Source organism: Podarcis erhardii (assembly GCF_964252035.2).
Source record: "Podarcis erhardii genome assembly, chromosome: 12".
In the NCBI taxonomy this organism is placed as follows: domain Eukaryota; kingdom Metazoa; phylum Chordata; class Lepidosauria; order Squamata; family Lacertidae; genus Podarcis; species Podarcis erhardii.
In genome coordinates this window covers 37,811,488-37,882,290 of record NC_138513.1, presented here as the reverse complement: position 1 = coordinate 37,882,290, position 70,803 = coordinate 37,811,488, and the positions used below count along the sequence as shown (strand labels likewise).

Sequence of the window (70,803 nt, the reverse complement as noted above, 5' to 3'; positions counted from 1 at the left end):
CAGTTTCCTTGGTGATATTATACAGTGGTGCCCCGCAAGACGAACGCCTCGCAAGACGGAAAACCCGCTAGACAAAAGGGTTTTCCGTTTTGGAGGCGCTTCGCAAGACGAATTTCCCTATGGGCTTGCTTCACAAGACGACAGCCCATAGGGAAATCTCCGGGACAGTGGGGAAGCGCAGCTCGTCTTCCCCGCTGTCCTCGGACCTCCTCCGAAGCCTGGCGGCGGGGCGGGGACACCTCCTCCCGCCGCCGGGCTTCGGAAGGATGCCCCGATGCCGGGCAGCGAGGCGGGAACGCCTCCCCCCGCCGCCCGGCATCGGAACGATGTCCCGAAGCCGAGCGGCGGGGCGGGAACGCCTCCCCCCGCCGCCCGGCTTCGGGGCGGGAAAGCCTCCCCCCGCCGCCCGGCTTCGGGGCGGGAAAACCTCCCCCCGCCGCCCGGCTTCGGGGCGGGAAAGCCTCCCCCCGCCGCCCGGCTTCGGGGCATCGTCCCGATGCCGGGCGGCGGGGCAGGAACGCCTCCCCCCGCCGCCCGGCTTCGGGGCATCGTCCCGATGCCGGGCGGCGGGGCGAGAAAGCCTCCCCCCGCCGCCTGGCATCGGAACGATGTCCCGAAGCCGGGCGGCGGGGCCGCGAAGCCTGAGGAGCGCTCCCGCTGCTTGCGGAGAGGTCTGCGAAGCCTGTCCTGGACCTCTTCTGAAGGCAGGCGGGGGGCAAAAGTCTTTGTCCCCCCTGCTTGCCTTCCCAGGGGCTTTTAAATCGCCCGGACAGCGGAGAAGTCCTCCGCTGTCCCGGGCGATTTTAAAATGCCGCCCGCCAGAAGAGGTCGGGGGAAGGCGGTTTCCATAGGAACGCATTAATTGATTTTCAATGCATTCCTATGGAAAACCGTGCATCGCAAGACGAAAAACTCGCAAGACGAAGAGACTTGCGGAACGAATTAATTTCGTCTTGCGAGGCACCACTGTATTGTGTCGATTGGAGTAGTCATTGTATCATCACCCTGTTCATTGTTTTATGGCCAGGTAAGCTTGCCAGGGCCCACAGACTGTGGGGAACACTTTGCCCAATGCCCCCTCAAACCTGGAACTGGCCCGTCCTGTTGGTTTCAGCATTGTGGTGCTGACTGTGCACGGGCTGAGCATCTTTGCCTACACATTTGGCTCGCGATACAGGCCTGGTTGGCATATTTTCCTAAGTGAAACTGGTGGCGCCCCAAACACACTGATCAAATGTACGTAGGGTGAACTATACTATTCCACACTCTTGTTGTGACAGCGTCTTGCTACTTCTTTGGCTTCATTCTTTGGAAGAACATTCTGATTTATATGGCTCCCACAGGCGATCTGGGGAGCGCTTTCCGCATCGATCTCAGCACAGTTTCGTGACGCCCTGTAAACTCAGAAGGGAAGTTTAGACAGGAGAGCAGAGCCCTATGGAGGCCCGGGATGTCAAATCTGTTAAGTGTGGGCGAACATATCAGACGACACAGCAATTCTTCCAAGCAGCTCTTTATTTGTAAGCTGGAACAGAACTGAACTGAAGGCCTCAGTCAGCCTGCTTACATAGAGCTCCAGTACCTTGTTACTGTAACAACTTTCTAAAACTATCCAATCACTGAACGTCACTTTCAATCCTTCATTTGCATACAAACTATCCAATCACTGGACGTCACTTTCAATCCTTTACATAACTATCTACAGTATCCCCCTGCTGGCCCAGGGTGAGAACTTCAGTAGATAACAAAATCTACCTTCTTTCTTTCCAGAGAAACCTTTGGAGGGCTTGGGTCCATCCCCACGGAGCAGAGACCACGGGTGCCCTCGATTTAGGAGGGGCCTCCACCCAAATATCGTTCATCCCCGATGAGACCGGCGACACGACCAACAGCACACTGCCAGTGCAGCTGTATGGCTATGAATACAGCGTGTACACGCACAGCTTCCAGTGTTACGGGAGAGATGAAGCAGAGAAAAAACTGCTGGCATCGATACTACAGGTACGGCTGAGGGAATGCTCTTCTGCTAGGATGGTCTGCTTCTTGAATGCAGAGAAGGGTACAGAGTTCAGTGGTGGAACAAACAGTTTGTGTTAAGTTGTGGGTGAACATATCAGACGACACAGCGATTCTTCAAACAGCTCTTCTTTATTCAGAGGCCAGAACAGAACTGAACTGAAGGGCTCAGTCAGCCTGCTTATACAGAGCTCCAGTACAACGTTACTGTAGCAACTTTCTAAAACTATCCAATCACTGAACGTCACTTTCGATCCTTCATTTGCATAACTATCTACAGTATCCCCCTGCTAAAACTATCCAATCACTGAACGTCACTTTCGATCCTTCATTTGCATAACTATCTACAGTATCCCCCTGCTGGCCCAGGGTGAGAACTTCAGTACATAACAGTTTGCATGGCTTGTTTGCCATTTTCTCATAACAAAAAGCCTGGAGCAGTGGAGATTCAATCAGCAGTCTTCTTTCAAAAAGTAAAAAGCGGGACGTGCCCAAAAGTCATTTTAGGAATGGTTGAACTTTTTTAAGACAACACACAAAAAAAGAAAAAGGAAAAAAAGCGATTGACAATCTAAGTTATATCAGTCCGAGTTACTGGCCACAGGGGAAGATGGAGAGACTAGAAAACAGGAAGTCAAAAGCTGATGTAACAAAAACCCAGTGGTTTTTATTAAGCCAAAGCAACTTCAGAAAGGTGGAATTCAGAGAAGCATTGGGGGAGGTTTTTCTACTGCAAAGCTGCCTCCCTTTATGGATGCATGTTGGAAAGGGGAAAATGCAAAACATACGGCCTATTTTAGTGACGTTGCCTGTAACAATAACTCCTGTCGAAATTATCCCTCCTGTTTAAAACCTTCTCGTTTGTTTATTGTTTGTCAACTGCCAGAATTCAGGTGATAAATCCAGGATCAATAACCCATGCTATCCTCGGAATTATAAAACTGTTGTAACCACGAAATACTTGTACGGCAGCCTCTGCACGGCATTTCTAAGGCCAGAAAACGACAACCCAGACCAGCTTGTAAATGTCACTGGAAGTGGAGATCCAGCTCTGTGCGGGGAAGCCGTATCCAAGTTATTTGATTTCGCAAGTTGCAGGGGGAAGGAAGACTGTTCATTTAATGGCGTCTATCAGCCAAAGGTTAAAGGGAACTTTGTGGTACGTTTTATTTGCCTGGTGCTTATTGTGCTGTTCGTCTGTGTATGTGTGTATGTATGTGTAGTTGTGTAGTCAGCATTTCTTTACAACTGGAAACTATTCAAGAAATTACAGGATATCGCTTATCTGAATTCCCCCAAATAATCATGTTATGTATGATTAAGAGATAAGTTGAAAAAGAGATAAGTTGAAAAGTTGATTGCTATTATTGGATGAACAGGGGAGGGAACTTAGATAATAATGATTTCCCAGATAAGAGCTAAATAAGGAGTTTTCAAGAAAATAAATGTTCATTGGAAAAGGGGTCTTATTAATAAATTTCTGGAATAACATGCAGGATAATAGCCCAATTTGTTGTTTCCCATGTTCTGCTCTAAAGGAAATTTGGTGAACTATTGTTTAGAATCATGTTTCTAGACATACACATGTTTGTGTGTTTACAGATTTTATCCCATTTCATTTCTGTCCTGCTTTTGTTTTTGTAAAATAGTAAATAAATAAGAAAAAAAATTAAAACCACAGTTGAGGTCTAACTTTTACCTGCCTTAATCCATAGGCCTTTTCTGGATTTTACTACACAGTCAATGCTCTGAATTTAACTGGAGAATTTTCACTGGCTGATTTTAATTCAAGCATGTGGACATTATGTTCACAGAATTGGAATCAGGTCTGTATCAATCTTCTGAACTCGTAGAAGGGAACTGTTGACAAAAGTTTGCTATACCTGTGCAAAACTAAACACTCTCATTCATCGGAATGCTTAAGGGGAAAAGATGACAGGACAAAATTTATTTAGGCTGCATTCCAACGCACACTTTCCTGTGAATAATTCCCACTATTTACCATGAGACTTACTTCCAAGTAAATATGTCTTGCTTTTCATAAAATTTAGATTCAGACTCTGAAACTTGACAACAGAAGCATGTTCCTAATGCTGAGAATTATCTAGCCAAATTATCTAGATGCAAGTGTTTAAATGTTGCTGGATCATGCTTTTTATTTTTATTGTTAGAATGGTAAAACAAAAATCTAATATTCCTGCATTGGAGGGGGTTGGACTAGTGTCCCTTCCAATTCTATGTTTCTATTATTCTCATACTCAGTTCTATACAAATAACTAAAACCAAAATATAGTTCTCTAGCAGATGTTTTAACAGGTATCCTCTAGAAATATAATATATATCACTTCAAAACAAGTTGGCACGATTGGTTCCAGGCAGATCTCCACATTTATATTGTTTCCTTGCTGTATTTCTTTCCCTTGACAAACTCATATTCACAGCTAATTACCGTACACCAAGAGTCTTGCCTTGGATTTTCAGAGTACCATTTCTTTACCTGCCCTAATGACCTCGATCACAACGGAAGGCCAGAGTAGAAATTCCCCCAATGAAATAAATATTATTGTTGATTTGGTTTTGAGTAACCATTTTTGTTTTTCAGCTTCCGTACATGATACCTAAATTTGATGAAATCTACGCAAAATCTTACTGCTTTTCAGCTAACTACATCTATTACCTGCTTATACATGGGTATAAGTTCAGTGCAGAGACTTGGCCACAGATCCGCTTTCAGAAGGAAGTAAGTTTAACTTCCATCCCTCACCCCCCCCCCTCAAAAGATAGTGGAAGTCTTAGGGTGGGAGTCTTAAGGGTGGAAGTCTTGAAAGATTAAAACAAAGTTAGGGACTCAGAGCCGTTGTCAATAGATGTTTCTTAACCATTGCAAAAATTAAAAATAAATTTGGAACACAGTTGACTTTATTGTGAACACAATTGCTCCAGCCACTACTTCTTTGGCGATCACTTGTAGCCGAGTAAAATTGTCTTCCATGAGCACAGTCTTAACAGTGAGTCTGTAAGTGACTGTGGAAGTCAGTTCTGGATCCACATGTTCTTCCACAGTGGGGATGTAGGTTTCCAGATAGGAGTTGATCACGGTGAGGGTTTGCCAAGCATGTCTTCATCTTAGCACGTTTCTCCCTTTTGTCCTGAGTTCGAGCATCTTCAAAGTCCATGACAACTTTGGTAAAGTCCCAATTGTCGGTGTTTGTACTACATTTTTTAAGATTTGCCTTGAGGGAGTCTTTGAACCTCTTTCGTTGTCCCCTGGTATTTCGCTTTCCATTCTTAAGTCGGGAATAGAGTACAGTGGTACCTCGCAAGACGAATGCCTCGTAAGACGAAAAACTCGCAAGACGAAAGAGTTTTTCGTTTTTTGAGTTGCTTCGCAAGACAAATTTCCCTATGGGCTTGCTTCACAAGACGAAAACGTCTTGCAAGTTTGTTTCCTTTTTCTTAAAACCGTGCATTCAGGGGGTGCAGTTGCGACTTGACTTCGAGGAGCAACTCATAGCACGCGGTGTGGTAGCCTTTTTTGAGGTTTTTGAAGACTTTGGTATTTTTGAAGCTTTTCCAAAGTCCGTGCTTCGCGAGACGAAAAAATCGCAAGACGAAAAAACTCGCAGAACGAATTAATTTCGTCTTGCGAGGTACCACTGTATAGTGGTACTTAGGGTTAAGTACTTAATTCGTTCCGGAGGTCTGTTCTTAACCTGAAACTGTTCTTAACCTGAAGCACCACTTTAGCTAATGGGGCCTCCTGCTGCTGCCGCGCTGCCGGAACACGATTTCTGTTCTCATCCTGAAGCAAAGTTCTTAACCTGAGGTATTATTACTGGGTTAGCGGAGTCTGTAACCTGAAGCGTATGTAACCCGAGGTACCACTGTAGTTGCTTTGGAAGACCATCATCAGGCATCCGCACAACATGACCAGTCCAACAAAGTTGATGTTGAAGAATCATTGCTTCGAAACTGCTGATCTTTGCTTCTTCCAGTACACTGGCATTAGCTTGCTGGTCTTCCCAAGTAATGTGTAAAACTTTTCCAGCCCCTAGGGATGCAGATTCCAGCCCGATGCAGAGATGCTGGGGACCCTCTGCTCTACCACTGAGCTATAATGCTCCTCCAGGACTTTGTTAGATGGCAGCTTGAGGTTTTTTGAGGTGGTGGCTAAGGTTTCTTTTTCAGGTAGAGGGATGCCTTGACCCTTGGCCAACCCTCCATGGGTTGCACATCGAAAGGGGTGGTGTGGCATCAGAGCAGGGGACCCTTGGGAGTGGTCAGTAAATATATACCTGTGTGTATATGAGTGTATACTAATGGACAAATGGGGGACACCAAAACTTTTGGCATTGCCCTAGGGATCAGTACTATTTTCTGGAAGTACTTCAGGGTATACAGTTCTGGCACCTTTTTTTTTTCAAATGTTAAAAGTGTGGTGCTTGCCGTTAAGAACTTCCTGGCAGGTGCTAGCACTTTTTTTCTATTAAAAAAGAAAAAAGAGGAAGAAAGCACTGGTAGGGATCATATGTGAGTAGTCAGCAAATTAAATTTAATTTTAAAAATGGTCTTTGTTTTTTAAATTGGGCAGAGGGAACAGTGGAGCAGGCTGCACAAAGCCCACGAACCTGTTGCAAAGGAAAACCATGATTTCGCAATACATTTGAAGTGGGCCAGTCTGGACTAAAACGTCTATTCTGCTTTCTTTTGGAAAGCATTAAATACCTATGGTCCTGCTAGCCAAGTAATCTCTGCCTCCCTGCACAGAAGATACTGCTCATCCCTCCTACAGAAATACCGCTACGTGTGCAGATACGACGAAAGAAGCAACACAGTACATAGGAAAAATTCAGCAAAAAATAATTTTACTCTGCATTTTGCAACAGATTAAAGAAGCAAAGTATTATGACCAGAAATTATTACAACATATCTTGGCATTGTTAAAAAAAGTTGCTCTGTAAATGCTCGTATTATTTTTGGCAGAGGAGAGCATGTTTTGGAAATCCTTTCTTGACATTATTTTGTTTGTTTTAAACATTATTAACCAGAGTATTTTTTTAGTTGGCATATTGACCTTTCAGACAGTCTGAGCTTCAGCTTTGAGCTAGTTCAGAGTCTCAGGCTGAGCATGTAACATTATACAGCAATAAGATTCAGGTGCATGCACCCTCTCATGTCACATATAAAATCTTCAGTTTGAATCAGAGCCTCTTCACATGTTCATTGTTGGATTAAGAGGTGATAGTCCCACTTGTGCCATCTGTCCACTCCTTTATTTCTTAGCAAGAGCACTGAGGACAGTGTCTGTGTGCAAATGCAGATGGAGTTAACATGAAAAGATGCAATGAATGGGAAGAGGTGGGATGATAATAATAATAATAATAATAATAATAATAATAATAATAATAATAATAATAATAATTATTTATATCCCGCCCTCCCCAGCCGAAGCCGGGCTCAGGGCGGCTAACAACAAAAAAATAATACAACCTTCTAAAATCATTTCATTATAAAATTAATTCAAATCAAATTGATGGCAACCATTAGGCTAGAGTTCTATGAAGGAGGGAGTCAGGCTGTGCCCTGGCCAAAGGCCTGGTGGAACAGCTCTGTCTTGCAGGCCCAGCGGAAAGATGTCAAGTCCCGCAGGGCCCTAGTCTCTTGTGACAGAGCGTTCCACCAGATCGGAGCCACAGCCGAAAAAGCCCTGGCTGTATATACAGTGGTACCTCGGGTTACATACACTTCAGGTTACAGACTCCGTTAACCCAGAAATATTGCTTCAGGTTAAGAACTTTGCTTCAGGATGAGAACAGAAATCGTGCTCCAGCGGCACAGCAGCGGCAGGAGGCCCCATTAGCTAAAGTGGTGCTTCAGGTTAAGAACGGACCTCCGGAACGAATTAAGTACTTAACCCGAAGTACCACTGTATCTGCTGAAGATTTGCTTCCACATACAGATATTTGTGAACTGGCCTTTTATTACATGCACCCAACATGCTAGTTTTGCTATTCACAAATGTATGAAAATATGCTATTAATTTCTTATAGCAACTTTTTTGGTCATATTAAAAAACAACAACCCACAGTACATAGGAAAAGCAGATCTTCTATCTTCTAGAATGGCCCTGAGGTTTATTATCTGAAGAGTCTTAATTTGCTGTTCTTTTCCTGTGTTTCAGGTCGATAACAGCAGCATAGCCTGGTCGCTAGGCTACATGCTCAGCCTCACCAACATGATTCCAGCAGAGAGCAATATGATCTTGTCCCCCATGAGCCCCTCCCTGTTTGCTGGGCTGCTACTCTTTTTCACAGCCGTGGCGTTACTGTGCCTCATCTTCCTTGTGTATTCGTGTGTGGTGTCGCGCATGCGAAAGAACGCCTGTCATGTCGACCACGTGTTCCCTGTAGAATAAATACGCTCATAACAGAGAGAACAGAACGGTCTCTTATTTGAAAAAGCAGTGTTTTACGACATAAGGGAAATGGCGGGTGCTTTCGAATTGAGCCATTCTGGTGCAGCAACAAGACGAAATGAAGTACGGGCAGAAAAAAGCCCTGGTGCATCTGTTGGAGAAATTCAAAAAGAAGTTCCTAGACTGGAGGTATTTCCTCCCAGAAACCCCAAACAAAAGGGTGCAGGCTCCAAGTGAAAAGAAAGGCCCTTATTGAAATAAAAATACGGATAGGGACAGCCTAAAAAATAAGGAGGAGGCTGCCAAGAACCACATCATAAGCCCTATTTTTTATACACTTCCAGATTACACATGTCATTGCATTTCACCAATGAAAGGATCACAGCAGTCTTAATAGTTGCAATCCAATGACATCATCCTAAACCAATCAAATCACCGGGTTTTTCAGATCAGCCCTTATCATAACATCACGTGATTGCATATAACCATTTTAAGTGTCTTTATCTATTAAGACTTTGGCTAATTTTCCTGTTCATTACATGCTGTCCAAGATCCCCTTTCATCTCTCCACAAAACAATTCAATATTAATCACAATTGCCATGCCCAACTGATTCTCTTTTCAGGCATACAACAGCCACTGAAGATTCTGACAGTTTATTCTTTTCGGTGATCTGGAATGGTACATTCACTATGTATGGTATCTAAAAGCAACTAGCTCTATACTGCAAAAGGCAGGTCTAGGCCCTTTGGGTTCAGCTAGGCTATAGAGAAAATGGAACTGGAGCAATACAAGGAGTGCTAATATAATACACCGGTCACTCAGGAACTGTGGGTGATAGACAAATTCTGTTCTCACGTTTGTAGTAATAATAATAATAATAAGAAGAAGAAGAAGAAGAAGAGGAAGAAGAAGCAGCAGAATAGTAATAATAATAAAAAGCAATAAAGCATCAAACACTAAAAATTTCCCTAAACAGGGCTGCCTTCAGATGTCTTTTAAAAGTCACACAGTTGTTTATTTCCTTGATGGGAGGGTGGTTCCACAGGGCGGGTGCCACTACCAAGAAGGCTGGTTCTCTATAACCTCACTTCTTGCAAGGAGGGAACCACCAGAAGGCCCTTGGAGTTGGACCTCAGTATCTGGGCTGAACGATGGGGGTGGAGATGCTCCTTCAGGTATACTGGGCCGAGGTCATTTAGGGCTTTAAAGGTCAGCACCAGCACTTTGAATTGTGCTCGGAAACATACTGGGAGCCAATGTAGGTCTTTCAGGACCAGTGTTATATGGTCCCGGCGGCCACTGCCAGTCACCAGTCTAGCTGCCGCATTCTGGATTAGTTGTAGTTTCCAGGTCACCTTCAAAGGTAGCCCCATGTAGAGCACATTGCAGTAGTCCAAGCAGGAGATAACCAGAGCATGCAACTCTCTGGCGAGACAGTCCATGAGCAGGTAGGGTCTCAGCCTGCGTACCAGATGGAGCTGGTAGACCTGTGCCTCCATGGATAGCTGTGAGTCCAAAATTGCTGGCAGGCTGCGTACCTGGTCCTTCAGGGGCACAGTTACCCCATTCAGAACCTGCTCGCCCGGTCCCCCAAAAACAGTAAAAAAAAAAAAAAAGTAAAGGACCCCTGGACAGTTAAGTGCAGTCAAAGGCAACTATGGGGTTGCGGCATTCATCTTGCTTCAGGCCAAGGGAGCTGGCGTTTGTCCACAGACATCTTTCTGGGTCATGTGGCCAGTATGACTATACTACTTCTGGCACAACGGAACACCATGACGTAAGCCAGAGCACGCGGAAATGCCGTTTACCTTCCCGCCGCAGCTGTACCTATTTATCTACTTGTGCTGGCGTGCTTTCGAACTGCTAGGTTGGCAGGAGCAGGGACTGAGCAACGGGAGCTCACCCCATAGTGCAGATTTGAACCGCCAAACTTCTGATCAGCAAGAGACTTGGTGGTTTAGACCACAGCGCCTCCCCGCTCCTCTTCCAAAACATTACTTCTGTCTTGTCAGGATTCAACCTCAATCTGTTAGCCGCCATCCATCCATTATAATAAGCTTTATATGCGACACCTAAAATAAACCCCTATGTCCCATTCTGTGCTCTTACTTCAGCAATCGGAGAGCGTTCTCCACTGCACCTGAAGAAAGCAGATTACCTTAGGGAATTCACAGGGCTGTCTTGGATGTCGCAAGCAGGGGAACACTGAGGGATAAACAGCACGAGAGCCTGTTGCCTCACACTGCCTAATGATAGGGCTGGAGCGCCAATATATTTGCAAGCCGTGCCCACTAACTGTGCACAAAAATAGGGAGTCCTGAACTCTTAGCAGTGTGATCCACTGAGGCTCAGGCTACGATCCTATACTCCACTTGCCAGGAAGCAAGCTGCACTGAACTTGCAGGGAGTAACTTTCAAATAGAGATTATCATCATCATCATCATCTATTAAATTTCTATACCATCCGAGGACCATGGGACGGTTTGCAATATAAAAACACAAAAATACATGATATAATAAACAAAAACAATACCCCCTCCCACATTTTGTTTTTATATATATATAATTTTTATTAAATTTTCTGTTTTACAATTTAAAGTACTCATTTATACATCCTTAAGATATCAATGACTTCCCTTCTCTTTCCACATTTTATTTGTTACAACTCCATGTATAATAGTAATTGAAAGGGTGGGGGAACTGTGTGCACGGGTTATAAACAGCTTGCAAGTACGTACAGCACCTTTTATTTTACGATTCAAAACGTGACTGGAAGAAGTTTAAAGTCTATCTACAAAAACATTGTAAAATATATGAATGCTGAGGACATTGAAAATGAAACGAAGGGGTTCTAGTGATTAAGATAAATAAGAGTACAAAGGGAGGGATAAAGGATGAAAATGAATAACGAATGATCTTGCTGAATTAATTTTTAAGTGGAATACAAGAAAGGGAGGCGGGTGGAAGTAAGGGAAATAAGGTTTTGAAGGTTACAAATCTGAAAGAGAGTTTTTTATGCTAAATTTGCTTTTTTATGTGTTTTTTCTTTTGTTTTTCTTTGTGATATTTGTGGATTTTTTGTTGGTTTGTCAACTTTTTTTCTTTGTAAAACTCAATAAAATATTATACAAAAAAACAAAAAACAAAACGTGAATAAGTCAGATGACGAAATGCTCATTTTAGGATTGCCATATTTCCAAAACTGAAAATCCAGACCCAAAAGCAGTTGAGCTTTCTTTTCTTGTCTTTTTCCTACTCAGATTTTTCGCGATTTTCGAAAAATTCCCAAAGTGGTTGAGCAAAATTTCAAAAAAAAAAAAAAGAAAAGAAAAGAAAAAAGAAAGAAAGAAGAATTTTAGTTCTATTTTTTTTGGAAATTCGCCCAAAACCCACTTCTGATATAGGCTGTCGTGCGTTCGGGTTTTTCCGGACACCTGGGTTTCACTCTGCCTTGCAAAGCACCACCACACAGCAGAGCATTGCACTCTCCCCGCATCCCAAGACTGCCCAACTACTCTTCGCTTCCTTTCTAAATCCAGTTTATCCCCCGCGTCCCACAGAATGCTCAACGCGCATGCGCGCACGCTTCGCAAGCAAGCCGTATTCCCCATTCCCCACCTGCGCTCGGACTTCAGCTACGCTCGCGACGCATGCGCTGTGTCCGAGCGCTCGGTTTCGCCCGCCTCTCTCTCTCTCTCTCTCTCTCTCTCTCTGCGTCCGCTGTCGCGCATGCGCCTTACCGGCGGCGCTTCTATCCGGCGAACGAGCGTGGAAGGGAATCGACGCATGAGGTCCCGCCCGGGGCGCCTGCGCAGTACAGAGCGGCGGAAACGGATACGCGAAGCGACCGGAAGCAGCTCTTTCTTTCTCCCCGCGGCCTTCGGCTCGTGAGGCGGCCATCATGGTGAGCGCGGGCTCCTCCGCGTGGCTTTGCCTCGAGGGCGACTGGGGTGGGGGCCGGAATGGCCGTCGAGGGGGGCCGCGCGGGGCGGGGAAGGCGCCCGGGAGGGAGCGGCGTGAGGCGAGGGGAGACCCGGGAAGGGCCTTCGCTTGAGGGAGGGGAGAGGAGGAAATACAGTGGTACCTCGGGTTACATACGCTTCAGGTTACAGACTCCGCTAACCCAGAAATATTACCTCAGGTTAAGAATTTTACCTCAGGATGTGAACAGAACTCGCGCGGCGGCAGCGGGAGGCCCCATTAGCTAAAGTGGTACCTCAGGTGAAGAACAGTTTCAGGTTAAGAACGGACCTCCGGAAGGAATTGAAGTTCTTAACCCGAGGTACCACTGTAGACCAAAGGGGGGGGGGCGCGAGGGGGCAGGAATGGGGACGCCGGGGGGGGGGAGAAAAGTGCGGTCTCGGGGAGAGGGAGCCCCGCCGCCAACCACCTCATGTGAAGATCCAGGCCCCGCGGAGCAGGGAAGATTTCCTCGGGAAATCTTGAGTTTCCCTGTTTCCTGGGCTTCGTTTTCTTTTCTTTTTTTTCTGTTCCATAATAGTGGTATGTTCACAGTCAGGCCCGGATTTAGGTTTGATGAGCTACTGAAGGTAATGGGGCCCTTTCTGTGTCCAGCTGCCCTTTGTCAACAAGAAATTGTCGCGGTTTTTGTGTGTGTTGAATATATGCTATGGACCTAATGGGTATCTAAACCCTGTATACAGTGGTACCTCGGGTTAAGTACTTAATTTGTTCCGGAGGTCCGCTCTTAACCTGAAGCACCACTTTAGCTAATGGGACCTGCTGCCATGCCGCTGGAGCACGATTTCTGTTCTTATCCTGAAGCAAAGTTCTTAACCCGAGGTACTATTTCTGGGTTAGCGGAGTCTGTAACCTGAAGTGTATGTAACCTGAAGCGTATGTAACCCGAGGTACCACTGTATAGAAATGAACAAACCAGTGATATTTTAGGGAGCAGGCTAGCAGGCAGGGCCCGTTACTTACATCATAGGAGCCCACCCAACATGAAACACTGTTGCTGTATGTAGGTTTTATTTTGTTTTTTTTATCTTATATTTTGGAAATATACATCCAGTTTTTTTTCCCTTTAAATTTTTTTGGGGGTCCCCAAGAGAGTGGGGCCCTAAGCTATAGCTTGTTTAGCTTATACGTAAATCCGGAACAGTTCACAGTTGAAATTGTTCCTAAGTGCCCAGCAGTACATCATTGTAAGTTGTTTAAAATAATGTTCTGTCTCTTTAAGGTGTTCAAACGCTACGTTGAGATTGGCCGAGTTGCCTATATTTCTTTTGGACCACATGCGGGCAAGCTGGTAGCGATTGTAGATGTTATTGATCAGAACAGGGTAAGTTTGAATTCTTCCTTGTGTGCCCCTTGATGACTGAGAAGGAACAGAGTCAGTGCCGTTATTTTTTTAAATAAACATTTCTTTTTATTTGAAATACTTGCAGGCCACCTCTGCCATGATGGTTTACATGATAAATATTTCCAAATAAAATAGCAATAACATATATACAAAGTCCTTTGAAGTACTTGAGTGCTGAAGTGACCCAGCAGTAATAAAATATCCAGCCTAAAATATATAATTAGTTACTAAATCATCCATTTAACATAGCACTACAGGAAAAAACCAATTATGTATAGGCCGCATGAAACGAGTCTTTAGAACCTTTCTAAAAGTCTGGAGGATGGTGATTTTTCAGAGGTGGGTAAGCAATAAATTCCAAAATTTTGAAGCCAAAAGTCGATCTTCCTTCTGCCTGACAGTTTCACTAATTTAAATGGCAGGTAAATGAGGAGGGCCCTCTGTTGTTTTTCATGTACAAGCGTATGGGTGCAGGTGGTCCTTAGTTTGCCTGTAAAAAAACATGCAAGTCTTTTTGAAGATCTCAACCTTTTAGTTCCTGTGACTGGTCTATGTGTGCTCTGTGACACTGAGCAATTACCTAAGATTTAGGTGGGGTTGTGCTAAAGGTAGACTTGCAGACATTTAATTTTTTTCACAAATTCTTGTGTAGTCTGCCATATCCCAGTTGCCTTGTCCAACGTGTGCAGCACAATCCTATGCATGATAACTCAGAAGTCAGTCCTACTATATTCAGTTGGGCTTATTCGCAGGGAAATTGTGTTTCAGATTGCATTCTAAATGGCTACTTTAACCATTAAAAGGTTGCCATGGATGCTTTTCCTTCTGCCACTTGCAGGTGAGCTACTGAGGTAGTAAGGGAACTTCTGGCTTTCAAAAAACTGCTTTATAATTGTTTCAACTGGTGCTATTTGCCTTTCCCTGTTCAATTTTCTGCGCTTCAGTTTAGAATCTAAATCAATTCAGGTTTCCTTTTAGACTGGCAAAACAACATTGTATTTTTCTCCCTGAATCCAAGGGTCCTGTTGAAAGCCTTCTCTTTTCTCTAGGCACTAGTAGATGGTCCTTGCAGCGGTGTCCGAAGGCAGGCTATGCCCTTCAAGTGCATGCAGCTGACTGACTTTGTTCTCAAGTTTCCTCACAGGTCTGTTTTTTTCTTGTAATCTAGCATCACTTCCTATCTAAACTTGGAAAATAGTGGAAATAGCTTGCATTGTTACTGCTATACCAAAGTGCATCATACTTCTCTTAACAGTTTATCATGTTCAGCATTGGCTGAAATCTTTGCTGAATATGTGTGGTTTCGTAGGACTTTCCTCCATTTTATTGAAATCATTTTTATTTGATTTTACATATACAAGGTTATAAAAATCCAAATATAAATCCATATACAGTTGTACCTTGGAAGTTGAACTAAATCCATTCCGGAAGTCTGTTCGACTTCCAAAATGTTTGAAAACCAAAGTGCAGCTTCTCATTGGCTGCAGGAAGGTCCTGCAGCGAATTGGAAGCTGCGGAAGTGCCGTCAGATGTTCAGCTTCCAAAAATAGTTTGCAAACCAGAACAGTCACTTCCGGGTTTCCAGCATTCAGGAGTCAAAGCGTTTGAGAACTAAACTGCAGTGGTGCCTCGCAAGACGAAATTAATCCGTTCCGTGAGTCTCTTCGTATAGCAGTTTTTTCGTCTTGCGAAGCAAGCCCATTGACAGCTTAGCGGTTTAGCGGCTTTTAGCGGCTTATCAGCTTAGTGGCTTATCAGCTGATAAGCGGCTTAGCTGCTTAGAAAAAGGGGGGGGGAAGGGGGGAAACCCGCAGGAACTCGCAAGACATTTTCGTCTTGCAAAGCAAGCCCATACGGAAATTTGTTTTGCGAAGCGCCTCCAAAACGGAAAACCCTTTTGTCTAGCGGGTTTTCCGTCTTGCGAGGCGTTCGTCTTGCGGGGCACCACTGTGTTTGAAAACCAAGGTACTAGTTTACAGAGATTTCTCCGAATCTCACGACTTCCCCCTACCCCCTCTATGGGGTCCCATTTTAAACATTTACAACTGCATATTCTTCCATATTCTAACTTTTAAATCACTCCATATTGTCTATGGTATTTGATAGCTACAAGTGAAATCAAAATCCTGCCAATGTTTCCAATTGCTTACAGTGATCTCTTAGATAACTTAAATTTCCCCCCATTCTTTTGTAAAGTTTTTATCCTCTTGGTTCCTGAGTTTTCCAGTCAGCCTTGCCATTTCAGCAGTTTGGTTTGCCATTCCTCTCTTATAGGGACCTTGTCTTCTTTCCATCTGGAAAAATGAGATGGAGAGATGGAAAGAACTTCCCTCCATTTTAGAGGAAGACTTCACTTGGTATCAGCTTGAAGGGTATCCTGCTGTAGTTGGGCTGAAGGTCCTAGTTTGCTAGCTTGTTAAAAATGGGTACCAGCCCTTACTTCACAAACCTTTCCCCCTCCCTCCCCCAAAATTGACTGGCATGATAGGGTCATGTCTGCTGAAACTATGACATAATCATTGTTGTTAAGAGCTGCCTATATGAAGAACCTGCTGTTTGTGACCACTGTCCTCACAAAGCAAAAAGTTCCATGCAGAGAGTTTTCAAGCCGTGTTAGGATCTGAACTGTTACTTTTTCTAAGCGGCTCTTATGAGACTATTTTTTGAAGGGGCAGATGTACGGTTGCTACAAAGCTTTTACTCCTTACTATTACCGTAGGTCAGGAGGCTATCGGGGAAATGCAGTGTAGAATGTTTTCCAGTGCATTGATGCTGGCTACTGAGATTCATATGAAAATGAGAGCTTGTGTTTTGTTTCAGTAACAAATATTGTTGTTTTTTCTTAAATTAGTGCTCGTCAAAAGTATGTGAGAGCTGCTTGGGAGAAGGAAAACATTAACGAGAAGTGGAAAACTACCAGATGGGCACAAAAAATTGAAGCCAGGAAGAAGGTATGTTTTTGAAATACTGTAGCATGAAGTCTGCAACATTGGGCTGAGATGCTGGTGCTAATCTAGCTAAATAAGCTGTTGCTTGGGCAAGTGAATGATTAGTAGCAGCAAAAGTACTAGCAGGTCAACATGGTTGAATCGAAATTTGTTCAGTTAAAAAGCCACCTATCTAGGTGCCTGGCTGCTGGTATGTTAGGTTAATTTAGGACAGGACCTTTAGGTTTTGCAATTGATGACTCTTTGGGTGCCAGCACTGAAAAACCCCTCTTCTCTGTAGTATGCTCTTACTAGGGAGTTTTGCCTGGTACAGTGGTACCTTGGTAGTTGAATGGCTAGGTTCCCTTACAAATCGGCTCCCAAACACCACAAACCCAGAAGTGAGTGTTCCAGTATGCAAACGTTTATCGGAAGCCGCACCTTCTTTTTCGAACTGTTTTAGGAGTCAAACGGACTCCTGGAACGGATTAAGTTTGAATACCAAGGTACCACTGTACCTACTTTCATGGACTTTCAGAATTGGGGTGACTCTTTCTCCCCCACTCTTAAAATCTTACTTGTTTTTTGCTGGGTTATTGGTTTTCTGAAGAGCACTAGAAGTTTTTTTGAAGGGCCAGTAAAAATCGCTATAATTAACAATAAACAAATCTGCTCTGCATGCTCTCTGAAGTACCGTTCAGAACAGGTAACTGGCCTACCTTGCAGACCTTGGTGGAAGAATTCTCTCTCACACCTAATCTACCTCACAGTGTTAGAAACTCAGATATCTAAGCTGTACGCCAAACAGCTCCTTAAACCAGGCTTACAGCCACCAATACAGAATGCATAGCTGCCATTTTGGGGCCAGACGGCTCAAAAGTTGTGTTTTTCAGAACGGCTTTTTGGTTCCTGAAATTCATTATCATTGTGCAGATAAAATACAATAGAATTCTACAAGATGTGTTGCTACTGTGTGAAAGCCGTCAAGATCCAAGGATCCCCAGGCATACACCTCCAGATGGTGGCGCCTGGCAATTTTTGAACGCTGCCTCTCACGGGAGTTGTGAGGATAAAAAGGAGAAACGAGCAGAACTAAGTACACTACCCTGGTCTTGCTGGGGGAAGGGCAGGATATAAATGCAATTAACAAGATAAATACGAATGCTCAGAAGCTAAATTGGCAGGCCTGAGATACGTATTTCGCTGGGTTAAAAACAAGTTTGGAAGTTTGAACAAAATTCAGCATTTTTTAGCAAGATGGTTATGTTTCTAACAATTATTTTTTGTCTGCCCTGGAAAATCTTTCCACAGAAAGCCAAGATGTCAGATTTTGATCGTTACAAGGTCATGAAGGCCAAGAAAATGGTAGGTAAAAGCAAAGCTGCTGGTAATCTAGTTTTATATTCCTTTTCCTTTGTAATTTGAATAACCCTGCCTCCTTTAACTAGTTGAATAGAACTGTCTTGCATATCAGTGTGAGCACCTTGTAGTTTCATGTTCTGGGTTTGATTAGATGGGCTGCAATTTATCATACGCAAGGCTGCATTTGAAGACTCCCTCGGAAACTGCAGTGGGTCCAAATACAGCGCTAGCCGTGTGTGGATGGAACACAACTTGCCACCCTCGCTGGCTCTAGGGTTATCTCCGCTGCCTTGGGAGTTTTTACACTGGAAAACAGGGAAGCGCTGTTTTATCTAGATGGCTGCCTTTTCCTTCACTTCCCACTTCCCTCTCTACTTTTCCCCCTCCATGCTGTGCACTCCGAGGAAGGCGTCAATCATCAGAATGAGGCAGCCCTACCATTTTTGCTGTGATGTTGGCAAAGCCTGTTTAAAGGTTCACTGCAATGGTGCTCCATTCCTTACAAGAGGCAACCTCAAAGTGGGGGTCGAGGACTGTTTACCACCCCTCCAGATCTGCTGACTGAAGCAGTTGCCTCATCCTGCCTCATCATAGGGCTGCGCCTGACCAGATCGAAGTTTTGTCACTCAATGTGCGCTTCTGCAGTCTCTTGCAAGCATAATTTTTGTGAAATGGAAAAGGAAACCGTTGACGGCTGCTCAAGCAAAATAACTCCAACCTGCATTGTAATACTTACATCTTTCAGTTGCCCACTTACGAGTAACTAATAAAGTCAATTAGATAGGTTGAAAATGTGAGTCCTGCTTACGACTGTATAATTTTGTTTCCTTACAGAGAAACAGAATCATCAAGCACGAAGTGAAGAAGCTGCAGAAGGCTGCTGCTGCTCCTCCTCCCAAAAAAGAATAAATAGTCAGCAAATAAAATTTCATTTTTATGTGCACCTCGTATGGCCATATGACTTGTTTCTTCAGCTGCTTTGACCAGATTTGTGATAAAACCTGAATACTACAATTCCATTCCTCTTAAGTTCAGGCAAATTGATACCTGGTGTGGGGGCCAACTAGGCAATAGCCAGTTAAGAATTACCATGTCTTTTGGTTAACTGTTCAAGTTTGCACTTGACATAAATAAGCACGCTCCTCTTTCTAGAGTTCTGGAACATACCTTGGTGACACTTGACTATGTATCTGTTGGTGTTAATGTAACTGAACACTAACTGTGAACAGAGCTGTATAGAACACAGTTTGTATGCACAAGGTCCCAGGTAGGGATGCCAGTCTATATACAATATTTATTTAAAGCATTTATACCCCATATTTCCTCCACAGAGCTCAAACTACATGCATTGGAAGCTTCCTTATACCAACCTAGGCATGCCTTTCTTTGAATTGCACCTCTTGGCAGCCATTATTGGTTATGTTGAGCCTTGACTCCTGAATCATGTCAAAGGGGCTTTGCCACTTTTTAGTGCCATATTTTGGCTCAAACTGTGTATACGTTCATGTTGATGTCTTTATTTTGATGCACGTTTGTGAGAATACCTTCAATAAGATAAAACAGTGAGATGCCACCTACTGGCCTAATCTGCCCAATTTCTCTTATTTCCATATATTTGCATGTGTCCAGTGTGCACTCGCAGTAAATGGATACATCCTCTTTGAGCCTCTCAGCCAGGATGTGACATGATACCCAGGTTGGGGATGTGGGTCTATGTTGGCCGATGGAGAGGGAAGAGATGGAGGCGCAGTGAAGTGCAGCTTTATTCCAGCTGGGTTTCTCTCAAGGTTTTTACAGAGAAGGCATCAAGTACAGTGGTACCCCGGGTTACATACGCTTCAGGTACAGACTCCGCTAACCCAGAAATAGTACCTCAGGTTAAGAACTTCGCTTCAGGATGAGAACAGAAATTGTGCTCCAGCGGCAGCAGGAGGCCCCATTAGTTAAAGTGGTGCTTCAGGTTAAGAACAGTTTCAGGTTAACCTGACCTCCGGAACGAATTAAGTACTTAACCCGTTTGTACTTAAGTACAAATTAAGTACAGTGGTGCCCCGCAAGACGAACGCCTCGCAAGACGGAAAACCCGCTAGACGAAAGGGTTTTCCGTTTTGGAGGCGCTTCGCAAAACGAATTTCCCTATGGGCTTGGTTCGCAAGACGAAAATTTCTTGCGAGTTCTTGCAGGGTTTTTTCCCTTTCCTCCCCTTTTTCCTAAGCCCTAAGCCGCTTATCAGCTGATCTGCTAAAAGCTGCTAATAGCGCTAATCCGCTAAGCTGTCAATGGGCTTGCTTCGCAAGACGAAAAAACCGCTATACGAAGAGCCTCACGGAACGGATTAATTTTGTCTTGCGAAGCACCACTGTACTTAATTCATTTGGGAGATTGCATCCTCATCATAGCAAGGGAGAGACGAACCTGGCTCTGTTGCTGCGCCATAGAAAGAACAGCTAGCTTTCCTCTTCCCTCCCCTTTCCCTTTTCCTTTTGTGTTGCACCTGTTAGATTTTTGAAGCTGTGGGGAGAGACAGATGCGCATCCTTTAGAAACCTTGAGGAGTTTTATAGGTGTTGTTAGACGAAGAAACAACCTTCCCATAGCACCTGCAAATGGTTGTTCGCACAAACACATTACACAACAACTGTAGGCAACTATGTGGTCTGTCGCAAGGTGGTGCTGTTCCTCCCTTTTGAAAACTTCTCTTGGGGAAAACATGATCATGCATTTCCCTTAAAACTGACAGGCGAACACTGCAAATCTGTACCTGTGGAAAATTGTCATTTATCTCAACTTGCCAGTATTTATTCCAATCAAATTATGTCTAGCTTTATTGATGGACAGAACGGGTATTGAGAGTCTGGTGCAGAAAATAAAATGGATGTTGATATTAGAAGCGCCGGTTGTTTTTCAGTCTGTTTGCAAATGAATATTAAAATAAGGAAATTTAACCGCAGACATTTGTTGTGCAATATACCAAAATTGTTAACTCTCAGACATCCTGCAGCAGAGATACAGTGCTTGCTATAAGACGTTCAACTTACAGATGTCCTATTAATTATCATTTTTGTTAGGGGCTGTGCATTCTGAGTAATTAAGAAGAATACAAAAGCTATTTTGGCTACAGAGATAAGCAAGCAACGGTCACAGTGTGGGACAGTTGTTAAAAACTAGGTTTCCCTCTGGGTGTATATACGCGGTTACCAGACTGGAGATGGACCCTTTTGCAGGGGAGGTTTGAAAACATATTTTTCAACATATTTTTAAAATGCCACAGCGCTAATGCCATTATTGAATTTATATACAGCCCATTATTTCTATATTGTGTGTTCTGTGGCTGAAAGACAATGGCTTGTGGCAGCCCTACAATGTAGCTCAGCATTCAATAATATTGGTAAGAGATTTTACGGGGAGGTGGACCCAAAATAAAATCAAAAGAAAACTGAAGGAGCCAAGTTAAAGATTGCTTGCAATATCACCAGATACGCAGCATGTTTTAATTAGATAGAAAGAATGGATTTCAGGACCAAAGCTCACAATTTGAAAAAGTTCTCTTACAAAATAAGGATAAACTTCTGCCTCAAATGTATAATTTTTTTTTTACTAGAATGGGAAACAAAAGACAAGCTTGCAGAGTATATTGATGTTGATTATGTATTTTGCGGTTTTATATTTTGATTTTGTTCTGTGAACCGCCCTTAGACTTCCGGGTACAGGGCAGTATATAAATTCAAAAAATAATAATAAAAAAGATGTTTGTTTCCATATAGAAACAGGATGTCACCTCCAAAGAGAGCTTTGGCAATAGGCGAGAAACCTTTTATGAAAAAATTAACAAACAAATATTCTAGAGATTACAGAAACATCTGTGCTAAGGTTATATGTCCCCCCCCCCAAAAAAAACTGGAGTATTTTTGCATTTCCCAAATACACATTTTATTCCCTGGTTATGATTATGACTCAGATAAGCATACGGCGACAGGAAATAATCAACCATCATGCCTTCCAGAAGTATTTACTCATTCCGATGGCTTAACCCAACTGTGCATGCTGAAAAGCTTCCAATTGCTTTTCTAACCACAAAGCAGCCTTTGCAGAACTCCAGCTGAGATGATTTAAATAAGCGAGGCTTTTCTGAGCGGCCAATAAACGTGAGATTTCAAATGTCTCTCTGAGCAACACTGTAGAGTTCTGCTACTAAGACAAATAACCTTGCAAAAAGCTCTTCCAATTCGGATAGAAACAGTGGCTCACACTTGGAGGTGGGCTTAGCCCAGGGATCTGAAATCCTCGGGCAAAGTGCCGTTTTCTCATTGGCGAGAAGAAGAATATGTACCAAATGAAAACTTCAATGTGTGTGTCAGAGATTTGATAGATCAGCAGCACAGCTCAACAGAACCTCTGGCAAGCCAGATGTTGTTGGACTTAAACTCCTATCCAATCCAGCCAATATGGGAGTTGCAGAGCAGCCACATCTGGAGGGGCAGAAGTTGCTGATCCCTGTATTAAATCTTTGTAATTTCAGTCCCTGTCTTACCTTTGCCACTTTCATTATCAAAAAGGTTCGTTCATCCAGCTGGGCCTTATTTACATTGGTCCATTAACTTCCTTGTCTGTGCTATAGATTTTGCTTCTCTATATATAATTTTTTATTATTATTATTATTATTATTATTATTATTATTATTATTATTATTATTAAATTTTCTGTGTTACATTTCAAAATAAACATTTTACAAATTTTAAAATATCCAGTGACTTCCCTTCTTCTCTTTCCATGGTTCATTTTACATATCATAAATCCCTGCATATTTTGCAAAAACTATACCATTCAGTATTCCATTATTATACCCATCCAAACTTGTTTACGTTGTTGAATTTATCTTAATGCTGCCAGCGTTTAGCTGTACACAATTATTTCTCCTATATTCAATAAACGTTTTCCAAACGTATGTTCTTCTTGTTGTCTTATTCTATATGTTAAGTCTGCGAGTTGTGCATATTGTGTCAACTTAAGTTGCCATTCTTCTTCAATTGGGACTTTGCTCGTTTTCCATTTTTGGGTAGATTTTGTTTCTCGGCTTGTTTCATGCCTATTCATTTGTCTTTCGTCATTGTCCGTATTTATGCCGTGTTATGATTGCCTTTTGTGAAACCGTATGTGAAAAGTCCCATATAAATTTTTACAAATAAACCAGGTAAGGAAGGGCGAGACCCGAATCGCTGCCCTGCTTGCCCACTTCCAGCAAGCTCCACTGAAAAAATAAAATCACTCCCTCTGAAAGCCGAACACCATATTTCCCCCAAGCCAGGGTGCGCAAGAAAAGCGTGCAGTGATGTTTGAACATGAATGCTGGAGAATTCAGACAGGTGATATGACATTTCTCCTGATTCCAAATCTCCCAGAACTGCAAGCAACAGTATAGTAACAGACTTGCATTTAGAATACAGTGGTACCTCAGGTTAAGTACTTAATTCGTTCCGGAGGTCCTTACTTAACCTGAAGCACCACTTTAGCTAATGGGGCCTCCTGCTGCTGCCATGCCACCGGAGCACGATTTCTGTTCTCATCCTGAAGCAAAGTTCTTAACCTGAAGCACTATTTCTGGGTTAGCGGAGTCTGTAACCTGAAGCGTATGTAACCTGAAGCGTCTGTAACCCGAGGTGCCACTGTAATAAAAAAACCGGAAATGCAACAACACAAAAATGGAGATGTAGATCAAACCAAACAATCTCCATCTAATTCAGCCCCCTGCCTTCAAAAGTTATCATCTAAGCGCTTCCTCTTGCTTGTAAGTGCACAAACAAGCCTTGATGGGCAGGTGGAGATTTCTGCTCCTTCCACTTATCCCTACTGCCTGGAAATTTGAGATATATTGCCTGAGGATCTGGAGGTTCTATTCCCATTTTTCCTAATCTCTCACCAATAGATTTTTTTATTAAAAAAATGATTTTTATTAAGTTTTCAAATTTTCATTTCAAAACAAACATTTTACAAACGTTAAAATATCTGATGACTTCCCTTCTCCTTCCATGGATCATTTAACGTATTATACATTCCTGCATATTTTACTATAGCCATTCCCTCATACTATAGCGGTTCCCTCACTATGAGAAGCCAAGTTACAGGGAACCAGGCAGAGGGCCTTCTCAGTAGTGGCACCCACCCTGTGGAACGCCCTCCCACCAGATGTCAAAGAGAAAAATAACTACCAAACTTTTAGAAGACATCTGAAGGCAGCCCTGTTTAGGGAAGCTTTTAATGTTTAATAGGTTATTGTATTTTAGTGTGTTGTTGGAAGCCACCCAGAGTGGCTGGGGAAACCCAACCAGATGGGCGGGGTATAAATAATAAATTATTCTTATTATTCTTATTATTCAAGCACTTATTATTATTATTATTATTATTCAAGCACATGACTCTGGTACTGATTCCTTGCGATTATTCTGTCATCGGCGGAGAAAACCAAAGCACATTAGGCCGAGAGCAGCTCATGCACCAGCCTTGTTCCCAATGTGTCCTCTTCACCTTCTCCATACTCCCCTTAGACTAGAGAACAGAGTCATGACTAGAGAGGCAGTGTGGTGTAGGGGTTAAGAGCGGTGGACTCATAATCTGGTGAACCGGGTTCGCCTCTCTGCTCCTCCACATGCAGCTGCTGGGTGACCTTGGGCTAGTCACACTTCTCTGAAGTCTCTCAGCCTCACTCATCTCACAGAGTGTTTGTTGTGGGGGAGGAAGGGAAAGGAGATTGTTAGCCGCTTTGAGACTCCTTCGGGTAGTGATAAAGCGGGATATCAAATCCAAACTCTTCTTCTTCTTCATCCTCTGGCCTGCCCAAAATTCGGTAAGAAGCCATTGGTCACCCACCGCTGTCTTCCTACACAAATCAGGACTGTGGCCACACACTTATGGAAGGCATTCTTATGCCATACAATGGATCAGCCCTGAGAATAGACGACTGAAGTGTAGACCGGCGCTTTGTTCCTTTGCAGGACATCCTAGAATTTTCCGGTTGAGATGGGACCCCAAGGGACATCTAGTCCAACCCTCTGCCGACGCAGTTACAGCTTTGTGCAATTGTGCTTCCTCTGGTGGAAGCGTGGCTTTGCTTTTCATTCCTTCTCTTTCCCATTGTGATCATTCGGCACATTGCTTTGCAAGAGTACCGTCTCCCCGGATACAAATACATTTCCTGTCCCCCTTTTCCTGGTTAATTCATACACTAGTGGCCAAAATTGTGGAAACCTTTTGGAAAAACAGAGTATTTCTGAGGTTGGACGGCCCATGACACCACTTTTTTTTGGGGGGGGGGGTTCAGTGGTACCTCAGGTTACAGACGCTTCAGGTTACAGACGCTTCAGGTTACAGACTCCGCTAACCCAGAAATAGTACCTCGGGTTAAGAACTATGCTTCGGGATGAGAACAGAAATTGTGCGGCAGCAGCGGGAGGCCCCATTAGCAAAAATGGTACCTCAGGTTAAGAACAGTTTCAGGTTAAGAACGGACCTCCAGAACGAATAAAGCTCTTAACCCGAGGTACCACTGTAATACCATAAAATTATATATTAATGGAAAGATAATTTAATGCAACAAAGTTTGTTCAATTATCTGCGGTGCTTTTTTTCTTAAAAATTTTTTTAGGTACTCTCATTTTGACTCAAGAAAATCACCATTTTATAGTTCAGATAAATAGTTCAGGGAAAAATAAATACAGTGGTACCTCGAGTTAAGTACTTAATTCGTTCTGGAGGTCCGTTCTTAACCTGAAACTGTTCTCAACCTGAAGCACCACTTTAGCTAATGGGGCCTCCTGCTGTCGCTGTGCTGCTGCTGCACGATTTCTGTTCTCATCCTGAAGCAAAGTTCTTAACCCAAGGTAATATTTCTGAGTTAGTGGAGTCTGTAACCTGAAGCGTATGCAACCTGACGCGTCTGTAACCCGAGGTACCACTGTACAGTAAATGGACAAAAGTACAAAGATTCACAAAATGTTTAGGGGTATGCATACCCCCGCGTACCCCCCAGAAAATATGCTGATTATCTGTATTCTATCAAAAGTTATAGCCAAATAACCAGAAAAAGGAAGAACAACTTGCTTAGGTAGATGTGCAGTAGCTTTCCTTCACTTGAATGTAGCCAATGAGCACGAGTGTTTAGAGAGCCAATCAGGTGACTTATGCTATCAGACCTTATGCTATCAGACCTTTTCCAAAAGGTTTTCCACAACTTTGGCCACTAGTGTACATTTTGTCCTGGTGGAGGGCAGAAATTCAGGAGGGCCTGAACCCACATCAATTTCTCCCTGATTCCTTACTACTGTAAAGCAAAACTAACAAATAAATAACCAGCGTGCCCTCAACTTGCTGCCCCACTAATTACAACTGACCCTCATTGATTAAATGATTAAGGCTTCACTTCATTAAACCGGCTAAAGCTCGCAGTCTGTGGCGAGGTGAATAATGGAACAGGCGCAGAAATGAAACGGGCAGCTCTGTTTTCTGCCTTTCTTTGACACACCTGGAAAGGTGGCCGCGGCCTGAGACCTCGGGGAGGTGAGGTGGGCGAAGCCAGCCTGTTTTCTGGGACAAGACCGGTCCACCGTAATGTATCGAGGACTGGAGCAAGGAACATAGCTGTCAACCTTCCCTTTTTTTGCAGGAAATTCCCTTATTCCGACACCGTTTCCCGCTGCTATTCCAGATTGTTAGATATCCCGTGGACTGTCCCCGGGACAGGTGAGGCTGCTGATCCCTTATTTTCGAGGCTGCTGATCCCTTATTTTCAAATCTGAAAGTTGACAGCTATGGCAAGGAATGGGAGAAAAGAACAAGAGTGCTTTCAGCTTAACTCGCCCGGCTGCACCTGTTTGCCTGAGCATTGACGGGCTGATGGTATTCATGGCGGACAGGAGGGAGCTGTTTAGTGTAAGAACAGCCCAACATTTCCTCTTTAAAAAATTCATTTTCACGTTTAACAATTATCATCATGCATAAATCATAATCTCCTGCCAACCTAGCAGTTCGAAAGCACAAAGTGCAAGTAGATAAATAGCTACCGCTCCAGCGGGAAGGTAAACGGTGTTTCCGTGCGCTGCTCTGGTTCGCCAGAAGTGGCTTAGTCATGCTGGCCACATGACCCAGAAGCTGTACGCCGGCTCCCTCGGCCAATAAAGCGAGATGAGCGCCGCAACCCCAGAGTCAGTCACGACTGGACCTAATGGTCAGGGGTCCCTTTACCTTTTACCTATAAATCATAATCATTTTACAAATAGGATTCTCAGTATCCCCAAACTTCCCTTCACTCCTCCATGGTTTCCATAGTTATTCTTTTCAAACTGCATCATATCATATTCTCCATATTTTCTTAAAACTCAATTCTCGTTTCATTGCAAGTGTTCTTAAAATCCTGCCAATGTTTTCAATTGTTTACAGTGTTATTTCAAGTAACTGATAAAGTTTCCCCACTCTTTATTAAATTTATTGTCCTCTTGATCTCTCATTTTCCCGGTCATTTTCACCAGTTCGACATAGTCCATCCTCTTTATCAGCCATTCTTCTTTTGTAGGTAGTTTGTCCTCCTTCCATCTTTGGACAAATAGAGTCCGCACAGCTGTTGTAGTATACATAAACAGTCTCTTCTGATCCTTGGGTATTTCTGGACCTAAAATTCCTAGCAAGAAAGCTTCAGGTTTTTTCACAAAAGTAATTTTAAACATTTTTTTTCAACTCGTTATAAATCATTTCCCAATATACTTTTCTTCTCTTGCACATCCACCACATGTGGTGAAATGTGCCTTCTTTCTCTTCACACTTCCAACATGTATCTGTAGCAGTGCTATACATTTTTGCTAATCTAGTAGGAGTTAGGTACCAGCGATACATCATTTTCATATAATTTTCTTTCAACATACAACATGCTGTAAATTTTAGATCTTCCCTCCATAGTTTTCCCCATGATGCCAATTGTATATTATGTCCAATATCCCTTGCCCATTGTATCATTACTGACTTTAAACCACCCAACATTTCTGGTTCCCAGTTTGCATATCAGGGTGCCTAATTTCTACCTGGGGGGTTGGCATGTTCGCAGCGACAGTTTCCAGGGAACAACAACGTTGAAAATCTGTTGCTGGAAAAGATTTAGGGCAGCAGTTCTCAACCTGTGGGTCCCCAGATATTGTTGGACTACAACTCCCATCATCCTTGAGCTCTGGCCTTGCTAGCTAGGGCTGATGGGAGTTGTAGTTCAACAACATCTGGGGACCCACAGGTTGAGAAAGGCCGATTTAGGGCATGAGAGCTATCCCCCAGAAGCAACGTTACTTTGTACAGTGGTACCTCAGGTTAAGTACTTAATTCGTTCCGGAGGTCTGTTCTTAACCTTGAAGCACCACTTTAGCTAATGGGGCCACCTGTTGCTGCCACGCTGCTGCTGCACGATTTCTGTTCTCATCCTGAAGCAAAGTTCTTAACCCGAGGTAATATTTCTGGGTTAGCGTAGTCTGTAACCTGAAGCGCATGTAACCCAAAGCGTATGTAACCCGAGCTACCACTGTATTTGTGTATACTTTGAGGGATGGGTCCCCCCCCCTTAAGACTGTGGGTCGATTTTGTTGTTGATTTTATCAACGAAACCTACCCATAGCCTTAAATAAAGGGGAAACACTGTTCCTACAAAATAATGTTACCTGCCACCCCAATTTCTGTGTTGTGCGAGAGTACAGGGGTCCAAGGCAGGGTTGGAAATGAGGCATGGCATAGACTGTGGTGTCTTTATGATATATGGTTTATTTACACATATACACCACCTGAGCTGGAGGGTCTTCCAGCATTACACTCCAAGAGGGTCTTGCTTCTCCCACGGCCACAATCCAGGGTTCAAATTGTCAACCCACATGGTGCTCTGACCCCACTTTCCCAAGCCTGCCGACCCTTGCAAACTGACCATATCCCTCCCAGCTCAGATCAGAAAAATTGCGATCCTAGACACATCTCACCTAACACGGAACTTGGTTGAATTTGAACCCTTTCCCGGATCCCAGAATTTAGGGGAGCCTCAAACCCCCACCCCTCCCAAGCTTATAGCAATAATAAAGATAATAGGATAATTATGACAATGGTGAAAACGAACAGACGCTCGCTAGCGGCAGCTGTAAGAAACAGTGGGCTTGTGGATGTATAAATATTATATGCTTGCATAGCAACCAGAAATGCTGGGAGGCGCAACAGGAATAATGAACTGGCTATATATTGGACACAGCAACTGGAAAACAAAAGCAAGCAAACAATACTGCCCATAAGTTAACTGCACAATGAGATAACTGTTGATCTCCTTGCTTCTTAGCACCCACCCAGGTCAATGCCACCAACACTGGGAACCGCTGCTTTGACCACTGCGCCATACTGCCTCCCTCCTGGGCCCACTTCTTCGAGTCTTCTGCATTTTGTCCAACCTAGTATTCATTGGCGAACCGTTTGCCCACAAACGACGCAGTGTGCTTCTCTTCTCTGCACAAGAGGAGCGCCTGGCCAGCTTCCCCCCCCCCCAGGACTAAGGCTCGCGGCTCAGGCTTTTAGTGTTTCAAGAGAAATCCGAGAAGGCTTTTATTGTGAAAAGAGCTTCTGCAATGTGAGCAGGCCTCCCCCCTTCCTCTGATCCCCCTCCCACAAGTCTGCCAGTCCTGGCACACTTTGAACACTCAGCAACTAAGTTGGCTGGCTGCTCAGCGAGCAATTCGTCCTATGGCTCAGAATCATCTTTCCCCCGTTTGCACAGGGTCCCTCTGAACACTTCTACGAGCCAGAGCAGCACCTGGAAAGTTTAGCAAGAGATTCACAGGCTGTATTTTTTTAAAATCTAACTCCCTCCTCTGTCTCTCTTTTTTTGGTTGAAAGATGAGTAAGAAGAGGCTCAGCCTGCAAACCAAACTCTCCCAACAAAGTGTGGCGGCTGGGAATGCACCTTGAAGATGTAACATCTGGTTGCAGTTACCCCAAGAGAGAGCGAGAAATGGAGAGAGACCAGAGATCTTGACGGCTGATGTTCTGGGCTCTTGGGAAGTTCGACGTATGGGGTCTTCCAGCTGAGCGATGAGAAATTAACGGGCAACCGATTAAAGGAGGCAACCGAGCCCGGGGTCTTCTCCCGGAGGTGAAGACAGGAGGTGGGAGGAAAAGGAAGAAAACTGTGCGTCTGAGCATGGTAAGAGTTTTGTTTCTAGTAGTGCAGTCCTAGGAAGTTCAGTGTTGCTTACTCCCAAATACAGTGGTACCTTGGTTTAAGTACAGTTCTGTTTACGAACGATTCGGTTTACGAACTCCCCAAAACCGGAAGTAGTGTCCCAGTTTGCAAACTTTACCTCGGTTTAAGAACGGTATCTGAACGGTAGGAGCCACATCGGTGGTGGGAGGCCTCATTAGGGAAAGCGCGCCTCAGTTCAATAACGGTTTCGGTTTAAGAACGGACTTCTGGAAAGGATTAAGTTCGTAAACCGAGGTACCACTGTACGGGATTCAGGGCCAGCTCAAGGAATTTTGCTGCCTGAGGCAAAGGAGGCACCTGCCACCCCAGGCCATAGAGAGAATCCCACCATCCTGGCAGAGGAATCTTACTGACAATGGGATGGTATACCTGAGGCCAACAGGGGAATCAGGAGGAATGGAGGGATGTCGCCATTCACTCAGTGTCTGCCACCTGAGACAGCCCCCCCGACTCTGTCCAATGGCAGGGCCGGCCCCGCTAGAGCTGTAGTTTCAGTCTACAAAATCCTTGAGGGGGACAAATGGATTTGCAAAGGTCTTGTTCCCACATTACAGTTCTCCACTTTACAGGGATTTCCCCCTGTACGAAACGCAGACTTCCCCAGTGTGCCTTCCCCTGCTTCGGTTCCAGTGTGTCTCGTGGCATTAACTCCCACCCTGGGGGAACTGTAAGAAAACAAGTTGTGCCTCATCTACGGCTGACCGATACAAGACGGATGAGTTTTAGGATTTGTGACAGGTGCCATCCTGGCCCCGCGGCCAGCAACTGAGTGGCAAAACAGCTGAGGGAAAGCAAATAGGGAGCCTCTTATATTGCACAGCAGGCGTCATGTGGGAATGTGGTCTTATTATCCTGGATGGTAATGAAAACTGTTATTCAGCTCAGTTTGGACCTTACTTTGGGGAAAAGGTGGACTAAACCAGGATGGCCTGTTGAGAAAAGATGTCAGGCCATGGTTATGAACCACCCTGAGATCTACAGGTATAGAAATGTAATATATGATAGTAATAATAATACTGCATGGAATGCGCAAGGTCAGAAATTCCATCTCTGACTTCTCCAGGGAAGGCAGAGAAAGCCCTCTGTTTGAAACCTCGAGAACTTGAATCAGAAAAATCTTTATTTGCACCAGCTGCTAGCCATAGCAATAAAATAAAATAAAATGTACTGAAGATAAGAGGTAAAAATCTAATGATAGAAAATAATCCTCTAGCACCATAATTCAAAAGCATCAATTCTTCGGCGATCAGCCTTCTTTATGGTCCAGCTCTCACTTCCGTACATCACTACTGGGAAAACCATAGCTTTAACTATACGGACCTTTGTCGGCAAGGTGATGTCTCTGCTTTTTAAGATGCTGTCTAGGTTTGTCCCAAGATTCTGCCCATGCGCAAATATTTCCATCCTTCATGCCTTCAGGCATTTGAGGATGAGTTGATTTCCAGTGCTAAGTATTGCAATGAAAGCATCAGTTAACCATCCTTCTCCCTTCCACAAAAGTTCATGAAGTTGATTTGTTTTTAAAGGAAAGATGGAAGTCTCCTTCGGAGAGTTTCTATGACTATTTCCTTAAGCCAACTGACATTCCCGGCTTTTCCATGATAGCTAGTTCCAGTATAACTTCTAGGAATCCTTGTCCGGGAAGTCAAGCAGAGAGCCAATTCTTCACACCTCCACACCTACCGGCCAGGATCTCAACTTTCCAATCCTCAACACAATACTCACGGGCAAGGATCCCTACCGATTCCTGACGCTAGATGTTAGCAAGATAGCGAGAAGGGAATTGTTTTAGCAGTAATGGCTCTTGGAGGACAAGAATGCTGAGCCTGCCCCCCCTTTCTCTGAGAGAGCTGTAGTGCTTTCAAAAATATGTGCAAGGTTGCACATTTGAGCACTGATGCAGACATGTCGCCTGCATATTAAAGGGAGCTTTTTATTAATTTCCAAATAAAAAATACATAACACATCACATTTCAACTTTAACAAATTTTTCACTTTTGGACTTCCTTCAGCCTCTCTGATAATCATCCAAATTTAATTTTTAAATACACATTTCTTAAATTCACTATTGCCTTTCAATATACCCTTTGAAACCTGTTTTTCTTTTTTGCAATATTTCTTTGACTTTTACAGAGCTTCTTTAAATGCCACTAACGTTATTTCTCTATCACTTATGCCTTCCCAATAGTCCACCAACTTTCCCCAGTCCTCAATAAACTTTTGGTCTCGTAGATATCTAATCTTTCCTGTCAATTTGTCCAGTTCTGCATAGTCCATCAGCTTCATTCTCCACTCCTCTAATGTTGGTACTTGTTCTTGTTTCCAATTCTGGGCCAGTAATATTCTCGTCGCTGTTACTGCATATTGAAAAAGTTTACAACCCTTTCTATTTATTTCATTTCCTATAATGCCTAAAAGGAAAGCCTCTGGTTTCTTAACAAATGTATATTTCAACATTTTCTTCAGTTCATTATAAATCAATTCCCAGAAGCTCTTCAGCCCAGAGTTGTCAATTGTGCAACGGATGGTTCTTTCTCCTTTGCGGTTGTTTTTTTTTAAAAAAATATTTTTTATTTGATTTAACAAGCATAGAGTTATAGCAATACCAAATAAACATCCCCATTTAGAGATTTCTCTGAATCTCTAGACTCCCCCCCCCATCCCCTCCATGGGTCTTATTGTCAACGTTTTCTACTGCATATTATTTCACAATCCATATTTTGCATGTATTCATATTGTCCATAGTATTTGTTACATTACAAGTGTTATTAAAATCCTGGTAAAGTTTTCATCTGCTTACAGTGGTCTCCTAAATACATTATAAAATCTCCCCATTCATTCTTAAAGTTTTTGTCTTCTTGGTTCCTGAGCAGTTTTGCCATTTCGGCGTACTCCAACAGCTTGGTTTGCCATTCTTCTCTGGTCAGGACTTTGTTTTCTTTCCATCTCTGGGCTAGTAGCATTCATGCGGCTGTTGTCACATACATAAAAAGTCTTTTCTGCTCCTTTGAGATGTTGGTACCTACAATTCCTAATTAAAAAGCTTCTGGTTTTTTTTTTTACAAAAGTTATTTTAAACACCCCCCCCCCATTCATTATACATCATTTCCCAGAATGCTTTGATAACTTTACATGACCACCACATATGATAAAAGGTACCTTCTTTTTCTTTACATTTCCAGCATGTAGTTGTACAGTCATACCTCGGGTTACAGACATTTCAAGTTGCGCATTTTCTGGTTGTGCACTGGACCGAACCCAGAAGTACCGGAATGGGTTACTTCCAGGTTTTGTCGCGTGCGCAGAAGCACCAAATCGCCACCTGCCCATGCGCAGACGTGGCACTGCGGGTTGCGAACGCTGCGGGGTGCGAACATGCCTCCTGCACGGATCACGTTCGCAACCCGAGCATCCACTGTGCTTGTCTTACACATTTTTGCTAACTTACTAGGAGTCAAATACAAATGGTACATCATTTTCATATAGTTTTCTTTCAGCGTGCAACAGGCCGACTTTCTCCCTTGGTTAAGGAAGTGACTAGCCTAAGTCTTTTCAGGCAAACCTGCACCACACCCATTTAGGCAGCTGGATGTGCTATTTTGGCGCATCTGATCTTTGTAGTACAGTATATGTGCTCAAAGTGCTTCATTCATTCACTGCTGAGTCGGGTAGGATTTACCTTGCTCATTCTCGTGGCATTGTGGGTGTTACCCAGAAAGTGGGGTGCCTCTTCTTCTATCTCTGTGATATCCCCCTACCTATGAGCCTTTCGTTTCCCATAGGATGGTGCTCGTCTTCACTCCTTGTCGTTCGTCAGCAGCAGAAAAAACTTGGCTGCTCAAAACATTCTGTTGTGATTACAATTGCCCACAGTCTCAAATGATAGGGCTGGTTCCGCTCATACTTTGTGCCTGCAGCCGAAAAACCCTTGCTGATGCCATGCGGAAATGGCAGCTGCAGAGATCCCTAGTCTGCCTGAGCACTTGGGCCTTTTTCTCCCAGTTCAGGTCAATTCAACAAACTGGCAAACCCACAACCCACTTTTTAACCTCTTGGGTGTCTGAAAAAGTGGCTTGTTGACTCATGGGAGCAAGCCAGCCAGGCCAGGAACTGGGCCAGGGAAGACCACGGAGGAAACCTGCGTTCGCGCGGACTTTGGGATCGTGGCCAATGTAAACAGCTGAATTGGAGAGGTGACTCTCCTTTTCATGAGTGGTGATTTTGAGCATATGTGTGTTGGCTTTTTGCTGTTCTTTTCTCTCGATGGCAGCAGAAATGTGGGTCTCAGAACAAGTGGAAATTATTTTGTTTGGGGGGGGGGAGTCTCCTTTGAGGATGATTATTTATTATAGTTGCTTTTTTTCCTTTTCATTTTTGTACAAAAAGTAAACTCCAGGCGACTTGCAGGGATCCCCACTCTTAATTCCACTCCTTTCATCTGGCTATCTTGGAATCTAAAGAATGCACATTATGCATTCCTTGGGGAAAAGAAAATGGAGACTATATCTGCTGACTTGCATGCCTTCAATGGAACCCGATGCTGTCCCCTGTGAGGAACAAACTAGCACACTGCAAATCTTGAAGAAACTGAAAATCTGTGTTTTGCGGTTTTGTATGCGGTGTGAAAATAGAGGGTTGGTTTTTTAATATGTAAAGCATTTTTTTCCCCTTCAGAAAACAAATGCTTAAGAACGGCTTTGCAAAATCTAAGGAGGCACACAACAGCTTTTGAAGCCATTGGGAGTCAGAGCTGGTAATCCCATTAAGAAAGAAAAATATAAAACAAGACTGTGGTTCCTTCTGTACGAGATGTTCAGCCTAGAATTGTTCCGACTTCAGTCAGCCTCTGCTGATGGAGAATCCAGACAACATCATTGCCAGCTCATTGCATTCTGACTTCTTTCTCAAGGCCGAATTCATGGCAACACCCCCATCTCAGCAAAAAAGCAACTACGGTGTCAGCCTGGGTGCAAATAACTGTGGTGCGTTTTCTGGGCTACTGTGCTTTTAAATAACAGCTTCCTTCTCTGGAAGGAATAGTTTCCTCTGCCTCTCCCACCCTCTTCCGCTCCACATTTGCTTTTCTCTTTCCTTAGCTAAGTAATTGCGCCAACATTTGACAAGAGACAACTTGGAGCCAGTGGCATAGTGTGGGTTGCCAATGTCCGGGGCCATGGAAGTGGGGAAAGGGATGGAGTATGCATACACATTCAACTGCCTAGTAGCACTTCTTCTTCTCCTCTGCGCTGAATTCCCAGAATATCACCAAAGTCTTTTTCATATCTCCTCACAAAGGCATGAGCTTTCATTGGTTCTATATACCTCTGTTTTTTACGTTTATAAGTAAAGGAAATTCATTCAGTGAATTCCCATCTGATGGGCCTCCCACCTCAGGATCACCAACAGATTAGAAGCAGTCCTCATTTAAAGGCAAATTTACACTTTCTGAATCAATACACAAAGCAAAACTTGGCCGCTCTTCAAAAATCACACTTCCCCAAGTTTTGCAATGCTGTTTTCCAGACAAGCAATGTGTATATAGCACTTGGGAAGAAAAGCTGTGGAGAGTGAATATAAAGTTTACAGCCTGTATATTACTAAAAGAAAATGTAATGAAGATGCAATACAGGTGGTATATGACTCCTGTAAAATTAGCTAAGATGTATAAGATAGACAATAAGTGTTGGAAGTGTAAACTTATGGAGGGGACGTTTTATCATCAATGGTGGGAGTGCAAGAAAGTTAAAAGCTTCTGGGAGGATGTATATAATGAATTGAAAAAGATGCTAGGTTACACTTTTGTTAAAAAGCCAGAAGCTTTTCTACTATGTATTATGGGAAAGGACATCAGGAGAAAGGATTGTAAACTATTTCAGTACGCGGTTACAGCAGCCAGAATTGTGATAGCTCAGAGGTGGAAGCAGGAAGAAATGCCAACAGTTGCAGAGTGGAGAGCAAAATTGACAGAGTATGCTGAGTTGGATAAATTGACAGGGAAATTAAGATACCTAAAAGATCAAAAGTTTATTGAAGATTGGGGGAAATTTGTGGGTTATCTGGAGAATAAATGTTTTCTAAACACAACGCAAGTGGGTTTTAAAGAGGCACTGTAAAGAATTAACAAGTATTGTTCAAATCGAAATAATGTATAAAGGGAGATATGTATGGCAATATGTAAGGATGGAATGTGTTTCAAAGACTCAAATTCGAAGGAATGTCAACGTCGCTGAAGGAAGTCAAAAATGAATGGAAAGTTCTGTATTTCGGATATATTGTATTTAGAATGAAATTAATAAAAAATTTTAAAATGCAAAAAAAAAAAAAAAAAGCACTTGGGAAGACAGGTAAACTAATGCCAGTGTACTGGAAGAAGCAAAGATCACCAGTGTCGAAGCAACGATTCTTCAACATCAACTTCGTTGGACTGGTCATGTTGCTCGGATGCCAGATTATTGTCTGCCAAAGCAACTACTCTGAACTTAAAAATGGAAAGCGTAGAGTTGGTGGTCAACAAAAGAGGTTGAAAGACTCTCTCAAGGCAAATCTAAAAAAATGTAGTAGAAACACTGACAACTGGGAAACACTGGTCTGCAAGTGCTCCAGTTGAAGAACAGCCTTTTCCAAAGGTGTTGTGGACTTTGAAGATGCTCAAACTCAGGACAAAATGGAGAAATATGCTAAGAGGAAGGCACGCTTGGCAAACCCTCACCGTGATCAACTCCTGCCTGGAAACCTATGTCCCCACTGTGGAAGGACGTGTGGATCCAGAATTGGCCTCCACAGTCACTTACGGACTCACTTTTAAGACTGTGTTTATGGAAGACAATCTTACTCGGCTACAAGAAGAATATAGAAGGGGGAAATGGGCATCAGGATGCATAAATTAGTGAAAACAGCATGCAAAAAACAAACAAACCACTTTCTGTCCAAATTGCATGCAAACCTGTGGATATGAGGGAAAATTTGTGCTAAAGTTCTGGAGAAGTTTCACGAGGTTTTAGAAAGAGCAGCCTGCAAATTGATGTGGAAATGTGTGGAACTGGACCTAAGTCTGGGGAAACCAGCAACCCAGAGAAACTGATATTGATGGATTTGCTCATCCCCCGCTTCAACCAGATCCTTTTAACTGGAGATTCCAGGAATTGAATCTGGGGTGTTCTGCAAGCAAAGCATGCAGCGCTATTCTCCATTTCCAAGGGATGTTCCTAATGTGATAGGAATTTTAGGGTTTTAGATATATGGCAACGTTCATAACCACATGTACATAGATCAGCACAGGAAAGCCAACCTGGAACCATTTTGATTCCTAAACTGATTCCTAAACTGAGCAAATGTTTCTCTGCATGGTCAAAATGGAAAAGTCCCCCCATTGTCTCTTTCCTCACAAATCCTGTCTTAAGGACACATTTAAGATACAAGGTGTGAGCCTGTGACCTGGCCCAGGAAATAAGTATTTTACCACTACAAAAGAATGGCCAGGCTCCCCAGGAAATCCAATCAAGTAACCTGCCAGACAGAAGATAAACAAGGACAAGAGAAAAACAACATTTAAATTTCTGTGATGTAGGTGGGATGTATCTGAGGGGTGGTCTTAGGTTACACCCCTTCTGTGATGTATGCATAATGTTTCTGGGGGTGGTCTTGATCTACAGAATGGGAATTTCAAAAGTCTTTATAAACCCTTGCACAGCATTGTTCTGGGTCCTCCTCCTCTCCTGCGTGTGAGGGGAGTACCCTGTTGCAACAGATCAATAAAGATCAAGCTTACTAGCTGCTTTGCTTCTCAATATTCTCTGGTTGGCCTCTGTTATTTTCTCCTACCAATAGGGAACCTATGTAAGGACTCTATATGGGCTCTTGGATACCCCATAAGGGAAAAGGGCATATTTTTATTTACAACAGATGGCGACCATGCACGAAGGGACTTTTGGTTACCCGGATTCTGGAAGCGAGGAAGGACTGGTTATCCAGCGCGCACCAGGCAGTTTGCCAGGAGGAATAGCCAGTCTTCCATCGATCCCAGGGTCTGGAAATAACTGGAGGTTCAGCGGGGCTAAGGAAAACATGTTGCCCCACCTCTGCTGTATACACGCCAGCAATCAAAACCGTATGTATGGGTTTGGCACTGGGCTGAATTTCAGCCATAAAATAAAAACGCCTCTCTTTTGTCAGTGTGGAGCTGACGCAGGCAGGCGCTTTAGTGAGGAAATATTGAGCATGTTGCTTGCAGAAGCAAGACAGTTGTGGGTTGTCTCCCCCCCAACCCCCAACCCCCCAAATCTCCACACCATCTTCTTCACAACCGCTAAGCCGCTTTAGGCTTTTGATATTGGGTGCCAGAATCAACACAAGGCATTTACTTTTAAGATATCATCTTTCATTTGTGAAAGGGGAGAGGGAACGGGAGATTGCATTTTGTTGATGGTGAACAGCCTAGAGCAGAAGGGATTCAAGTCAAAACTCACCAAAGCCAGGGGACGCAAACTTTTTTAAAAAAATATTTTTATTAAAGATTTTCTTGGTTTACAAAAGTACATGCCTTGTCTCTTTTTTTCTGGTTGTACAGTACAGTCGTACCTTGGATGTTGAACAGAATCTGTTCCGGGAGTCTGTTCAACTTCCAAAACGTTCGGAAACCAAAGCCCAGCTTCCGATTGGCTGCAGGAACCTCCTGCAGCCAATCGGAAGCCCCGTCAGATGTTTGGCTTCCAAAAATAGTCCGCAAACAGGAACAGTCACTTCCGGGTTTGCGGCGTTTGGGAGCCAAAATATTCGCGAACTAAGCTGTTTGAAAACCAAGGTACAGTGGTACCTCAGGTTACATACGCTTCAGGTTACATACTCTGCTAACCCAGAAATATTACCTCGGGTTAAGAACTTTGCTTCAGGATGAGAACAGAAATCGCGCTCTGGTGGCACGGCAGCAGCAGGGGGCCCCATTAGCTAAAGTGGTGCTTCAGGTTAAGAACAGTTTCAGGTTAAGTACGGACCTCTGGAACGAATTAAGTACTTAACCCGAGGTACCACTGTACAACTGTATTTCTTACAAATCAGTTACATTTGATGTGAGACCTTAATGTTGAGTACAGTACAGTGGTACCTCAGGTTACGTACGCTTCAGGTTACAGACGCTTCAGGTTACAGACTCCGCTAACCCAGAAATAGTACCTCGGGTTAAGAACTTTGCTTCAGGATGAGAACAGAAATCGTGGAGCGGCAGCGGGAGGCCCCATTAGCTAAAGTGGTACCTCAGGTTAAAAAACAGTTTCAGGTTAAGAATGGACCTCCAGAACAAATTAAGTTCTTAACCTGAGGTACCACTGTATAAGGTTGGGGAGCTGGAGTCTGCAGCATAAAACAGCAGGCTGAAAACATTTGCTCCTAGTACATGACCCCAGTCAAGCTTGCAAAAATATACCACTTGTCAGACAATAAGTGTTGGAAATGTAAGGAAACTGAAGGAACGTTCTTTCACCTCTGGTGGACTTGCCCCAGGGTTAAGGCCTTCTGGGAAATGATATATAATGAGCTGAAAAAGGTATTTAAGTATACCTTCTCTAAGAAACCAGAGGCCTTCCTTTTGGGGATTGTTGGCCAGAGGGTGTTAAAGAATGATAGAACATTTTTTATGTATGCAACAACAGCAGCAAGGATACTCGTCACTAAATATTGGAAAACTCAAGGTTTGCCCACACAAGAAGAATGGCAGATGCGACTGATGGACTACATGGAGTTAGCAGAAATGACTGGCAGAATTCGAGACCTGGGAGAGGAAGCAGTGGAAGAGGACTGGAAGAAATTCAAGGACTATTTACAAAAGTACTGTAAATTGCACGAGAGTTAAGAAGGATGAGAGATTTGAAAACAACTGGGCACCATAAAATTTGGTGAAAAGATTGCGAGAATGAGTGAATTTTATGAGAAAAATAGATTTTGAATAAATATTATGGTAAGATTAGAGATTTAAGATCTAGATAAAATTATTCAAAGTTAGGGACAAAATATTGGAAAAGTGTATAATAAGAATGGAAACAAGGTGATAATTTGCTGGTTAAGGTTTTATAAATTTGGAAAGTAGGAGTGAGAGACATGAGGGAGTCCAATAATGAAGAGAAGGAACATTGTTTGTATTTTGTTATGTTGTTTTTTCTTTTCTTCTTTTTTCCTTTCTTTCTATTGTAATAAAAAATCTTCAATAAATTTTTTTTAAAAAAAGAAAAAAGAAAACATTTGCTCCTAGTAGATCTGCTAAAGAATAGCTGTTCCATTAATTTAGGATGACCATGTGCCTTACTTTAGAGAGGACAGACTTCTATTTGAAGGCATCCTCTGTTCGAAGGGATGTCTGCTCCGAGTCTGATTTAAAGATTTAAAAACCCTGTAAGATAAAAGATTAAAAAAAAAAAACTGTAAGAAGGGAGACCAGAAGCCTAGATGTTGCCCACCAATAGTCAACACCTGGAGAGTTAACCTAAAGGTAAAGGGACCCCTGACCATTAGGTCCAGTCGTGACCGGCTCTGGGGTTGCGGCGCTCATCTCGCTTTATTAACCGAGGAAGCCAGCATACAGCTTCCAGGTCATGTGGCCAGCATGACTAAGCCGCTTCTGGCGAACCAGAGCAGCGCACAGAAACGCCATTACCTTCCCGCCGGAGTGGTACCTATTTATCTACTTGCACTGGGACGTGCTTTTGAACTGCTAGGTTGGCAGGAGCAGGGACCGAGCAACGGGAGCTCACCCTGTCACGGGGATTCGAACCGCCAACCTTCTGATCGGCAAGTCCTAGGCTCTGTGGTTTAACCCACAGCTCCACCCGCGTCTCTCGGACATTTAACCTACTCTGCATAAATAAGTAAATCTGTACCCTCTTTTAAAATTTATTTAAAGTGATGCATTTCCTCCCCCCGCCCCCAGCAAAGCATTAAGTGGCCACCCTACAGTAATTTCTCTGCTGTACATTTCTGCGTTTGCAGCCTAAACACCCCCCCCCCACCCAGGAGTCATATATTTATTCTTTTTTTGTTCCATCATCATGGCATTTAACCAGGACAGGGAACGATCTTGTCAATCACTGTCTTTGGAAGGGAGAGAGAGAGGGGGGGGCAGGGGCTGGAATGCATCAAAAAGAGGATGTTCTCTGCCTCTGAAGAGATCGGAGCAGGAGCAGACAAGGAAATTAATAACAGATTTCTGGCATCTCCTCGAAATTTATGTTGGTTCTGTTTTCCGCGATGCGAGACCAAGCTTGCAGCAAAGGTCCTGGATAGAATGTATTATTATAATAATAAGGAAGGGACTTCGAGGAGGAAGAGGTACAGATGGAGAAAAGGCAGGGAGCCTCATTTGGAGTCCGTTCAGGTAGCGTTGCTGGATTCAGAGCCCCCCAATGTGGACCCTTTGCTTTAATTTTATTCAGGTTCAATGCAGAGACTTCTGTCATGTCCCTTTGCTCGGCTATTATATTGCTTAAGAGGTTTTTTGGCAGAAAATTCTATCCAGTCTTTCAGCCAGGAGGCTGGGGAGCCCACGAGAAGCTTTGTGAGGCGCAAGAATGAGGCTGGGAGTTCGTTTGCTTGCGATGGCTCAGTTCCTGGAGCCTTGCCGTGGTGTCTGCTTAAAGGTGTTGTAGGAAAATCCTTAGGCTCACGTGGATCGCCAAACAAAGACACCAGCCAGGAATATAGGAGCAAAACAGCAGCCTGAAGGCCTGATCTTTATTCAAAAGGCTGTTGCAACAGGACTTCCACCCACCACATGGAAGAAGCAGGAGAAAGTCCTGAAGAAAAGAATGCTCTTACTTTTCTAAGTTTTCCCTTTTACCCACAACACCCTTAGTGAAGCATCATGGATATGTCACAAACAGGGAGGGCTTTTTTTCTGGCAGAAACCGGCTAATCAGGTTTGCCCCCATCTATCCCTTGACCTCCACCTCACACCCATTGAAATGTAGGTGGGTTCCCACAAGGCAAGACACAGCAATGACAGCAAGAACCTAGATCAAACTACATAACTGGGAAATGGGCAAAGCAACTGCTTATATACATTCCTGAAAGCCTGGGCCACTCCCACTCCCAACGCGATTGGCTGTCTAAACTTCTAAGCTGCAAATCACGACTCAGAGTCTAAGGGCCAATGGCAGAGGCCCAAATCCTGAAATGTTCTGTGATTGGACATCATGTATCGAATCAGAACACAGGAGCTCAGAATCCTTAGTACAGACTCAAGCTCAGGCAAACGTAGACCACTGAATATATAACACCCATCAAGTGATACAATGGAAATATTTACAGATTCCTGGTTTTCCCGGTCAGGTAATCACACTTCTTTGTCCTGACCAAGAGCACAATCCATTCTTGGATGGTCTGCTATTGTCCATGGCACCCATTTGCCAGTGTTATGTACTGAAGTTCTCACCCTGGGCCAGCAGGGGGATACTGTAGATAGTTTTCACACACTTCCACATATGCAAATAAGGAATTGAAAGTGATGTTCAGTGATTGGATAGTTACAGAAAGTGGTTACTGTTGCATTGTAGTGGAGCTCTATATAAGCAGGCTGGCTGAACCCTTCAGTTCTGTTCTGGGTTTGTGAATAAACAAGAGCTGTTTGAAGAATCGCTGTGTTGTCTGATATGTTCACCCACAACTTAACAGCCAGGATGCCAGTGATTATCTCTTGTGCAAGAGGCTGTTGAGGCTGTTGTGCACGTTCCGGTAACAAGCTGCACGCTCAAAAGATGGGCTTTAAGGGTGGCTGCGACATCACATAAAAATCTGCTTTGTGGTACCGTTGCGTTCCAGGAGTCTTCCAGAATGACTACTATCCTGGGGCCTTGCCCCACTGACTTTAATCTGGCTTGCCCCCAGAATGGAAGTGAGCCTGCTTGTAATTTTCATTTATTTTAACCTGCCTTTCTAGTATTATGCCCCCGCAAACCAGTACACAAAGGAACGAGAAGCAAGTTACAGTCGAAGAATAGTCACAGCGGAACAGATGTGCTGATTGGCATGAGAAACTACTCTGGAGACACAAGCTGGTATGAATTGCAGGTCCCCTCATTTTGAAGGAAAAAGTCACCAATCAGCTTTAAATTCTTTAGTTGCTAGTCGCAATGCTTCGGCAGCCAGCTATTTCTTAGGAAACACATCGAGTGTTTATTCCTTTATTGTAAATGGAGCCTCACGCTGTCTACTGAGACATAAGTCCCACTGTATTCAATGGAGCTTACTCCCAGGTAACTGGGTAAAGATTGTGCAGCTGGGTAAAGATTGAGAGCCAGTGTGGTGTAGTGGTTAAGAGCGGTAGTCTTGTAATCTGGGGAACCGGGTTCGAGTCTCCGCTCCTCCACCTGCAGCTGCTGGGTGACCTTGGGCCAGTCACACTTCTCTGAAGTCTCTCAGCCCCACTCACCCCACAGAGTGTTTGTTGTGGGGGAAGAAGGGAAAGGAGAATGTTAGCCGCTTTGAGACTCCTGAAGGGGAGTGAAAGGCGGGATATCAAATCCAAACTCTTCTTCTTCTTCTTCTTACACTGCAATCCTAAGGAGTTTTACTCAGAACTAAGTCACACTGAGTTCAATAGAATTTACTCTCTGGTATGTTCCTGATCCTTCTCACAGTTTCTTTCTTTCTTTCTTTCTTTCTTTCTTTCTTTCTTTCTTTCTTTCTTTCTTTCTTTGGAAACTGCTCATAGCACATGTCCTGTAGGTGTCATTTCTTTTCTTTCTTTTTAAAATCATTTCTATTGGGTTGTTTTTTTAAAAAAAACACACACCAATATCTATAGTCATTACATTACATTCAAATTTCCCCCTTCCCTGCTGACTTCCCTCAACTTCCATCCCTGGTTTATTACATCTCATATTGCAACCTGCTGTTTATATATACTTCTATATTGTCATACTATTAGGTTTCTTGTTTTTTTTATAAATACAATTGCAAATGTTTATTTAAATCCTGCCAATGACTGTATTTTTTTGTTGTTTCTGCAAATATGATGTAAAAAGTTCCCATTCTTTTTCAAAGTCACTATTGTCTTTTTTGCACAGTTTATCTGTTAACTTTGCCAACTCTGCATAGTTCATCAGCTTCTCTTCCCATTGTTCTTTTGATGGTATTTCTCCAGTCTTCCAGTTCTGTGCTATCAGAATTCAGATCCTTCTCACAGTTTCCATTATTATTATTATTATTATTATTATTATTATTATTATTATTATTGACACGGGTGTCACTGTGGTCTGAACCACTGAGCCACTTGGGCTTGCTGATCAGAAGGTCGGCGGTTCGAATCCCTGCGACGGGGTGACGTTGCTCTGTCCCAGCTCCTGCCAACCTTGCAGTTCGAAAGCACACCAGTGCAAGTAGATAAGTAGGTACTGCTGTGGCGGGAAGGTAAATGGCGTTTCCATGTGCTCTGGTTTCCGTCACAGTCAACCCCATAGTCACCTTTGACTGGACTTAACCATCCAGGGGTCCTTTACCTTTTTACTTCTCCTTCTTCTTCTTCTTCTTCTTCTTCTTCTTCTTCTTCTTCTTCTTCTTCTTCTTTTCATCAGAGAAATGTGGAAGATACAGCTCTACACTTGTACAGAAATATGAAGCGAGAATCATTCTTCTTAGATTCCTGCTTCCAGTCAGAAGCTCCTGCAGCCAATCAGAAGCTGAGGAAGCTGCATCAGACGTTTGGGTTCCAAAAAACATTCGCAAACCAGAACACTCATTTCTGGGTTTGCGGCATTCGGGAGCCAAAACGTCCGAGTTCCAAGGCATTCAGGATCCAAGGCACGACTGTAATTTTCTCTTAGACCATAGCATGCTGTAAATTTTATACCCCTCTTCCGCAATCGTTCCCGTGCTTCCATGTCTATATTATGATAAATCACTTTTTCTTATTCATATTCCGCAGGCCCAGAGAACATGGTATCGAATGAGGCTAAAGAAATCTCCTGTGACTGGTTTCTGCGCCTTGCTCGCCTTGTCTGTGGTGGCTCTTACTAGTTTCTCTTCGACATCCCTGAACAGCTACAAGAAGTCCAATTTCCAATACCTGCCTGGGAATGAGCCTCGAGGGAAAGCTGCCCGTCCCAAGCAGTTGTGGGCATCCTCTACTGTCCCCATTGCCTGGAAGGCTTGGCGTCAAAGCCGCCGGGAATGGCCCAGCCATCAGGGAATACAAACTCTGCCAAACCCCAGTTCAGCCCGCAAGCAGAACAGCCAGGCTGGGCAAAATCTTAGGGGTTTAAAATCAAAGGGGCAGGTTAAGAAACATAATGTCGCAGCAAAAAGCTCCGAATGCAGCAGAGAACTCCGGCGCCAAGCCTATCCCTTCAGGACTGGCCAGAAAAACATGAGAAAGATTGATGCCGCTTTTGCCAGCGAAGATCTGAGCACAAAGAAAATGGCGGGTCAGAAACCGCAGAGGGAGTCGGCCCTGTCCTCTCATCCTTTCCGAGATGCGGAGCCTGGAGCTCTTTTATATCTCAAGAATGTATCCACAGGCCGACGGACTTCTCCTCAGGAACAATGTAAGGCCAATGCGCAGACAGCTGGCGCCAAACATCAACACTCGGGTGTCATCAAAGCCATCACCTCAGGCGGAAAGTCGTTTCGCGGCACGACAGGCATTGGGGGACCGATGGAAAACTCTCGCTCGCAGAACCCAGAACCATCTCCGTTTTGGGCCAGAGATGCAGAGGAGCTGCAGAAATCACAGTGGTGCAAGGAGCCCCAACCCAACGGCGTTTCTGGAAGACGAGAGGGCAGTCTGAGGTTGGGCGAAAATGCCCTTCCGTGGTTTACGCCGGACGATGTGGAGAAGATGAAACTCCTTACCAATGGGACGGTTGTGAGCAAAGACCGAATCCCTGCCCATGGGCAAATACTCCGGGTCGGCCTTTCGCCCAGCCAAGACGCCATTTCCCACAACACCAAAAGACTCTGTTCTGAGGGGCTGTGCGGAGTAATCAAAAGGCCCACCGACCTCTATGAGGTTCTAGCTTTCCACTTGGACAGAGTTTTGGGGCTCCACCGGAGCCTGCCTGCGGTGGCCAGGAAGTTTGGCAGTCCCCTGCTACCTTACAAATACACCGACGGTGCCACCAGACCCATTGTATGGTGGGCCCCCGACATACAACATCTGAATGATCCCGGGAATGACCAGAACTCCTTTGCTCTAGGGTGGCAGCAGTACCAGGAGCTGCTGAGGCAACGGTGTGGCATGGAAGATTCCAGAACAACTCTTGGGAAGGGACAATGTTTGACCGTCCTGCATTCAGAATGGGCCAAACTGGCCCTTTTTGACTTTCTTCTGCAGGTAAACCTGGTGGTGGAGCAACCTTCCTTCCTTCCTTCCTTCCTTCCTTCCTTCCTTCCTTCCTTCCTTCCTTCTTTCCTTCCTTCCTTTTCCTGAACAGTGCAACTGCCAAGTCATGATAAGAGGCCGAATGGTGCTCCTTATGAGTACAGTCATACCTCGGGTTAAAGACGCTTCGGGTAGCGTTTTTTCAGGTTACGGACCACCGAAACCCGGAAGTAGTGACATGGGTTACTTCTGAGTTTGGGTGATTGCACGTACACAGAAGCGCTAAATCGCAACCTGCGCAGATGCGGGTTGTGAATGTGCATCCCACATGGATCATGTTCACAACCTGAGCGTCCACTGTACAGCCGTAAATTCATTCACATGTTTTGTAAACTCTGCTTTAAAATTTATTTTAAGCCTTGGAATATCACGTCTCAATTTTCTATGAGAACACTGTTTGATGCTTCCATACCACCGCTCCAAATCACTTAAAATTTGTGCTGCATGGTCTTTAGAATCAATTTGTGACAAATGAACATCTTTAAGTCCACCAACATTGGTTGCCTTGACTTGGCTGTTTTGCTCACAAATTTATTGACAGCTGCACAAATTATGATAGCAAGGAAGTGGAAGGGGCAAGCAGAATATAAAATGGTAGAATGGTATAAGGAGGTGTGGGATACACCTATTAATGATAAATTAACACGTGACATTAAGATAAGATGGGGAATAAGCAGGATAAATAATTTTGAGAAGCTATGGAGGGTGTTTCTAGAATTTGTACTGTTAAAATGCAAAGGTGTCAAATCATCACAAGAGGAGTTGAAATTTTGGGAGGTTGGATAGTTACAATGGAGCGGTATCAGTGGTGGGTTGCATATTTTTATTCTTATTTATTTATGATTATTACTTTGTCAAGAAGACGAAGAAGAACCACTGGCCTGGCTTAGTATAAGGCATCTTCTGATGTTCCTATGCAATGCTGGGCAGAGATTTTGATTTAAGTGCACTGACCTGTAGAGATTCGCTCATGCAGAGAACCAAGCCGTATTCTCCTGACGGCTTGTGTTCCTAATAACTCTTTGCAAATCCCACCAAGATGAGAGAGCTTTTCCATTATTAAATGTGAGCACAAGACTTCCCCATAATCTTATTATTTGCAGCTCTCTTAATATATGGCTCTTTCACATGTTTTCCCAAAGACCAGCTGCGCTCGTTGGAAATCTATCCTAAACTGCACACAGAGAGACTATTTCTGTTGGTTGTGGGTTTGAATTTTTTTTTTAACACCTTGAGTCGCTGATATAATTCCGATTGCTCTGTGAACAGCTCTCCACAGGAATAAGGGTTCATTGCCAAGAAAAATCTCAGAGAGAGAGAGAGAGAGAGAGAGAGAGAGAGAGAGTGTTGTGTGCTGTGGATGATTTTTTTAAAACGACAACAAAGCAGATGCTATTTTCAGGACTTGATTTGAGATATCTGGCAGTTCTCACAACCCCAGTTTCCATACGAGATTGTGCTACAGGTGTGTAGCACAGGCGTACACACGCTTCGACAAAATTATCCTCCAAAAACTGCAGCACAAAACACACCAATAGACTTATTTTTCTTTCATGCCCCAAATTATCCCTTTCTGCTTTTTTCTGTAACTTTGTGGCTGGGAAAAGGGGTGCGAGGTTTCGAGTTGAAAGCAGATAGAAGGGAAAGAGTTAAGTATCTCCCCCTGACTTCCCACTGCTGAAACCAGAAGGGAATGCTCTTAAATGCAACTTCTATGTTAACATCTAGTTTGGACCCCAATCCCCATTGAACCTGTCGAGTTTCGTTGAGGTAAACAGGGATGGCCAGGCTATCTGGGCAGTCAATATGCAGCAACTGGAGTTTGGCATCATTGCAAAATTTCTTCAACACATTTGCTTCTTCCAGGTACAAACATTTTTTTGTTTGCTTGGCTTGTGTGTGTATTTTAATACTTATTTTGGCAGGTACTAGGGTTATAGAGATAAAGAGCTGTGTGAAGTGTGGAATGCAAGGGAGAACAAGGTTTTATTCTTTAACGAAGAAAAACCTTACAGAGGCATTGTAAGAGAGATTGGCTCCAAGGGTAGATTTACACTCGTGGTTTTTAATGTTAAGGAATGGTTTTGATAACATATATGGACACACGTTGCTCGGTCCCTGCTCCTGCCAACCTAGCAGTTCGAAAGCACGTCAAGTGCAAGCAGATAAATAGCGGGAAGGTAAACGGCGTTTCCGTGTGCTGCTCTGGTTCGCCAGAAGCAGCTTAGTCATGCTGGCCACATGACCCGGAAGCTGTCTGCAGACAAACGCTGGCTCCCTTGGCCTATAGAGCGAGATGAGTGTCGCAACCCCAGAGTCGTCCACAACTGTGTATTATTAAAAGATGACACTGGAGGACGCTGTTGAGCAACCAGCAACAGGGAGACAGTGTTTCGACTGAGGCTGGGGAGGAAACCAAGGTAAAAAGTACATAAGGAATTGGGGAAATGTTTGAAAGTACTTTCCCAAAAAAAACCAGAGTCCTTTCTGTTGTCAGCTTCCTATGTTCCCGATAGAGCCATAAAATACATATTAACTTCCCCCCGCTCCCCGTCCTGTCCAAACTTAAGAACAATGTACAGATCCATGGAGGGATGGATGCAAGAGCTGTAATTTCAATACCACCAACTGTGTAATGGTGGCTCTAGGATAATTTTTGGAAGGTATCAGTATTTTCCCTGGCAACCTCAGAAGGCGAGAAATCTGAACCATCATTAAACAGCTGCCAACTCTCACACTTTCAGATATTCTGCTAACGCGCCATCTGCTGAAATGGTGTGACTTATCGGTACAGTGAAAAAGAGAACAAACGGTGCTTTCTCATGTTACGAAATCGCCCGAGAAATCAACGCCTCACTTAAACTGCACAAGTTGGAGCATGCAGTTCAAACCAGGCTCGAGGCGGCTTGCAACATGAAACAAATACCGAACAGCCGCATCGCAAAAGGAGTCACAAACAATAAATGAAGCATTTTTTAAAAATACGCAACCAAACGGAACCGTTTCCGCATGAGTTGCAACAAAATCTGAAATAAAGATGGAGAAAACTGAGAGCAACGACAGCAATGACCACCACCCAAGGGTGCCAACTTGAGTAAAATATTGGGGGGTGGTAGGAAAGCCCAGCCCAATCGCAAGATGTGGTACTCACCCACTCTTTGAATGGCAGTGCCCATAAACTTGGGGGGGAGCCCCCTCAAATACTCCTCAGCCCCTAGGAGTTGGCTCCTGACCCCCACCCCACATAACCCACAAAACAGCACCCCCAGCCCAAGAGTCTTTTCAGCAGCCTCCGCTTTTGTAGTTGGAGTCAGTCAGAGACTCCAGATGAGGTCTTCCAGGACTCACAGCCAAGATGGTCTGGCCTGTTCAGCAGCCTCCAACCCTTACCAGATAATTGCTTTTTCAGAATGGGTGGTGGCCAAGCCCCCTCATTTCTACTGACATTTCTAAACTGGGCAATGTTTCTTTCTTTGCCGTCCAGGCTTGAACTCAGCTGGGTTGCAAAGGGAAAAAGAAAGGTCCACAGTAACCGAAATATACTCAGAGTTGAGTGTCAATTTCAGGCTCTTTATTCAGCTCATAGTAGCAATGAATGAAACCTTCCCCTAAACATCTAGCTATATATACATTATTTACACAATGCGCCCCGCGTGATTGGCTAATTCCGGGCTGCTCTTGCAGGCCAGTCAGGTTGCTGATTCACTTCCACCTGGAGCTGGATTGGGTGGCTCCTGCGGACCAATCAGACTGCTGCATTCCGGATCCTATTGTTCTAGGATTCAGCTCAGTACATAACAGTAACCCTGGCTTGAATTCAACCTGGGGGGGGGGAGGAAGAACTGGGAGCTCGCTCCACTGCACTCCTGAGTTTTCCTTGGCATCGGAAACTTGGCACTTTTGGAATTTGATGCCTTTTTCTGTTGCTGTGGAGGGTGACTGAAATAGGTGGCCCATCTGACAAAGCACGGGCTTCAGTGTGTGCTCCTCGTTCCTTCTTTTAGCCAACATCTTCCATCATCAGACATCATATATGATACCAGGCCTGGGAAAGGTGGATGTGCTATGTGGGCCGGTTCACTCCAGCGGAGATCCCTCTGTGGGCCAGATCGTGTGCACGTGTGTCCACAATTTCCGGCACCTGTGTCTGCGCAGACACAATTTCCAGCGTCTGCGCAGACGCGATTTCCGGTCCCTGCACCTGTGCAGATGCAATTTCTGGTGCCACGGAAGTGAGTCCCCGTGCCGCGCTGTGGCGGTTTAGCGCAGCGGATGGGGACTCGCCGAGCGAGCGGCTAGGTTCGTGGGTGGCTCATGCCCCGGTTAAATGATCCCCGTGGCCCACTTGTGGCTCATGGGCCTTAGGTTGCCGACCCCTGATCTAGAGGTGCCCATCACCAGTGTCGTAGCGTGGGTTGCTGGCTCCAGGCAAGTGTTGTGCTTCCCTGGTGGACTGGACAGTGGCCAGTCTTTTCGCCAGCCAGCATCTAATCAAGGGAGTCTCTCCTTGCAAACTAGCCCCAAGCTGGGAGCAGAGATAAGGCAGAAAAAAAGTGAAGCCAGGAGTGATGCTGTGTCGCCTTGGCCCTCCTGTCCTCGCCGCCTTCTTCCTCCCTCCCTCCTCGGTGGGCGGCGACAGCGCCCTCCCTCTTGCAGCCCAAAGTCGGGTTGTGCGTGGGCATCCCTTCTCTGGCCACGAGGAGGAGGTGCCCCCACGCCAGCCCCAAAGGCTCATCCCATTCGCTGCTTGCCTGCCTGCGGCTCCAACCTCAATTTGGGATCCTGTCCTGGGGCCACGGTCCCTCCATGCTATGCCAGTGCCAGTCACTGAAGTAAATCATGTAAAGATCAGGCTGTAAGTGCAGAAAGTACTTGCCTAATAATAATAATAATAATAATAATTTATTTATACCCGGCCCATCTGGCAGGGTTTCTCCAGCCACTCTGGGTGGCTTCCAACAAAGATTAAAGGTAAAGGGACCCCTGACCATTAGGTCCAGTCATGACCGACTCTGGAGTTGCGGCACTCATCTCGCTTTATTGGCCGAGGGAGCCAGCGTACAGCTTCCGGGTCATGTGGCCAGCATGACTAAGCTGCTTCTGGAGAACCAGAGCAGCGCATGGAAATGCCATTTACCTTCCCGCCGGAGCAGTACCTATTTATCTGCTTGCACTTTGATGTGCTTTCGAACTGCTAGGTTGGCAGGAGCAGGGACCGAGCAATGGGAGCTCGAACCGCCGACCTTCTGATCAGCAAGTCCTAGGTTTAAACCACAGTGCCACCTGCGTCCCTCCAACAAAGATTTAAAATACATTAAAACATCAGTCATTAAAAACTTCCCTAAACACGGTTGTCTTCTAAAAGTAAGATACAGTGGTACCTCAGGTAACAGACGCTTCAGGTTACAGAAGCTTCAGGTTACAGACACCGCTAGCCCAGAAATAGTACCTCAGGTTAAGAACTTTGCTTCAGGATGAGAACAGAAATCGCGCGGCAGAGTGGGAGGCCCCATTAGCTAAAGTGGTACCTCAAGTTAAGAACAGATCTCCAGAACGAATTAAGTTCTTAACCCAAGGTACCACTGTAGTAGTTTATCTCTTTGACATCTGATGGGAGGGCCGTCCACAGGACGGGTGCCACTACCAAGAAGGCCCTCTGCCTGGTTCCCATTGACATTCTTGTTTTATAGATGGGGCTGAATGAGTGACTAATCCAGGCAGTTACGATCGATGGGGAATTTGGCTCCCGTTATGATCGATGGCTCCAGATCCTAGGTTACTCTGCAGTCCACTAGACCACACAGTCTCCAAGGACAAACAACCTAGAGATTGTCCGCCAGCCACCAGCAAATATTAGTCTTCCATACAAGGAAAGGTCTCTGTCTGACATCACAGATACAGAATTCTTACGCCTCTGAATCCTCCGCATCTCCTGCAGGTCCACGACCGCCTGGATCGATACTGCTGTGGCTTTCAGCCAGATCCTTCTGAGCCCTGTGTTCAGGAACTGCTCCACGAGAAGTGCCAAAACCCTGCCGAGCTGGTCTTGGTTCATATCTTGGTATGCCACTTCACTGTGAATTGAGTTTGTTTCTGTTCTAACACATTTTTAATATCTAAAAATATTTTTATTCATTTTTAACAGTTAACGTCACAAATAAATCATAATCATATACACATAGGATTCTCTGAATCCCTGGACTTCCTTTCACCTCTCCATGCTTTCCATAGTTATTCTTTTCCAGCTGCATCATATAATGTGTCAGAGGCTTAAAGCTGTCCAGTTGGCCAAGATAAGACTCCGGGCTCCCAGCCAGGTCTAAACCATTTGATTTATTTGACAAAATTCAAACGTACATCTCCAGCGTTTCAATTAGCGTCCTTCCCCTTGTGCGCAGTTGCTGCCTCTAATCTTTCTTCTTCCTTTTCCGCACCCAGCATGCAAGTCTGCGAAAACTCCTCCCCTTACTTCCTCTGCGTACAGAATGACTTGTTCCCGGCTCATCCTCCTCCCCCTCTACGTCAGACCCACTGTCAGACAAGAAGCTGCGGATAATCTCTTTAGGCTCTCTCTAACTGCTGGTTTCTGTCCTTTCATCTTTTCCCGTTTGCCTCTCCCTGACATAATGTTCTCCATATTTTCTTAACACTCAGTTCTCACCATAGTGCTCATCACATTGCAAGTGTTTTTTAAAACCCTGCCAATGTTTTTAATTGTTTACAGTGTTCTTTTAAAATATATTTAAAAAATTGTCCAGTAGCACCTTAGAGACCAACGAAGTTTGTTCTTGGTATAAGCTTTCGTGTGCATGCACACTTCTTCAGTTACGAAAGCTTATACCTAGAACAAACTTAGTTGGTCTCTAAGGTGCTATCGGACATTTTTTTTATTTTTTAATATATTTTGACTGCATCATACCAACACAGCTACCTACCTGGATCTAGTATTCTTTTAAGTAACTTATAAATTTTCGCCATTCTTTATTAAATTTATTATCCTCTTGATCTCTGTTCTTCCTGGTCATTTTTGCCATTTCGGCATAGTCCATCATCTTCATCAGCCATTCTTATCTTGTAGGTATTTTATCTTCCTTCCATCTTTTGGCTAATAACATCCTCACAGTTGTCGTAGCATACATAAACAGTCTTTTCTGTTCCTTTGGTGTTTTTGGACCTAGAATTCCTAATAGAAAAGCTTCTGGTTTTTTCACAAAATTTATTTTAAACATTTTTTTCAACTCATTGTAAATCATTTCCCAATATGCTTTTATCATCTTGCACGTCCACCACATGTGGTAGAATGTGCCTTCCTTCTCTTTACACTTCCAACATATATTTGTAGCAGTTCTATACATTTTGCTAGTTTAGTAGGAGCCCGTTACCATATAATTTTCTTTCAATGTGCAGTATGCTGTGAATTTTAAATCCTCCCTCCATAATTTCTCCCACAATGAAAGTTGTATATTATGTCCAATATCCTTTGCCCATTGTATCATTACTGAGTTTCTGTTCTAACACTTGGTGATTGTGGACTACTATGGCGATGCATTCTTGCTTCTTACTAAAACTTTTTCCCTGGCCCTAAATGTCAGAGTAAACATTTTGGATGAAAGAAAATAGGAATGAAAGAAGATGAAGTATGAAGTCTCTTGGGGGAAGCGAGAGACTTCTGCGGCTAAGGACCACTTCGCATTTAGTAATGTAAGCGTAATTGCTTAGTGGTGGAGATCGCCGCACACATAAAAATATCCATATAGCACTGAGCTGTAAGGTAAACATGCCAACATTTCCCAAAATGTTCTGTAACAGACTGTTCACATTTATGTACCTGTGTCCTGAGAGCCAGTGTGGTGTAGGGGTTAAGAGCGGCAGACTCGTAATCTGGGGAACTGGGTTCGCGTCTCCACTCCTCCACATGCAGCTGCTGGGTGACCTTGGGCCAGTCACACTTCTCTGAAGTCTCTCAGCCCCACTTACCTCACAGAATGTTTGTTGTGGGGGAGGAAGGGAAAGGAGAATGTTAGCCGCTTTGAGACTCCTTCGGGTAGTGATAAAGCGGGATATCAAATCCAAACTCTTCTTCTCTTCTTCTTAATGCCAAGTTGATTCTTCTTTTCCAGATCCGGAGGAGCAAGCCTTCACACTTAGTATTTATTGACAACGCAGGCAGACCAGGCCATCCAGATGCAAAACTGAACTTCAGGCTGCTGCAAGGCATAGACGGGTAAGATGGGCATTGGCGAGTATTACCTGTGGGCTGTATATATTCAATAACATTTCCTCTCCATGGTGCTCAAAATATTGATGATAAAACTAGGACAGCCCTGTTCCTTTTGAACAGGAGATGGTTTAGCGAGTATCCTTTCTTATTTAATAAATAATAATCTGGAGGTCAGAAATGAGAAACAAGTCGCTTTAATGTTTATAGACGCAGAAAAGGCCTTTGATAATATTTCATGGGCCTTTATGAAGAAAATGACAGAAATGATGAATTTTGGAGAGGCTTTTGGTAAAAGTATTGAGGCAATTTATTCAGAACAACTAGCTATGCTGATTGTGAACAATGGGATTATGGAAAAATGTAAAACAATGAAGGGGACAAGGCAAGGATGTCCCCTGTCACCGTTATTATTTATATTAGTATTAGAGACCCTGGCAAAAAAGATACGAGCAGATGATACAATAAAAGGAATAATGGTAGGAAATAAAACATATAAATTAAAAGCTTTTGCAGATGACCTTGTGATTACAGTAGAAGATCCTAAGTACAGTTTACTGAAAGTGTTGGAGAGGATCCAGGAATTTGGACAGTAGCAGGAATCAAATTAAATAAAAATAAAACTAAGATATTGATGAAAAATATGACAAAACAACGTAAAAAGGATCTACAACAAGTTTCTGACTTATGTTTATATATAAAAGTTAAATACTTGGGGGTATGACTAACAGCTAAAAATATTAACTTATGTAAAGATAATTATATAAATATCTGGAAAGAAATAAAGAGAAATTTAGAGATTTGGGGTAGGATGAAATTAATCCTTCAATAAATATCAGGCAGAAAAGAAATAGATCCCAGGGAGCAGAAGTTGGATTGCTTCGTATGCTGCCTTCATGCACTAATACTTTAGAATATGGGACTCTGTCTATAAAAAACATAACTTTTAATTTCTTTGGTCAGGTTTCCTGAGACAGCTGTGACTGTGCTCAAGTCAGGATGCTTGCAAAACCTGCTTTTGCAATCTCTGTATGTCGATGTGGAATTCTGGGGAAACCAGGGTGGACTTGAAGGAATGAAGCAATGGCTCCAAACCATCGACAGGAGAGGACAGATTCTGCTTAGGTATATTCAGGAGCACAACTTAACAGTCACAAAAGAATCCTCACGTTAGTCTTTCTTGACAAGGGTGACACGCTCACCTGCAACAGAAAGGAGCTTTTGAGCTTTGTCTGTGAAAATACCTCTGTGCCCAGATCTGCCAGCAGACACACAGGCCTTTGAGTGGCTATGTAACTTCTGTCATATGTGAATTCTGAAAATAAAGCTAATTTTTTAAAAAGAAATGTGTGACAAAATGGGTCTGTTGTATTTATATTTGAGGAATCATCCTACATCACATTTTCTGTTTTGTAGTGTATGGTTCTTCCACATACCGAGCACACATACCGAGCACAATTCAAAGTGTTGGTGCTGACCTTTAAAGCCCTAAACGGCCTTGGTCCTGTATACCCAAAGAAGCATCTCTACTCCCATCGTTCAGCCCGGACACTGAGATCCAGCACCGAGGGCCTTCAGGCGGTTCCCTCACTGCAAGAAGCCAAGTTACAGGGAACCAGGCAGAGGGCCTTCTTGGTGGTGGCACCCGCCCTGTGGAACGCCCTCCCTTCAGATGTGAGGAAAATAAGCAGTTATCCTATCTTTAAAAGACATCTGAAGGCAGCCCTGTTTAGGGAAGTTTTTAATATTTAATGCTGTATTGTTTTTAACATTTGATTGGGAGCCACCCAAAGTGGCTGGGGAAACTCAGCCAGATGGGCGGGGTATAAATAATAAATTATTACTATTATTATTATTATTATTATTATTATTATTATTATTATTATTATATTGTTTGTGAAAAGGCAATCTCTGGACCCAATGTCAACCCAATTGTGCTTTCTGACATGAACCTGTCCTTTCACATCCTTTGAAGGTAGAAATTTCCCTTGCTAGATGGGTGTGAGACAGGCAGAATTACAGACAATGGGGCACATTTCGTAGAAGAGTTGGAAGGGACCCAATGGTCATCTAGTCCAACCCCCTCCAATGCAGGACTCCAGGCTAAAGCATCCATGGCAGATGGCCATCCAACCTCTGTTAAAAAACCTCCAAAGAAGGAGAGTCCACCACCTCCATACAAGATGGGTGACACCTGGCTTGAGAGCAGTACATGTGAAAAGGATCTAGGAGTCTTGGTTGACCACAAACTTGACATGAGCCAACAGTGTGACGCAGCAGCTAAAAAAGCCAATGCAATTCTGGGCTGCATCAATAGGAGTATTGCATCTAGATCAAGGGAAGTAATAGTGCCACTGTCTTCTGCTCTGGTCAGACCTCACCTGGAGTACTGTGTCCAGTTCTGGGCACCACAGTTCAAGAAGGACACGGACAAACTGGAACGTGTCCAGAGGAGGGCAACCAAAATGGTCAAAGGCCTGGAAACGATGCCTTATGAGGAACGGCTAAGGGAGCTGGGCATGTTTAGCCTGGAGAAGAGGAGGTTAAGGGGTGATATGATAGCCATGTTCAAATATATAAAAGGATGTCACATAGAGGAGGGAGAAAGGTTGTTTTCTGCTGCTCCAGAGAAGCGGACACGGAGCAATGGTTCCAAACTACAAGAAAAAAGATTCCACCTAAACATTAGGAAGAACTTCCTGACAGTAAGAGCTGTTCGACAGTGGAATTTGCTGCCAAGGAGTGTGGTGGAGTCTCCTTCTTTGGAGGTCTTTAAGCAGAGGCTTGACAACCATATGTCAGGAGTGCTCTGATGGTGTTTCCTGCTTGGCAGGGGGTTGGACTCAATGGCCCTTGTGGTCTCTTCCAACTCTATGATTCTATGATTCTATGATTCTATGACCTCTCGTGGGAGACCGTTCCACTGCCGAACAGCTCCTACTGTCATTAAGTTTTTCCGAATGTTCAGTCGGAATCTCCTTTCTTGCAACTTGAAGCCATGGGTTCGAGTCCTACCCTCCAGAGCAGGAGAAAACAAGCATGCTCCCTCTTCCATGTGACAGCCCTTGAGAGATTTGAAGATGGCTATCATGTCTTCTCTCAGTCTCCTCTTTTCCAGGCTAAACACATCCTTCAAGCGCTCCTCATAAGGCTTCGTTTCCAGACCCTTGAGCATCTTGGTTGCCCTTCTCTGCAGACATTTCTTCTGAAACGTATTTATATGGAAGTATATTTTACTGAAATGCAACCAACACCTGAGAATCAGAGTCTGCAGATGTTGTTGGATTCCAGCTGCCATCATCCGTAACCAATGGTTGTTTGCTGTTTGGGTCTGTTAAGAATTGGAGTCTGGCAACATCAGGAGGGTCAAAGCTTTCCAATGCCTGATGCTTAAATTTGAGGCCAGCCACCCAGTATCTGGCCTGAAAGCAAATTGGTAACCATTGACATGGACAGAGAATATGGAAAGTGTTGTGTGGTGTGCATACATCTATGTGTAAGTAAAGGTAAAGGGACCCCTGACCATTAAGTCCAGTCGTGACTGACTCTAGGGTTGCGGCACTCATCTCACGTTATTGGCCAAGGGAGGCGGTGTACAGCTTCTGGGTCATGTGGCCAGCATGACTAAGCCGCTTCTGGCAAACCAGAGCAGCGCACGGAAACACCGTTTACCTTCCCGCGGGAGTGGTACCTATTTATCTACTTGCACTTTGACGTGCTTTTGAACTGCTAGGTTGGCAGCAGCAGGGACCGAGCAACGGGAGCTCACCCCGTCGCGGGGATTCGAACCGCCGACCTTCTGATCGGCAAGTCCTAGGCTCTGTGGTTTAACCCACAGTGCCACCCGCGTCCTTACATCTATATGTAGGTAAGTAAAATTCCTGACTGGGTATATGTGTTTCGTACGGTTCTTGTAATGAAGTGGGGTAAAGATGGATGCTTCATTTTTTAAAATTTAAGTTTAGTTTTGTTTTTTGTTGGCATCTGCTTGTCTCGAGAGCCAATGGAGTGAGCCTCCAGGGGCAAAGTCAAACTGCTGGGGAATCACGGCGCCTGTTGTGGCGGCAGAGACCGGTAACTTGGAGCTGCTGCCTCCTGTGTTGTTTTTGCTATGTTGGCAGGACAAAAGTGACCTCTCCAGGTCCTGGGCTGGCCAGAAAACAACTCTTCCGCCTCTCAGCCTTGCTGATAAAGGAAAGCAGAGCAAGACATTTGGCTCCAGCTTGGCTGCAGAAGTTTCTGGAAGGAAGGCAAGTCTTAGGGAATCCAATGATGGGTTTACTCCTTAGTTTTTTTATATCCCGCAAAGCAGAGAGTATGGATTATTTGTGGTGGTGGTGGTTGTTGTTTAGTCGTGTCCGACTCTTTGTGACCCACAGGTACACAAACACCACACTTAAAACATTCAGCATAGAGTAATACAATTCTACATATTCATATCCGATATAAATACAATATAATACAAGTAATATATATTAAAAAGAGCACAAGATACAATTATAAGGAAGAGCATATGCAATAGAAAGTTAATGCAATCATAAAGCTATTATCCAAATCAGTGATACATAACTTATTATTAATGCATTCTGCTGCTGGATTTCATTTCCTAATATGAAATTATATTTTTTGCATTGATCTTCCTAATGCTGTTAATTTCACAATCTATAGTTGGTCCCAGATGTTTTGGATTAATTTTGTCCGGCTGGTTTTTTTTTTTTTTTTCCTCAAGTTTTGTGAGCGATATGTGTTTGTTACAAAATAGGTTCTGGTTTATCTAGCGGAGCGGCCGTTTTTACACGTTGCAGCCATCGAACGCAAGGTGGGATCCAGTTTAGGATATAATTAACTGATTCTCTCTCTTATCAGTTTCCAAAATGTACCATATTTTTTGCTCTATAAGACTCACTTTTTCCCTCCTAAAAAGCAAGGGGGAATGTGTGTGCGTCTTATGGAGCGAATGGAGACTGCGCAGCTATCCCAGAAGCCAGAACAGGAAGAGGGATCACTGCTTTCACTGTACAGCAATCCCTCTTGCTGTTCTGGCTTCTGAGAGTCAGAATTTTTTTTTTCTTGTTTTCCTCCTCCAAAAACTAGGTGCGTCTTATGGTCTGGTGCGTCTTATAGAGCGAAAAATACGGTGGTGGCTTTCTGACACAACCACCACATATAGACAAACTCACCTTTCATGTCTCATCAGGTTTAACCAGTGATGTGCCATGGTTAGACCGTTGGACTAGGACCCGGGAGACCCGGGTTCAAATTCTCACTCAGATGTCAGCTTTCCCTGTGGGGAGCTACTTCTCCCCCACCCTCCTCTCTCAAATAGTGTGTAGATAACTATGTTCAAAATTGGGGCTTCTGGGCTACACTGACACAAAATCGCGTGTTTCTAGAGACTCAGAACCTGTTGTTCTCTAGGGATAGGGCCCGGCGCTCGCAGGCTGCAGCTCTGCAGATGGTTAGAAGAGTAGAAGAGTTTGGACTTGATATCCTGCCTTTCACTACCCTTTAAGAAGTCTCAAAGCGGCTAACAATCTCCTTTCCCTTCCTCCCTCTGTGAGGTGAGTGGGGCTGAGAGACTTCAGAGAAGTGTGACTGGCCCAAGGTCACCCAGCAGCTGCATGTGGAGGAGCGGGGAAGCGAACCCGGTTCACCAGATTACGAGACTACCGCTCTTAACCACTACACCACACTGGTTGCCTTAACCCACCTGAAACTGCAGGGAACTGCAGGGGGCAACATGAAAACCTTGCCCTGGTTTGCTCCACCTTGGAGTCAGGGTAAGGAAAAGGGGCGAAGAGAAAAAAAAGGAAAGAAGTGAGAGGTGCATGCATGAAGCAGGAGAGAAGAACTAGGGCGAACTGTGTCCTATATTGAATCAATACAGGACATAGCCTTTTACATTGAAATAAGGGACAATCCTGTATTATAAAAAACATAAAAAGGCAAAGGACCCCTGGACGGTTAAGTCCAGTCAAAGGCAACTATGGGGTTGCTCATCTTGCTTTCAGGCTGAGGGAGCCGGCATTTGTCCACAGACAGCTTTCCGGGTCATGTGCCCAGAATGACTAAACTGCTTCTGGTGCAACAGGACACCGTGATGGAAACAAGAGTGCACGGAAATGCCGTTTCTCTTCCCGCCGGAGTGGTACCTATTTATCTACTTGCACTGGTGTGCTTTCGAACTGCTAGGTTGGCAGGAGCTGGGACAGAGCAACGGGAGCTCACTCCATCACGGGGATTCGAACCGCCAACCTTCTGATGGACAAGCCAAAGAGGCTCAGTGGTTTAGACCACAGCGCCACCCGCGTCCCTAATCCTGTATTATATAGGATGGGTGGCAACCTTAACCTAAACATTACCATATGCAAACTCACATCAAGGGCATGTACCCATCAATGATTCTGGCTAGCAAGCTTTCGCACAACTGGTAAAATCTTTCTAGAATTTACATTTCTTTCACAATCACATGGCTAGAGGAGCCTTGTCAAAAAAAGAAGGGGTGGGGAAAGGCTGGATTTTAGAGATGCCTGAGTAGTGACAGTAAAAATGGACTTGGCAGCTCAAACTGATCTGCTTTGATCATGCTGTTCTGCGCTTGAACCCTCTTTCTTTGTGTGCTCCTAGGTGTAGCAAATCACATCGGCATCCGGTCAACTCAAACAGCCAGCTTGCATCTCCTCTGTCTGTCATCTCCGGACTGAAAGAACAGGCGATGCCAACTGTCAGAGCTGCCTCTAGGTCCCAGCTCACAGAGGACCAACGCCAGGCTGATGTTATGTACAAAAGTCTTTATTGAAGTTTAATTTCCATTTCAAAGCCAGAGTGTGCAGCCCTACGTCTAGACTCTAGATCGGCGAAGTCCCGTCTGAGTCTCCGCCCCTTCCACACCAGTTTAAGATCCTAGCCCTGCTCCACCTCCTGCGCTGCTCTCTTCTCCTCTGGGTCCTCCTGCCCTCTGGGGCATTGCCCTTTCTGGACTCTTCCGACGCTGAGTCGCTTAGCTCCTCCCCCTGCCTCCGGCGTGCTTTAGGACCCGCTTCCCAATCCTCACTCTCTGCTGTCCCGCGCTCCTGTACATTTGAACTTGCTTCTCGCGCCAACCCAGAGACCTTTCTCCTAACCGTTACACTACTTCTATCACTGCTTCCCTCTTCCGTGACACTGGCCGGATCTGACCTCCCTTCCGTTGTCCGACTCTCCGAGGGAGGCGTGGTAGACTCTGCCTCGTCTCCTCTCCCTGGTGGGGAACGCACTGGCCCCAATGTCTGGGACTCTTCCCCCCCCCCACTCTGCTCTGGTGGGGAAGCTGGTCCTGATTTCCAACTACTGCTCTGGGAGTCCCTGCTGCCCCCTTGCTCCTGGGGCGTTCCCCTTGGGACCCCCCTGCCCCTGGCCACTGGCGCTCCCTTCTGTGAATCTTCCGATTCGCTGGAGAGGCTCATGGAATCCCTCGGACCACTGTCCCCTCCTACGCTCCCTTCGGATTCCTCCCCCTCGCTCTCCATCTCCCATCTTCCCTGTGCCTCAGCTCCTGAGCCCCTGACAACAACTTTGAAAAGCCCCAATTTTTTTGGATTGCACCTTTTTGTAGTATCATTTCTTTTTCATTTCTTTTTATATTACGTTTTCCTAAAGTGTTCCTGCCTTTTCGTCAGTCGCAGCCGGTTGCCATGGAGATGATTAAGATGACTTATCACGGGAGGCAGGCGGAAGAACCTTCACAAAATAAATATCCTATTTTCATGTAAATCATCTCTGGTCATGGTAATGAGACAGGGGAGAAGGTGAGAAAGGGAAAACTTGACACTGTCAACACTGTCATTGCTGCGGCAAATGACAGCCAATGTTCTCCATTAAGGTGTTGACGTTCCATTAAAAGTCCGAAGGCTATTCGGGTGGTGGGTGAATATTATCCCCCCAGCATCAATACCCTATTAAAGGAAAGGTTGAGGGCACAAGGAGAAGGAGACGACAGAGGACGAGATGGTTGGACAGTGTTCTCGAAGCTACCAGCATGAGTTTGACCAAACTGCGGGAGGCAGTGGAAGACAGGAGTGCCTGGCGTGCTCTGGTCCATGGGGTCACGAAGAGTCGGACACGACTAAACGACTAAACAACAATTAAAGCTCTGCCCAAGGCATGATGGATAACAGCAACAACCTGGGGAAAGGAAGACATAACATCTTACAAGGACAGGAAGATACACCATGGACAGAATAATTGCCACACACAGGAAAAACGATATCGTTTTGAGTTCCTCACTTGCAGTTTTATAAATCATTAAATGTGTCAACACAAATAGAAGCTATTAATACAGTGGTGCCTCGCAAGACGAAAATAATCCGTTCCGCGAGTCTCTTCGTCTAGCGTTTTTTTCGTCTTGCGAAGCAACCCTATTAGCGGCTTAGCGGATTAGCGCTATTAGCGGCTTAGCGGCTATTAAAGGCTTAGCGGCTTAGCGGCTAAGAGGCTATTAGCGGCTTAGAAAAAGGGGGAGCGAAAAAAAACGCAAGACTCGCAAGACATTTTCGTCTTGCGAAGCAAGCCCATAGGGAAATTCGTCTTGCGAAGCACATCGAAAAACGGAAAACCCTTTCGTCTAGCGGGTTTTTTGTCTTGCAAGGCATTCGTCTTGCGGGGCACCACTGTATTGCAGTTTTTGTATAAGGGATTATTATAATGACCGGAATGTAATGGAAATTAATAGGATTCTGGAACGCAGAAATAAAGAAAATCATCAAATCTAGCATGCGGGGCCCCCACTTTATCTAAATTATATAATTCGGTATGTGAATGATTGGTATTAATATTTGTATTATAAAGTGGTGTTGTTATAACGAGGCTATTATTGGACTGTAATGGAAAATTATTATTTTTAAAAGGTAATTTTTTAAAAAAATGCCAAAAAAAAAGAGGGGGAATGCCAAACCAATTTACCTAGTCATTCTGAGTTCTTTTAACATTTGCTCAACTGCTTCAATTTCTCAGTGGGGAAATTTGACCCTTTGAGAGCAACATCGCATTCAAATGACTTCAGGCGAAAGAAATAATAAATTGATTCCGGTTTCCTTTCATGCTAGCCTCCTGAGTGTTCATTCAAGCAGAAAAGAAGCTATACAGTCTGGAAGGAAATATTAGTTATTCATTAAAGGGTACTTTATGAGTCAAATCATTAAAGGGCCTGGGAAGTTAAAGGGTGATTCATTGACCCCCATCCAACTATTACTGTATAAACTTAACTCATATCTACATATCCACTCATAGAAATATCTACCCAGAAGTAAGTTTGACACTGAGTTTAATGGGACATACTCTCAGGGAGGGGCGTATAGAATTGAAGCCTTAAATGGCAAGGTACTGGAAATAATGTACCGCACCACAATACTTGAGCATCATATTTCCTAATTATGGGTGTCAGAAAAAGGTTATTTCTGTATGCCACTACTGCAGCCCGTGTTTCGTTAGTAGCCCCAAAATGGAAAACGAGCGCGGCCCCAATTAAAGAAGAATGGCAACTTAAACTGATGGAATATGCACAGCTTACGGATTTAACATATAGAATAAGAGAACAAGAAGAGCATACGTTTAGAGAAGATTGGAAAATGTTTATTGAATATATGGGGGGAAATTGTGTACATTTGAAAACGTTGGCAGCATTCACATAAATTCAACAATAAGTTTCGATGGATGTAATAATGGAATACTGAATGGTTTAGTTTATGTAAAATATGCAGGGATTTAAGATATGCAAAATGAACCATGGAAAGAGAGGAAGGGAAGTCATAGATATTTTAAGGCTGTTTAAATGAATATTCTAAAATGTAAAACCGAAAATTTAATAAAAAAATAAATAAATTCCTAATTTGTAAAGCTAATGCCGACATAACATTGTTCTTCCACAAAGGAATACCCATGAAAACTTATTACATGCAGGGGGAAATAAAATCTTATTTTACACGCGGGGGGGGGGGGGGGCGGGGAGAGAAAAAAGAATCAGCTCTAAGCACAGATAATTGCTCTCACATCCCATCTCGAAACCTGACAAGGATATCTCCAAAACTCATCAAAAGAGGTCATTAAAAAGAGAAAAAAGAAAAGTTAGCAGTTCAAATCTCTGGGCCATTTCACACATGATGTGCATCACTTGATAGCACATGGTGTTATATCACTCATTTTCTTCAACACTTGGGCACAATCCAGTTGGAAATTAAGCCCCATTGACAGGAGCGAGCCAGCAGTAAATCACACTGAGAAAGCTGGAGTTAACTCTTTTATTAGCAGAACAGGATCTGCAAAGGAGAGTCAGGCCTAATGAGCGCAGCAACTCAGGCCTTGCCCGCCATGAAGCCGTTACTGGGAATAAAGGTTCCTGCCTCTTCACAGCTACCTAAATCATATAAGATTGGGTTTACATCCCATTGCATCCCCCCACTCCAAAATGCTGGAACTGTAGTTTATTAACAGTGTTGTTAGGGGTACCATTTCCCTGACCAGAGCTACAATTTCCAGAGTTCCCTGAATTGTTAAGAATTGTACCTCTGTGACGGGAATCAGGATCTACTAACACCTCTCAGCACCCTTAGGCTACAGTTCTCGGGATTCTTGTTTAAACATCATTTAAAGTGGTATGATACGGCATTTAGTTTGGTGTGGATCCTCGTTTTGAGGGATCTTTCGTAAAAGCGATCATTCTTTTCTTTTCTTTTGAAATCGTTTTTATTTGGTTTTACAAGTATAAATTTACAACAATACCAAATGCATTTACTTAATTCGTTCCGGAGGTCCGTTCTTAACCTGAAACTGTTCTTAACCTGAGGTACCACTTTAGCTAATGAGGCCTCCCGCTGCTGCTGCCGCCGCCGCCGTTCGATTTCTGTTCTCATCCTGAAGCAAAGTTCTTAACCCGAGGTACTATTTCTGGGTTAGTGGAGTCTGTAACTTGAAGCGTCTGTAACCTGAAGCATCTGTAACCCGAGGTACCACTGTATAGGTGTCTCTGAAATTCTAGACTTCCCACCATCCCTTCCATGGATCTTATTGTCAACTTTTTCAACTGCATATTATTTCATAACCTATATTTTGTATCTGTCCATATTATCCAAAGTGTTTGTTACATTACAAGTCATATTAAAATCCTGCTAATGTTTTCATCTGCTTACAGTGGTCTCCTAAATAAATTCTAGATTTTTCACATTCTTTCTTAAAGTTTTTGTCTTCTTGGTTCCTGAGCTTCCTAGTCAGTTTTGCCATTTCGGCGTAGTCCAACAGCTTGATTTGCCATTCGTATAGGGGATCATTCAATTATGTGAGACCCATCCTTTTAAAATAAAAATAAAAATATTTATAATTTTCATTTATATACATTGCAACAATTATTGAACCAAGTTTTAACGTTTTCAATTTTGACTCCCTTCCCCCTCTTTCTGCAGTTCCTTACATTTATTTTCTTCCTTTCCTGCCTACTTGAAATTGCCAAAACTTATTTTTTCAGTTGTCTATTCTCATATATTTTCTCATATACAGTGGTACCTTGGTTTTCGAATGTAATCCGTTCCGGAAGACTGTTTGAGTTCTGAAACGTTCAAAAACCGAAAACTCAAAACAGAAATCTCAGTACAGTGGTACCTTGGGTTACATACGCTTCAGGTTACATACGCTTCAGGTTACAGACTCTGCTAACCCAGAAATAGTGCTTCCGGTTAAGAACTTTGCTTCAGGATGAGAACAGAAATTGTGCTCTGGCGGCGCGGCGGCACCGGGAGGCCCCATTAGCTAAAGTGGTGCTTCAGGTTAAGAATAGTTTCAGGTTAAGTATGGACCTCCGGAACGAATTAAGTACTTAACCTGAGGTACCACTGTACGGAAAACTCAATACAGAAAGTGCGTTTCCGGTTCGACTTCCGAGGCGTGCTCAAAGCATTTACTTCTGGGTTTATGGTGTTTTGAGTTCTGAAACGTTCGTCAATGGAGATTTTTGAAAACTGAAGTACCACTGTATATTTTTTAAAAACTGCAGGTTTTTACAATAATCCTGCCAATGTCTAGATCTGTTTACAGTCTGTTTGCAAAAAATCAACGAACCACTTCCGTTCCTTTCTAAAAAGTCCGTCTTGATTTCTTATTCTTCCGGTAAGTTTTGCCAACGTGAGACCCATCCTGTCCGTCTAAGAGCGAGTCAAAGATCCCGAAACCTGCTACGGAAAGAAGCTACAGCCCATGGGGTCTCATCTGATCTCATTAATCCCAATATAAATATATGGCTTGAAGCAGCTGACAGATGCTAATGGATAAATGAAAGCCCAAAGGGTGTCATTATTTTCCAACGAACCTTCTCCTCGCGGTGGTTTGCCGATTTGATGGCAACTAAAATCAATTTGCACAGATTCCTCTCTGTCGAGCCGTTATTGTTATGTACTGAAGTTCTCACCCTGGACCAGCAGGGGGATACTGTAGACAGTTATGCAAATAAGGGATCGAAAATGACGTTCAGTGATTGGATAGTTTTAGAAAATTGTTACAGTTACGTTGTACTGGAGCTCTATATAAGCAGGCTGGCTGAACCCTTCAGTTCAGTTCTGTTCTGGCCTGTGAATAAACAAGAGCTGTTCGAAGAATCGCTGTGTCGTCTGATATGTTCACCCACAACTTAACAGTTATGATGGCTGCAGAGGGGGCGGCTCAATAAACGGCTCAGCGTCACATGTGAAAAATGAGGATGTGCGCACGAGTGCCCCAGCTAATGGACATTCACGTTTGCACAATTGCCACGCGCACGTTTCCATGATGTTACTTAAACAGTTTATCGCTCAGGCAAAAGGTTCCATTAGCTGTTCAACAGTAAACCTGGACCTGGGAAGCTGGAAAATGCTGTTTCCACCAAACAGCTGGAAAATGATGAAGGGAAGGGTGCGTCCCACAAAGAGGAAATGTGCACATGCGTGCTTAACCCAGGACCTGTGCACCACCTACCCCAAACCCATTCCCCCTCCACTTTAAAAATGATCATTAAACAAGAATCCTGGGAACTGTGGTTTGGTGAGGGTGCTGAGTGTTGTTAGGGCAGCTAGACTGGTGACTGGGAGTGGCCAAGACCATAGGACCAGGTGTGCAGCCTGGGAGTCATTTTGGACTCACAGCTATCCATGGAGGTCTGTTCTGTGCCCAGGGCAGCTGTTCTACCAGCTCCATCTGGTACGCGGGCTGAGACCCCACCTGCCCGTGGGCAGTCTCGCCAAAGTGGTGAATGCTCTGGTTATCTCCCACTTGGACTGCTGCAATGCACTCTACATGGGGCTACCTTTGAAGGTGACCCAGAAACTGCAACTAATCCAGAATGCGGCAACTAGACTGGTGACTGGGAGTGGCTGCTGAGACCACATAACACCGGTCTTGAAAGACCTACATTGGCTCCCAGTACATTTCCGAGCACAACTCAAAGTGTTGGTGCTGACCTTTAAAGCCGTAAACGGCCTCGTCCCAGTATACCTGAAGGAGCGTCTCCACCCCCATTGTTCAGCCCGGACACTGAGGTCCAGCTCCAAAGGCCTTCTGGCGGTTCCCTCCCTGCAAGAAGTAAGGTTACAGGGAACCAGGCAGAGGGCCTTCTCGGTGGTGGTGCCCACCCTGTGGAACGCCCTCCCATCAGATGTGAAGGAAATAAACAACTATCTGACTTTTAGAAGACATCTGAAGGCAGCCCTGTTTAGGAAAGTTTTCAATGTTTGATGTTTTATCGTGTTTTCAATATTCTGTTGGAAGCCACCCAGAGTGGCTGGGGAAACCCAGCTAGATGGGCGGGGTATAAATAAATAATAATAATAATTAATTATTATTAATATTATTATTATAATTATTAATTATTAATTATTAATTATTAATTATTAATTATTAATTAATTAATTATTATTAATTATTAATTAATAATATTATTATTAATTATTATTATTATTATTATTATTATTATTATTAGGTATGTCCCTATTTTCGTCTAAAGATTGTTGCAGGGTATGAAGGCAGGCTGTAGTTAGAGGGGCTGTACATTAGCCCCAATGGACCAGCCTCCTGTGTGTATTACTAAATGCACCCTGAAAATAATATGCTGAATTCCAAGTTTGTTTGTTGTCCCTTTTGTTTGTCGTTGTATGGGGGGGGAACAGGTATCAAAAAAGGGGATCAGGTTATTCTCAGCTACTCCAACTTACAGCACTGAAATGTTGACTTTGGAATGCTGATGCCTGCTTATCCTTTTCACTTAATTTCAAATGATATTTCTCATAATTCAACAATTATCTGAGCACAAAACGGCATGGCATGTTGCTATCAATTGAACGTAAATCTGATTTTGAACGCTTTTATAAATCTGCTAGTCAAAACTGGAAAGTGGTACACATCACAATACTTGTGTACATGGGACACGGGTGGTGCGGTGGTCTAAACCACCTTGGGCTTGCAGATCAGAATGTCGGCGATTCGAATCCGCGTGACAAGATTCAAATCCTGAGCTCCCGTTGCTCGGTCCCTGCTCCTGCCAACCTAGCAGTTCAAAAGCACACCAGTGCAAGTAGATAAACAGGGACTGCTGCGATGGGAAAGTAAACAGCATTTCCGTGCGCTCTGGTTTCCATCATGGTGTCCTGTTGCACCAGAAGCGGTTTAGTCACACTGGCCACATGACCCGGAAAGCTGTCTGTCGTCAAACGCCAACTCCCTCGGCCTCAAAAGCGAGACGAGTGCTGCACCCCATAGTCGCCTTTGGCTGGACTCAACTGTCCAGGGGTCCTTTACCATTACCTACCTTTGCTTGCGTACATGATTGTCCTCTGTGATGACTTTTCCCGCCTTTTAAAATCTCTGTTTTAACATTTAAACAGTTTTCAGTTTCAACAAAAAGGGCAAGCGCTGTTAGATGCTACAAGGTGTGAAATAGTACAGTTAAACCAATCATAATACACAGTGCTTTTTTCTGGCGGTACGTAGGGGTACACATACCCCTAAATATTTTGTGAATCTAAGTTTGGCCTTATTGAGGGGCAGTATTTCAATATGAGTAGGAAAATGAGAGTGCCCCTAAACATTTTTTCAGAAAAAAGCACTGATAACATAAGTCAACACACACATGAGCTTTTATCATATAATAATCCTCCAGAAAATTTCAAACATAAATATCAAAGAAAGAGAAATTGCCTGGGTAGGTTTTCAACCATTTAATGAAGAACTCTGGTACCAAATATTTTGCTCTGGGATACAGATATTTTTTTGGGGGGGAGCATAAAAATAAACAGTGGAGAATACGAAAGAGATTGCCCAGCCAGAGACGTCATTAAATCCCGGTAGAAAGCTGAGCTTAAAATATTCACTACACAAAAGAGAGATTTTGAAAGTTACAGTGAAGGTACAATGGCTGCCTTCTGTTCTGAATTCATTTTCGTCACCTCCTTGTCTTTAGGCTTCTTTCAAGGACCAAGAGAGCTCAGACAGCGACGGAAAATAATGCCACGCAGAGAATACACACGGAACACCATAAAATGGAGACTGAGGCACTAGCATGGTCTTCAAAGTCCTGGTCGACCCCATGAGAAACTAGAGGTCGATGGGACCAGCCTGCTTTATTTGAAAGCCCCTTGGTGGAATAAAATCTCCCATCCCAAACTGGCTGGCGGTTACGTGCTGCACAACAGCACGTCTGCAAAGGGTCCGAGGAGATTCTTGTTGAAAATGCAACGGATCCACACCAGGTAGTTTGCGAAGGGCTTGATGTTGTCGGAAAAGGTGTGGTTCTGATGGGACAAGATAAAAGGCATGTACGTGTTCTCCCCTTGCTCCTGTATCCACACTTCGTATTTCACTTCCCTGACCTTCAGGTACTTCAGGTTCCAAGGGATCTGCCAGGACACAGAGAGTTTCGCTTCGCTGGTGC

The 70,803-nt window shown here is 44.0% G+C and overlaps 4 protein-coding genes and 1 long non-coding RNA gene across 10 annotated transcripts in view; 4 read left to right on the top strand and 1 right to left on the bottom strand.

Annotated features, from left to right (window-relative positions):
* The window catches only part of ENTPD3 (ectonucleoside triphosphate diphosphohydrolase 3), a 29,211-nt gene extending 20,754 nt beyond the window's left edge, over positions 1-8,457 (top strand). For 2 of the 3 annotated variants that reach the window (XM_081882156.1, XM_081882158.1), the window contains 5 exons: positions 1,771-2,001; positions 2,903-3,175; positions 3,732-3,842; positions 4,619-4,756; positions 8,198-8,457. In XM_081882156.1, the coding sequence (XP_081738282.1) occupies positions 1,771-2,001; positions 2,903-3,175; positions 3,732-3,842; positions 4,619-4,756; positions 8,198-8,431 (987 nt within the window). In that variant the 3' untranslated portion in view covers positions 8,432-8,457. The remainder of the gene's footprint in view (positions 1-1,770; positions 2,002-2,902; positions 3,176-3,731; positions 3,843-4,618; positions 4,757-8,197) is intronic. The other variant, XM_081882157.1, reaches the window with a different exon arrangement.
* LOC309325783 lies at positions 6,972-8,100 on the top strand. Its single transcript, XR_014150001.1, has 2 exons — positions 6,972-7,374; positions 7,938-8,100. It is a non-coding gene; the product is annotated as an uncharacterized lncRNA (long non-coding RNA).
* Positions 8,458-12,183: 3,726 nt separating the features above from the next.
* Positions 12,184-18,991, top strand: RPL14 (ribosomal protein L14). The gene is made up of 6 exons (XM_081834003.1): positions 12,184-12,337; positions 13,637-13,738; positions 14,809-14,903; positions 16,611-16,710; positions 17,998-18,051; positions 18,883-18,991. Exons 1-6 carry the CDS (start codon positions 12,335-12,337, stop codon positions 18,955-18,957), a joined length of 429 nt encoding a protein of 142 aa, XP_081690129.1. The 5' UTR covers positions 12,184-12,334; the 3' UTR covers positions 18,958-18,991.
* Positions 18,992-29,177: 10,186 nt separating this feature from the next.
* GASK1A (golgi associated kinase 1A) lies at positions 29,178-56,230 on the top strand. Of its 3 annotated transcripts, none has more exons than XM_081882100.1 (5): positions 29,178-30,246; positions 45,212-46,618; positions 52,605-52,727; positions 54,787-54,890; positions 55,848-56,230. In XM_081882100.1, exons 1-5 carry the CDS (start codon positions 30,244-30,246, stop codon positions 56,056-56,058), a joined length of 1,848 nt encoding a protein of 615 aa, XP_081738226.1. In that variant the 5' UTR covers positions 29,178-30,243; the 3' UTR covers positions 56,059-56,230. The 3 variants fall into 3 exon arrangements, with proteins under 3 accessions (XP_081738226.1, XP_081738228.1, XP_081738227.1); XM_081882101.1 differs by lacking the exon at positions 29,178-30,246 and adding an exon at positions 43,244-43,343; XM_081882102.1 differs by lacking the exon at positions 52,605-52,727.
* Positions 56,231-70,075: 13,845 nt separating this feature from the next.
* POMGNT2 (protein O-linked mannose N-acetylglucosaminyltransferase 2 (beta 1,4-)) overlaps positions 70,076-70,803 on the bottom strand; it is a 15,979-nt gene continuing 15,251 nt past the window's right edge. For both annotated transcript variants that reach the window (XM_081882118.1, XM_081882119.1), the window contains exon 3: positions 70,076-70,803. This exon is cut by the window's right edge and continues 1,570 nt beyond it. In XM_081882118.1, coding sequence (XP_081738244.1) covers positions 70,547-70,803 — 257 coding nt within the window. In that variant the 3' untranslated portion in view covers positions 70,076-70,546.

Bases quoted from the DNA above. Each gene is read 5' to 3' on its own strand.
- GASK1A (XM_081882100.1), top strand. The intron at 52,728-54,786 runs GTATGCCACTTC...CTTCTTTTCCAG, and splicing joins TGGTCTTGGTTCATATCTTG to ATCCGGAGGAGCAAGCCTTC. The intron at 54,891-55,847 runs GTAAGATGGGCA...TTCTTTGGTCAG, and splicing joins CTGCTGCAAGGCATAGACGG to GTTTCCTGAGACAGCTGTGA.
- RPL14 (XM_081834003.1), top strand. The intron at 16,711-17,997 runs GTATGTTTTTGA...ATCTTTCCACAG, and splicing joins AAATTGAAGCCAGGAAGAAG to AAAGCCAAGATGTCAGATTT. The intron at 18,052-18,882 runs GTAGGTAAAAGC...GTTTCCTTACAG, and splicing joins TCATGAAGGCCAAGAAAATG to AGAAACAGAATCATCAAGCA.